The sequence below is a fragment of the Cyprinodon tularosa genome, unplaced genomic scaffold (genome assembly GCF_016077235.1).
Source record: "Cyprinodon tularosa strain WSP-4 unplaced genomic scaffold, ASM1607723v1 ctg98, whole genome shotgun sequence".
Taxonomy (NCBI): domain Eukaryota; kingdom Metazoa; phylum Chordata; class Actinopteri; order Cyprinodontiformes; family Cyprinodontidae; genus Cyprinodon; species Cyprinodon tularosa.
Window position 1 is genome coordinate 513285 of NW_024039762.1, and position 72089 is coordinate 585373.

General features: G+C 39.4%; 2 protein-coding genes across 6 annotated transcripts in view; one reads left to right on the top strand and one right to left on the bottom strand.

Annotated features, from left to right (window-relative positions):
• Positions 1-19305: 19305 nt before the first annotated feature.
• On the top strand, positions 19306-42275 carry LOC119777068 (sex comb on midleg-like protein 2). 5 transcript variants are annotated; one of them, XM_038275830.1, is made up of 15 exons: positions 19306-19447; positions 25176-25275; positions 25735-25791; positions 26460-26530; positions 31827-32064; positions 32135-32223; positions 32295-32538; positions 34592-34857; positions 35870-35963; positions 36077-36280; positions 36373-36534; positions 36872-37000; positions 39526-39744; positions 39827-39990; positions 40067-42275. In XM_038275830.1, the coding sequence occupies exons 1-15, from the start codon at positions 19361-19363 to the stop codon at positions 40190-40192; spliced, it is 2250 nt and encodes a 749-aa protein (XP_038131758.1). In that variant the 5' UTR covers positions 19306-19360; the 3' UTR covers positions 40193-42275. The 5 variants fall into 5 exon arrangements, with proteins under 5 accessions (XP_038131758.1, XP_038131755.1, XP_038131757.1 ...); XM_038275827.1 differs by having other exon boundaries at positions 19307-19447; positions 39523-39744; XM_038275829.1 differs by having other exon boundaries at positions 19307-19447; positions 39523-39744; positions 39830-39990.
• A 16779-nt stretch (positions 42276-59054) lies between these two features.
• The window catches only part of zmp:0000001174 (retinoic acid-induced protein 2), a 22317-nt gene continuing 9282 nt past the window's right edge, over positions 59055-72089 (bottom strand). The window contains exon 2 of the mRNA XM_038275832.1: positions 59055-60704. Coding sequence (XP_038131760.1) covers positions 59077-60696 — 1620 coding nt within the window. The 5' untranslated portion in view covers positions 60697-60704 and the 3' untranslated portion in view covers positions 59055-59076. The remainder of the gene's footprint in view (positions 60705-72089) is intronic.

Consider the following 72089-nt stretch of genomic DNA (forward strand, 5'->3'; position numbering starts at 1 on the left):
AAATGTGCTGTTTAAAGTGGCAGAGGTAAAATCCCTTTAAAGCTCGGTTACCTTGACAACGCTTAACGAGCCTGTCAGTGACAGAGAGACACGCGCTTCACTTTCGTTCCTTTCCTCTCAGGCCTTTTTAAATAGGAAAATCAACTCCGAACAAACGAGTGTTGAAGACAAACCGTAAATGGTATCTAGAAAATTCTTTCAGTCTAAGCGACAGCTATCCTTTGTCTCCGATTGGGATAACGTTCATGGCTGTAGCTCATTCATAACCTTAATGGGAAGGAGAAATAAAAAGGTTTGTCACACCTGCTGGTCTCATTAAATAACATGGAGTTCCATGGTAGAGCTGAGCTGTCAAAAGCAAAATTTTCCCTCCGAACAAAGGAGAGGTGAGCCAAAACCGTAAAAGGTATTCAAAAAATTCTTTCACTGTTTGCGTCAGCCATTTTTCTTCTTTGATTGTGCCAACTTTCATGTTTCTACTAAAAACTATTCCGCCACAGTGACGATGTAAAAATGTGTTTTTTCTGAGTATGAGTTTTTTTGGAGAATCAACGTTTTCCTATGCCCGGACAAGTCAGCTAAACAGCTAAACCATAAATGATATTGAAAATATTTCTTCAATGTGAGTGCTGGAAGGGTATGAAGATGTTCTATACCAAGTTTCATGTTTGTACATCAAACAGTTTAGAAATGGGAGCGATACAAAAATATGTATCGTTTTGGATTTTGTCTTTGATTTTTGGAAAGTCTCTCATTGGATTTCTATTGAGGAAGTGTGGACTTCTTCGTGGTCTGGGCCAAACTGTCGGAAAACTGTAAATGCCACACAAATGAGGGTTACATTTCCTGAATCCTGACAAAAATCCCTACGTTTTGGTGTATAATTTATTTCAACTGAGTGAAAAATGAGTGAGTGAGAACAATTTGTTTGGAAAAACCACAACAGCTCAAAAGCTAGAGCACGCACTCTGACAGTTGAAGAATTCCGTCCATAGACTTCCATTATAAATCTGAAAATCGTTAAAATTTCTTTTCAAGTTTGAAGCTTCATTGAAGTAAAACTGTAAAAGTTAGCAAAAAGCTGAGTTAAACAGTAATAGCAGAAAGATACAGAAACATTTTAAAAGTTGAATGGTGTTTCTAGCTGAAAGTATGCTGAAGTAGTTAAATGTCAAAGATGTTGAAGTTTTAGCTGAATTTTGCTGAAATCTGAGAATTCTACATGCATTTCAATGGGGCCAAAAATCGCAGAAAAAGCTGAATATCTCGAAAACTACAAGAAATATCTTTACCAAAAGATATAGCAGAAGTCTACTGAATGAGCTGAACGTTTTGATACCAAATTTGTTTAAGTCGGCTGAAAACTGTTGAAGTAGTTTAACGACCAAAAACATACGGAAAAATAATAATAAAGAAAAACAGAAAAACAATAAGTGGGAATGCATAAGCATTCCCACTTGATGAGAGGAAATAATGGGTATAAATAGATACTACATCAAGGGAGAAGGGAAATCAGAGACTAAACTTTATTCATAGCCTTTCTTAATAATGTGTTCTAGTGTAATAGTTAAAAAACAAAATACATATTGCAGAAAGCATACTACAACATAAAGAACTACAAACAATTTAAAGAACAACATTGAATATTCCATGTAATGAGATGTACATTTAGTATGTAAAATCTAATGAAAAGTAAGTTGGAAATTCTTGGTAAAACATAGAAGAATAGCATTTGAACCCGCCCACTTAGAATCATATGTGGGTGTGTTCTGGAACACAGATGACATCATCTAGGAGTGGCTATCTATGGATCAAAGAAAGTTCTATTCCATTCACACTTAGCCTTGCCAATAACTAACAGCTGGTTGTAGACAGGAAATACTTTGTGACTTCATTTTACAATAATTTCAAATATCCTGTTTACAGTGGCGGCTGGTGAAAAATATTTTTGGTGGGGCTGATATAGCCTAGTGTATGTCTCCAACTAACCCGGAATAAGAATTCAAATAAACAATTGGACAATACATACAATTTAACAGTAATGATTTAATTTACTATATAATAACAGTAACAGTGATGATTTGGGTCACTGTGACGGGGTTCTTTGGCCTCCAAGAATCCAGTCTCAGTCGGGTTACCGGTGTTGGTGATTTATTGAGCTCAAAAACTCAAAACAGGGTGCAAAAGAAACTAAACATATACAAGATACTCTGGGCGTCAGCCTCCCTCCAGTTACCAGCAATGTAACAAAGAAACAGAAAACAAAAATTGCCGCTTTTCTTCCCACAGCCCTCATTAAATAGTTTAAGCCCCTCACCTCAGGCTCTCTTATTTCTGATTTCTTCTCATTAATCAGTTTTGTCCATATATTACCTCCACAAACAATTGATGTACAAAAACAAATAATTTTTACAACTTAATTCTTTTACACAGATTCATTGACTTATTCAATTACACCAAACTGGGTTTGAACCCAGCAAAGACGCAGCCAGACTGAAGATGACAAGTCCCCGCATAAACACGTACACACCCACACCCCCCACATACCCACACACACACACACACACACACACACACACACACACACACACACACACACACACACACACACACACACACACACACACACACACACACACACACACACACACACACGGCTAACCCCACTGAAATATTAAGTGTGCACCCTCAATACACCAGCAGGTAACCAGGACAGCTTGTGTGTTTTAAGTTAATAGAGCTACTGATCTCAGCGCGAGTGTATTGGTCCTCACAAACACAGTATAACAGGAATGTGTGTGTGGCGCGCAAAGTTAGAGAGGTTGTTTTAAGCGACGAGGTGGATTCGTCACAGTCACAATAACCATGAAATGAAATGTTCATATCATACAACAGGGATGTTCTTCTGGCAAACGGGTAGATAAATAAGGATCTCACCGAATTTGGTGGAAGCTGCATCTCGCTCGTTACATTCGCCATCTTCCCTCTAATTGTCTGCACCTGCGCTTGGGTTCAGAAGAGAAGCCTGTAAAAGCGCAGTATTTTCAGCGCCCCAATACCATAAAGTTCCGAGACGCTGATTGGCCATTAAATTCACCTAGCAATAGTACATGATTGACAGATTCTCTGCAAATGTGGGTCAGTCTGATCACAGCCCCCAGAACAGAGACGGTAGGAGTCTGTCTGTGGAAATCCACAAATTAATGACAGTAGATAGGGAAATGTAGTTTATATAATTTGTTTTGCTTATAGTTACACAGTCTAGAGAGTAAAACAGACATTTATGAGTTAATTTCTAAAAATATATTTTACGTTTCTCTCTTCTTATCAGGGAGGGCGGTGCCCCAGCGCCCCCTATGGGCCGGCCGCCACTGCCTGTTTATAACCCTGAAGAAACAGAAAATTTGCCCACAGTAACGAGACTTGGAGGCGACCTGAACGGTTTAACATATCCAAATCCTGAAAATACACAGTAAATATTGGAGGACTTTTGAAGCTGAACAAATTACGATGGAAAGCACAGTCAATATGAGCAACTCTGAAGTGCTTAATGAGGCAGATTGTTGCTACCAGGAAGAGGTAAGTCAAACAAATCGATCCAACTATGTACATTTGCAAGTTTTCCAACTCCTTTCAAAATGGTTGGATGAATGCCATGATCCAAAGCGTTATGAACCTGACCATCACCAGAAAATTTGTGGCAGAGTATCCTGAGGAGTTTTTTGGAGCTTTTTCAGAAACTCCTTCATTTGCCAGCCTTTTGAACACTGCTATGTACTATCCAGGGACTTATTTTTCCCCAGAAGAAATCTACCAAGTTCTGATGGAAATTTCTGAACGTGTCTTTACCCAGCAGAGCCATATGACAGCATTCTTGGAAGCTATTTTACGCTGGTTAAACCCATGTGGTATTAACACTCTTTGCGAAGCATACACAGCAATGTCGTGTGAAGGATGTCATAAGGAATGGCTTGACACTTGGGAACTTGGTCCCATCATTTGCCTACCGTACGCAGTGGCAAACGACAGTACCGCTTCTCTTCTTAAACGTTGGGCTGGTGAGGCCCCCACAGTGTACTGTGACACCTGCGACTCCATGTTGACAACAAAACAGTTCCTCAACAACACTGATGTGATAGTCCTTTATCTGGAACGGTCAACCAGTCAGGGGGAATTAACACATCCTGTAATTCCTAGTCCAACCCTGGAGATCCCTGGAAAAAGTGGAACCCAGTTATACCGTCTGTCCTCAGTCATTTGCCGCACATTGTTGACTTCTCAGGTGTACCACACTTACACATACCTGATGTGTGGACAAGTAGTATTTAGGGCGGAAGATGAACAAGTTACATTTTCCGATACAGACTGTGTAAAAGATATATGCTGTAACGGTTTTATCTACATCTACGAGAAACACACAGATGGAGAGGATGAATATAGCATTGTGGTCACAGCTACTCCAGATCAAGATAACTGCAACCCTGAAGAAACAGCAACTTTTCCCACAACATCAAGATTTAGGGGGGACATAAAAGCTTTAACCTATCCAGACCCTCAAATACAACAAGACATATCGGAGGACGAACTGACTTCCTCTTTTGAAGCTGAAAATATGGACATGGGCAGCTCACCAAATATGAGCAACTCTGAAGTGCTTAATGAGGCAGATTGTTGCTACCAGGAAGAGGTAAGTCAAATAAATTGCAATGTCGATCCAACTATGTACATTTGCAAGTTTTCCAACTCCTTTCAAAATGGTTGGATGAATGCCATGATCCAAAGCGTTATGAACCTGACCATCACCAGAAAATTTGTGGCAGAGTATCCTGAAGAGTTTTTTGGAGCTTTTTCAGAAACTCCTTCATTTGCCAGCCTTTTGAATACTGCTATGTACCATCCAGGGACTTATTTTTCCCCAGAAGAAATCTACCAAGTTCTGATGGAAATTTCTGAACGTGTCTTTACCCAGCAGAGCCATATGACAGCATTCTTGGAAGCTATTTTACGCTGGTTAAACCAATGTGGTATTAACACTCTTTGCGAAGCATACACAGCAATGTCGTGTGAAGGATGTCATAAGGAATGGCTTGACACTTGGGAACTTGGTCCCATCATTTGCCTACCGTACGCAGTGGCAAACGACAGTACCGCTTCTCTTCTTAAGCGTTGGGCTGGTGAGGCCCCCACAGTGTACTTTGACACCTGCGACTCCATGTTGACAACAAAACAGTTCCTCAACAACACTGATGTGATAGTCCTTTATCTGGAACGGTCAACCAGTCAGGGGGAATTAACACATCCTGTAATTCCTAGTCCAACCCTGGAGATCCCTGGAAAAAGTGGAACCCAGTTATACCGTCTGTCCTCAGTCATTTGCCGCCAATTGTTGACTTCTCAGGTGTACCACACTTACACATACCTGATGTGTGGACAAGTAGTATTTAGGGCGGAAGATGAACAAGTTACATTTTCCGATACAGACTGTGTAAAAGATATATGCTGTAATGGTTTTATCTACATCTACGAGAAACACACAGATGGAGAGGATGAATATAGCATTGCGGTCACAGCTACTCCAGATCAAGATAACTGCAACCCTGAAGAAACAGCAACTTTTCCCACAACATCAAGATTTAGGAGGGACCTAAAAGCTTTAACCTATCCAGACCCTCAAATACAACAAGACATATCGGAGGACGAACTGACTTCCTCTTTTGAAGCTGAAAATATGGACATGGGCAGCTCACCAAATATGAGCAACTCTGAAGTGCTTAATGAGGCAGATTGTTGCTACCAGGAAGAGGTAAGTCAAACAAATTTCAATGTCGATCCAACTATGTACATTTGCAAGTTTTCCAACTCTTTTCAAAATGGTTGGATGAATGCCATGATCCAAAGCGTTATGAACCTGACCATCACCAGAAAATTTGTGGCAGAGTATCCTGAAGAGTTTTTTGGAGCTTTTTCAGAAACTCCTTCATTTGCCAGCCTTTTGAACACTGCTATGTACTATCCAGGGACTTATTTTTCCCCAGAAGAAATCTACCAAGTTCTGATGGAAATTTCTGAACGTGTCTTTACCCAGCAGAGCCATATGACAGCATTCTTGGAAGCTATTTTATGCTGGTTAAACCCATGTGGTATTAACACTCTTTGCGAAGCATACACAGCAATGTCGTGTGAAGGATGTCATAAGGAATGGCTTGACACTTGGGAACTTGGTCCCATCATTTGCCTACCGTACGCAGTGGCAAACGACAGTACCGCTTCTCTGCTTAAACGTTGGGCTGGTGAGGCCCCCACAGTGTACTGTGACACCTGCGACTCCATGTTGACAACAAAACAGTTCCTCAACAACACTGATGTGTTAGTCCTTTATCTTGAACGGTCAACCAGTCAGGGGGAATTAACACATCCTGTAATTCCTAGTCCAACCCTGGAGATCCCTGGAAAAAGTGGAACACAGTTATACCGTCTGTCCTCAGTCATTTGCCGCCAATTGTTGACTTCTCAAGTGTACCACACTTACACATACCTGATGTGTGGACAAGTAGTATTTAGGGCGGAAGATGAACAAGTTACATTTTCCGATACAGACTGTGTAAAAGATATATGCTGTAACGGTTTTATCTACATCTACGAGAAACACACAGATGGAGAGGATGAATATAGTATTGTGGTCACAGCTACTCCAGATCAAGATAACTGCAACCCTGATGAAACAGCAACTTTTCCCACAACATCAAGATTTAGGGGGGACCTAAACGCTTTAACCTATCCAGACCCTCAAATACAACAAGACATATCGGAGGACGAACTGACTTCCTCTTTTGAAGCTGAAAATATGGACATGGGCAGCTCACCAAATATGAGCAACTCTGAAGTGTTAAGTGAGGCAGATTGTTGCTACCAGGAAGAGGTAAGTCAAACAAATTGCAATGTCGATCCAACTATGTACATTTGCAAGTTTTCCAACTCCTTTCAAAATGGTTGGATGAATGCCATGATCCAAAGCGTTATGAACCTGACCATCACCAGAAAATTTGTGGCAGAGTATCCTGAAGAGTTTTTTGGAGCTTTTTCAGAAACTCCTTCATTTGCCAGCCTTTTGAACACTGCTATGTACTATCCAGGGACTTATTTTTCCCCAGAAGAAATCTACCAAGTTCTGATGGAAATTTCTGAACATGTCTTTACCCAGCAGAGCCATATGACAGCATTCTTGGAAGCTATTTTATGCTGGTTAAACCCATGTGGTATTAACACTCTTTGCGAAGCATACACAGCAATGTCGTGTGAAGGATGTCATAAGGAATGGCTTGACACTTGGGAACTTGGTCCCATCATTTGCCTACCGTACGCAGTGGCAAAAGACAGTACCGCTTCTCTGCTTAAACGTTGGGCTGGTGAGGCCCCCACAGTGTACTGTGACACCTGCGACTCCATGTTGACAACAAAACAGTTCCTCAACAACACTGATGTGATAGTCCTTTATCTTGAACGGTCAACCAGTCAGGGGGAATTAACACATCCTGTAATTCCTAGTCCAACCCTGGAGATCCCTGGAAAAAGTGGAAACCAGTTATACCGTCTGTCCTCAGTCATTTGCCGCCAATTGTTGACTTCTCAAGTGTACCACACTTACACATACCTGATGTGTGGACAAGTGGTATTTAGGGCGGAAGATGAACAAGTTACATTTTCAGATACAGATTGTGTGAAAGATATATGCTGTAATGGGTTTATCTACATCTACGAGAAACACACAGATGGAGAGGATGAATATTGCATAGCGGTCAAAGCTTTAACCTATCCAGACCCAGCAAAAAATATTGAAAAACATCAGAATATTGACAACTGGACACCATCCCTTAATGAAAAAATGTAAATAAATAAACTAAAATAAACCAAACAAAGACATGAAAAAGCAGGGGCTGCACAGTGGAACACTCTTCAGCTCAGTTACCTTACAGCAGTAAGGTCCTTGGTCCAGCCTGAGGTCCTTCTCGTTGAAGTTTGTTTTCCCTGTGTATGCGTGGGTTCTCTCCGGGTGCTCCGGCTGCCCCCCACAGTCAACTTAGATTAATTTGCCACATCTGAAGTATACAGAGGGATAAAATTAAGATAAGTTTGATAAGTTTAAAGTTGTCTACGAATAACAAAATTAAAATGCATAAAAACTATTTTTATATATTTAAAAAGGGCTGATAGAAAAAAAAACATTAAAAATAAATTATGCTACAAAAAATACACAAAATATAGAATCAAAACATAGAATCAAAAAAAATTTGAGGAACAATTAAAAAAAAATCCAAAAAGTTAAAGTTAAAAAACAAACCACTGGACTTTGTTTTCCAAGTTTGAAGACGTGTCGCTTCCTATCCAGGAAGCTTTCTCAATTCAAATTGTCAGGAATAGCGTTGAGTTCCAGGCTTTTGTACAGTAACCCAACAAAAGCCTTGTTATGGCTTAGAAAACACACACATTGACAGTGGAAAACCAGCTCCACCCCTTAATAAAGGGAGTCGTTATTGGCCTGCAATACCCGATACTGGCCCATTCCTCTGAAAACCTCTAAAAACAATACAAAAGGTAACTGGGCAGTATTAGCATTTGGAATCCCCACTGCATGAAAAGTGAGATTTTCGTCCCCGTAAACTCCCGCAGATCTCCCTGATTTTCGTCAGTTTCCCGCGCTTGTCCGCGTTTGTCGTGCCACAAATTGTCGGAAACTGACTCTGACGTATGTGGAGAGCGATCAGCTGTACTAATGGGCCTAATTAGCATATGAATGCAGCAAACCCGCGAGCCTGGCCAGGTCTGGCTTGAATAACCTACTCAGTATTGGCTGAAACCACTATTCTCAAACAAGTGAAATCGCTTGTGATTGGCAGCAAAACCACACGTGGCCACGCCAGGCTTTAATTTTCTTACTGAGTATTGGACGGAACCACTTCTTTTTAAACAAGTAAAGTCACTCGTGATTGGTTGGCATATATATATATTTACATATACATTTACATATATATATATATATTTATGAATATATATTTATTCATTCATTCATATATTTATTCATTCATATATTGTGTATTTATGTTATCCTACACTACTACACAATTATTAGGCTACCATCAAGGACATGAATGAATTTATACAGGAAATGAACATTTGCCAGGAAGCTGTTTATGCAAAGAAAGAGCTTTATTAAAACACACACAACTATACACAACGCGTATCCAAACACATGCGTATCTAAAAATTACAAGTCCGTGAAAGGTCCGTTTGCTTCCTCGGGGTTGGAGGTAACTGGCAGCATTCCCTCCGAGGCAGGTCCGATGTGCAGACGCCTACTGTGCGTGGCCCTGTACTTCGGCATCGCTTCTAACCGGGACTGCAGCTTAACACAGAGTCCAGTGAGATCCGGCCTACGAAATGGCGGTGACTGTACAATCCATCCAGAGACACCGCCAACGACGCCATCTTCTTCGTCGGACATGAGGCTGACGGTGGCGGACTTCCAGAGTTCCACTTCCTCATCTGCTAGCACACTCTGCCTCGCTTTCAGCAGCTGAAAAAAAAAAAAAACAATGAATCAGCGCACTGCGTATGGACACAACACATCTATCAATGCACCTTAAAAATAGTCACCAAATAAAGTCTTACCCTCTTTCTTCTGGCCCGACTCCGAGCAGATTGCTTGGCAGCCTCCGCACGCAACATGTTTGCTGGCTGCGTATATCTGAAGCTCCTGCGTACCGTCTCAAAATACGTCTTACAGGCAGCTGGAAAACAATTAAATGAGAGTTATATGAATAAAAAATCAAACGCAAGTCACAGTAACAAGGAAGGAGAAAACATTAAAACAAGTCACTTACACACAATGTCGTCTTTATCAACATCGTGTAAATCTGGACTTGCTGATATGGCTCCGAGCAAATAGGAGGTCTGTAAAAACAAAATGTACAGCTATGATCGGTATCCATTTCGTTTTACCGCAGAATGAAAGCATATTCTTTAAATCTTACCCTTGCTCCGGTTCATAGCGCCTGCAATTAGTCTCCGAGTTGTGAAGACAGCGTACTGCTTCCTGTGAATCACAAAAAATACACTTTAATAAAGCTAGCAAGGCTACTATTAGCCGTAGCTTTAGGCTAGGCCGTTATTAGCCGTAGCTTTAGGCTAGGCTGCTATTAGCCGTAGCTTTAGGCTAGACTGCTATTATCCGTAGCTTAGGCTAGGCTGCTTTTAGCTTAGCAGGCAGTAATCGAACATATATTTACCGCTAGCTTCTCTTCTTTGAGTTCGTCTTGTTCGATGCAGAGTCGCCATCGCGTCCAAGAGGAGTTTTACCCCGAAACCCCACATACTCCGCTCCAGACCGCCTGCACAAAGCAAAGCATCCATCCGCCGCTGTGGCTCCAGAGCTACGCTCTGAGTTTCTTGGAGATCGCAGAGAGCATGCGCGAGATGAACCAGGGTTTCCGCGGATCAATAAAAATAATAAAAAATTAATTCATTTTTTTTTTTTAAATCAAGGCCTTAATTGGCACTAAAATTATTTAAATATGTTTATCGAAGTATTTATAATTCTTTAATAAAAAATGCTTATAAAAACAATTTCGTCATATATATTATATCGCTCCAGGCGGAGAAAAAGCTAGAGGATATATATATATATACGTATATATGTGTGTGTGTGTGTTTACATACATACAGGAGTCATGGATCTGTGCTTACAGCTCCTTCATTTTTCATGTACACTAATAACTTGTGTACATGGTTCTTGTTGATGGCATTAAAATTATTTCTAATAGCATTAAAATAGCAATAAATTAGAGTCACTCATTCCTGTATGAACCCTGTGAGCGCTTAATTTAATATGACATATTAAAAAAATCCCACCATCATCCAGTATATGTTCAGTTTCTGCCCAAATATATATATATATTTTTGTAGATTTTTGTAACGGGGATAAGGATCATTAAAAACTGCTTTTTTTGAATGAACTTGTTCTCTACTCCCAAACTCAGCATCTCTTTTCATTCCTGTGATAAGAAGTTTCTTTTGAATGGATTTGATTAAAGTTTAAGTCCCTCGGTATAAAATAAATATTTTGATGGAGATGAGAAATCTGCTTCCTCGTTGGTGAATAACCAATAGTTTGGATCCAATCATTTAAATAAACAGTGTTAGTTTTTTTTTTATATATATATAAGAATTGTGCTATAATTTCTAGTCACCGATCTGTTGCTGCTATATTTTAATTTGACGAACCGGAATTTGTCGATGTTCTTTTTCCTGTTTGGTGCGATTGCAATTGCGGATCTTGACCTGGCCAGACCTTATGACCACAGTGTACCAATCTTCTGATGGCTACTTCCAACAGGATAATGCGCCATGTTATAAAGTGAATCATCTCAGACTCATTTCTTGAAACTTTTCCACTTAAGTAATTGTGAATTGAGCATATTGACAGACAACATTTTATTTTTTATTTTAAATGCAATTTTTTTTTTTTTTTTTTTTTATAATTACTGCTCTAAATGTATTGCTCTGTCAGCTAAAGATCTGTTTTGGTCTCTATACTTTAATTAAATAAATCCTTTCAAGCTAAAATGTAAGAGGCTATACTGAGCCTGATCTCTTTGTATCAGAGATTTTCTTACCTTTTAGAAAAATGTCACTTGGAGTAAAACCCCCCCCTGCAACCCTGATTTGCATTTGTATAGCTCACAGCATGTTCATTTACATCTTAAAGCCTCCCCTAGAATTCCATGGGGGGGAGGCATGGGGGGAACACTGCCTAAGAAAGTCCACGTCAATTTCTGACAATTTACGGGAGTTTTCGGCGAAGCCTGCAAATTGTCGTAAACTGCCGCTAACCTGAAGTTCCACGACAATCTACAGTGCCGCATATTGACGAAAATCCCACTTTTCATGCAGTGCCCAGGACAGTTTCCAAACCAGGACGGGCTTTGAGGTTTCACATTGCCAGTATTAGTTTTTTAAGACTGGATGTAAATATAAAGCTTTCATGAAGTATTAGGCAAAATATATATATATATATATATATATATATATATATATATATATATATATATATATATATATATATATATATATATATATATATATATATATATATATTTATATATGTATATATTAAAAACTGAAAATGTCATATGTTTATATTTCTTTTTTTATATATATATATTTTAATATTTTCTAAGGCTGCACTTTAAAAAAAATTGAAACTGTTCTAAACGAAATGTCTTTTTGTTTTACACTTGTGTAAACAAATAAATAAATCTGTCTATATCGACAAAATCAATAGTCTACTCATTTCAAAACCTTTTACTTCCAATTTCTGGAATAAATAAACATGTGGGCACAGTAACACATATATTTATTGTTTTTAATCCATTATATACGTTATTTATCCACTGTATTAGTAGAAAGTTATAATCACTTAGGTTTTGTAGAATCCCAATATTTTATTAAATGCTTTCGAAACACTAACTCTATTGAAGTGTGAACACTATGTTGAGCAAGTTTAACAGAAGATTATGAATATATCAAGTAAGTAGAATTGGGAGTCTTAGTTAAATAATAGGTCTTTCAAATCGACAGTAGAAATGAATGATTATTAGTTGATTGATTATAACTGTAATTTGCTTTTTCATCAGGGTTCTTAGCTTTTCACATAAAGGTTGGGCTCCTAGACCGGCTGTTAAAATCCAGTTCCCTTCACCAATTTAGTAATATAGACTATGCCTATCAGCAGAGTTATTAATCACCGACCAACGAAACAGTCTCTGTTTATACGAATGTTACTGAAAAGGAGGATGGATCTGGACTTAGTGATAAATCGTTCATTGCATAAAATAACCGCAGAAGACCACTGGTTAAAATACAGTGCTACCTTTGTTAGCTAATCAGTAACACAGGATTATTGTATCTAATAATCACACAAAGACTAAACACTACTCAATAGCAGGGGTGAAAAAATGTATTAACATTTATTACACAAGTAAAAATATAAATCCTACTGTTTCAAAACACATTTGTAGAAGTTAGAGTATCAACTTAAGCTTTTGACTCACATAAAAGTGTAAAAGTACCACTTTTAAAACTATTTCAAGTATAATAGTAAAAATAATGCAGAAACATTTTTAAGGACCGATGCTTTAAACTGTTCACTGTATTAAAGGAACTAGGGCTGCAACTAAATTAACCAATAAAAAAATCAATTAATCTGTTGGTTATATTTTTCATTACCATAGGGCCAGCAATGGGGTAGCTTGAAGCTAATGATGCTAGGTCCAACTGTAGCAGCCTCAATTAAAAACTGCTTTTTACCGACTGAGCAAAGCAAATATAGCAAAGCCGCTCTCTGCCATGAGGCTGATGACGTTTCACGAGTACACGAGCACATGAGAATGCACAAGTACACATATTGAGAAACGGCCCATGTGAATGTTAAGTCCACAAGTAGCAACTCCCAGAAGTTCTGAGTGACCAGTGTGACTGACAGTCATCCGGGAAATCACAGAACCAGTGTGCCACAGAATCGCAGTCTAACTTCTGCTACAGTAAGATGGTTTTTAAGCATGAATCTAGGGCTAAATCAATTAATAAGATGAATTGTGATCAATCAATTATTGAAATAATCCACTAATTAAATATTTTATAAATCGTTAACTGAAGTACAGAGACTTTAAAACATGCCTTTAGCTGACAGAGTAACAGATTTAGAGCAGTAATTATACCAAAATTTTAAGAAATATATATCTAAACATTTAGCATTTAAGATTTAAAAAATTTGTTTTTCGTCTGTCAATATGTTCTATCCAGAACTCCGCGTGGAAAAGTTTTACTCTAACCTGAAAAAAAGATCTTAAAAATTGTACGGTAAAAGAAAATCTTCTTTAAGGAACCTTTTGCTACTGTATTTATCTATTTTGGTTTGGTCATTTTTCATCCCTTATACTGAAGGCCTTGATGACTGCACACATTTAAACTTTGTTTACAGGAGCAGGGAGGCTACAAAGTTTGGAAGCTGGCTCTTGAGAGCTGAAGTTAACTACCCACATGATTGAATATCCCATGGAAATCATTTTGTAAGTGTTTAGAACACTTATATCTAACAGAAGTGTAATAAAATATGAACAAAAAAATATAATCTGCAATATGAAATGATAAAGTCACAGTCTGAGTTGCTTTTATTTATTCAGGGACACTATGGTGACCTCACGATTTTAGCCAATCAGACATTCAGTAGTTTTTATTGGTTCAGTGATAAACACCATACTTGTTTAGTATAGTATAGAGGTCAATTCAACAATAGTATAGTTGAATTGACCTCATAAGAAATAGAATTTTAACTAGAAAAAGCTGTTTCGGAGAAACAGCAAGTGGGAATGCTTTTGCTGAATGAAAAAAGCTGAAATTACCTGAAGAACATATAAAAAATGTAATAGGAAGTCATCAGAAACTTCAAACTGCAGAAAACAATTGAATCATCTGAAGATTTTGTAGGGTAGAATCATTTGGCAGTAAAATGGCAGAAACAAACTAATCTTAAAAGCTGCACAGCCAAACCATACATGATATCAAAAAAATGTCTTGAATGTGGGCGCTAGAAGGGTCTTAATATAATGTCTCCCAAGTTTCTAGAAAAATGTATAAAGAAATTTTGAAGGGGGCCACCTACTGCCCAGAAACATGTCAGGTGTGTTATGAATTAGCAGCAAACAGAAAAGCTTAATTCCGGTCCAGAAAGACAGCAGAATGAAGCCAAAGTTCACAGCATAGGCTGAAAAGTATTAAATTAGCTGAATCAGAAAAAAAATTACAAAGAAAAACTTGAATCTTATCTGGTTGAAGAAAAAAATAGTAGCTTAAAGATGGGAAGTAAAATGTTGAGGAAGATGGTATTGAATAAGTATCTAAATTTTGAAATCATATGTAGAAATGTCAAGACTTGGCAAAACAATTTGAAATGATTTAAAATGTGTCGGTTGATCAGCATAGAGAAAACAGTGTCATCCTTAGAGGATTGAAAATCTACAAACCTATGTGCAAGACTGACCATGAGAAGCAGAGGAAGGACAGAGAGAGAAACCTATAGAAAGAGAGCTAATACCTAATACTTAAGGAGCTGAATTTATCAAAAAAACTAACCTGCATGTTACGAGCCGCCGTGGTGATGAAAGCACGTTGGCACACTTAGGCTGCATGTTACGAGGTTAGCAGATGCTTTATTACAGTGTAAATCTTAGAACCTGATTAAGAAATATGCACTGAGGTGTGTGGTCAACAGGCCTTGGTAGAGTAATTTAAAGAAATTGGTTGAGTTTGGGTCATAGCTACGAGCCATACGGCACATTGAATGAGTGTGTGTAAGGAAGAGGCTTTTATTTTGTAGGGTCCCTTTAGTCTTATTTTGAAAGTCTATCATGGATGTGTGTCAAGGGAAGGGTCATGCCCAGCAGTGATATAGAATCCATTTCTAAATATAAAATCACTGGTTTTCCATGTTATTGGGTGAATAGATGCTGTATTAGAGCGTAATTCGGAGACTTTTATTGAGAAATTTGCTCTGGGGTATGTTTTGAAGAGGTCCCTAGAGTCTAATAGAAACAAACTGGTAGAGTTTGGGTCATAATGCTGAGCCATTTGCATCAATTAATACACGATTATAATATAGAAGCTTTTATTGTGTAGGGTCACTGGAGTCTTATTTTGAAAGTCTAGCAGGGTTGTGTGTTGACAAAAGGGTCAGACCCAGCAGTGATACTTGATGACTTTGCAATCGTTAAATCACTCTTTTTTTTAAGCATTCCCACTTGATGATAGAAATCTTAAATAACATGCTGCTGTCATTCTGCACATCTCTGATGTTGCTGCTATTTTCAAATATCCATTACTGTAAAAATGTCCATAGCTGCATATTGGTTATTTATTCCCCAGTTTTACATTGTTAAAACACTTTACAGTATTGTATTGTTTATATTTTAACTCTTCCCTATTATGTTATTCTTATACATTTTTCTAAGGTCCTCATTTGTGTGACCATTTTCAATAATCTTTCTGCTGCTGTAAATTTGCCCATTGTGGAACAATAAAGGGATTTTCTATTCTATTCTATAAAAGGGGTAGAAAGATATAAGTAAATCTAAACAATGTATGTATAAAAAAAATATCTGCACAATCTCTAATATTCAACAACAAAAAAATCTTAGTTAAGCCTATTGTGCAAAACAGCAATAAAAAGATAAAAATCCTATCAGATTAATAGTCCCCACTCTGCAGATATATTAGAATCTGTCCTTAAATTCCAGCCAAACCCATTTACACAGTAACAGATTAAAACCTTTAGATAAATCAAACATTACCGCCACATATCTGACTCAATAACCATTAAAACAACTATTTTCATTAATTTCAGACGGATCTATTCACTGACTTGCATTATATTAAACTGAACTTTTAATTTTCACCACTGTTCGGCGCCGAGTAACCTTTCCTCTGATCACGGCTTGCTTGGTCTCGCAATGAATCCTGGGATATCCAAGAATACCGAGGATACATCGGACCCGTCTTTCAAATCAGGCAAAAAGAAGGACGCATTTTAAGGCCGCATAACCAGGACTCTTGGAATCCGACCAGACCTCGGCGCCGCGCTATGACGTAATCGGCCTTCGAATCTGGCCTTCTAAGGACGCGTCCTAGGTTTTCGAACAGAGCATAAGACAGTGAAATAGAGCCAGTTGAATCTCAGGAGGCTGAAAATATTGAGTTTGAATTTTAAAAGGTTGAATTTTTTTATATGCAGATTTTTTTTAACACTGAAAAATTTTACTGAAATATAAGTATTGAAAATGTAATCACTTTGAAATAGTAATGTGAAATTTTAGCTTGAAGAGAAAATAACATGAAATTTCAACTGTGTAATAATGACAATAATTTTTTTTTTTAGGTCAGAAATGTGTTCTGAATATATTTTAACACTGAAACAGTAAGTACAAAAAACAACATTAAAATTTCAGTGGCATTTTTAATTCAAATCCCAGCGACACAAATTTACTTCCATATCAAAGCTGCTAAACATTCTGTGACAAGTTGTGTAACAAATAAAAAAAAACAAGTGACTAGAGAAACAATTATAACCTTCACAGCAGAAGATGAACAGCCATCTAGGGGTAAAAGTGATGTGATACCTTTATTTTCCATTTCACATAAAGTATAGTTATCAGAAACCAAAACTAGTTTGATTGGACACTGTAGCTGTGAAATATCTTATTACTGTAACACATTTTTAGTTTTACTTTTCAGCTGGTTGAAATTAAACTAATCCATGTTTAGTTTAGTGCTGCAACAAATTGTTATTTAACTACTTGATTTACAAGTTGAAAATTTTTAAAGAACCCATTAATAATCAGAAAAGATTAATTCATAAGATTAAGATTAATTATCAGAGAGCAAAGAATTCAATAGATTTTTTATAAACAATGTAAAGTAAGGAAAGTTCAAAATACGCTATCTGAGGAGGATGAAGCAGGTTTACTAGAAAGGAAGGTTATTTTTTTATTTTGATTGTAAAATGTTTATATTTTTTATACAGACGGCTTTATCATTGCTATGCTGTGTTGCTCTTTAAGCACATTTCAGATTCTAATATGCATACTCCGGTAAACATTATTCCATTACTAAATTAGTTGGTGGTTATTTTAATAATTATATAACCAGGATTCATCTGGTTATTTATTTCTGCCTTCATGATTAGTCAACAAATTAACAGGGCAAAAAAATGATATCTGTGGAATATCTCAAATATATAAAACTGAATAAACAAATGCGAAAAAAAAAAAAAAAAGCTTACTCTACAGGAGATATATGTTCAGAAAATGCAACGGAATGGATGAAGATATTCTCTATTTTCCTTCATGTCAAATAAAATCTATCTATCTATCTATCTATCTATCTATCTATCTATCTATCTATCTATCTATCTATCTATCTATCTATCTATCTATCTATCTATATCACGTTTGATCATAGCATTCTGGCTGAAATATAGAAGCAGAGGGGGGTATTATTTGAATAACTTTCTGTTTTTTTTAATAGTCCTTTTAGTAGTTTAACTGCATTTTGCTTTTAAATTTTACTTGCGAAAAAAATATAATCAAGTTGTGCTACTCCTACTTGAGTAAAATGTTAAACTTTACTCCACCGACCTTGACCATTTTCATCCAGTGAAGATCAACTGTTTAAAAAAATGCCAGAGAGACAAATGATTGCCTCCTTGTTTTTATTTCTATCTGTTGATTCTCCTGTTATTATGAGGTCAAGTAAAATGGTCAAGATAGGGTGTCCTATGCTACCAAAAATACAGTTTGAGCTTTATGTGGAAAAACCAAAAAAGGAAACACATTTTGAAAACCCCATGCATAATCTTGCATATTTTTGTGTAATAATTATTTTATATGTTTTTTTTTTTTTTTCATTCATATATATATTTAACTTTATTTCATGGGTAACTTTATGTAATTTTTATACCAGATGTTATAACCAGTTACTCGGTACTTGAACAGCATTTTACCAAGTGTAGACATGTACCATTTTTAGTGCATGATGTCTTTATATTTATAAATAAAGTATAACAATGCAAATTTCTGTTCTGTGGGGGAAAAAATGGTGGGCGGCGGAAATATGGCAGTTCCAAAGGTACTGGACCGAAATTGTGAATAATTTGTTCTGTTCTTCACAAAAAAAGTTTTTCACATTTCTAAATACACTCACAACATGTAGATATTTTTTATAGGTCTGTTATAATGACTCTCTGCTAACAAATTTAAATTTCAAAAAGAAGAAAATGGTTTTACTTTTTTTTTGTTGTTGTTGTTATTAAGCCTAATTGTAGTTTCTATTTATTTTGATTTAGATAACTGCAGCGCGCGGGTTATGTAATGTCCTCATCGTCACGTGACGCGTTCCTTCATCTGCGTTTTGCTATATTTATGGCATTTTTCATCCACCAATAATTTTCACAGTAATCAAATTGTAATTTACGTAATTTTTTCAAGTTTTCTTTTATGTTTTGAACCACAAGAGAATCCTCAACAAAGATCCACTATAAAAAAATCGAAGACAGATGGATAACTCCTACAAGTTTCCTCCTGCGCATTCCAGACGCTGATTGGATAATTTGAGTAAACCTTTCCCTGGTTGGATAATTTCCTGAACATCGCGTGTGATTATTGGCGAACAGAAAAATTTTTAGTGAGTACGTTTTCGCCCAATCCAGTGTCTTGTGACTCCTCCCCACAACAAAACGATCTTCGTCATAAATTACATGCGTGTAAGCGTACACTACATTTGCGAAAAATGGCAGCTGACGAATAGAAAAAAGTGGATCTTCAGTCGAAAAAAGACGACACTTGTAAGTTCCTTCGTTAAAGTAAATGAGATATATATTTGGGAAAATTGAAACTTGGAGCTAGTCGAGTCTATTTAGGTGTAATTGTGCATCATGATGTGATAGAAAGTGCTGTGAGAAGGTTAAGGCTAAGGTTAGCCTGCCCAGTTATTAGCCAGCAGCCGCGGCTAGCCAACCGAGCGCCTCCAGTTGTCAACATTGGGCCCAGACTATTACCTGTGACTGGTTTACGTTAGCGTCGCCTTCATGTTTTTAAAGCTAAAATGCAATTTAGATATTAATATTAACCTAATAGACCGAAAGTAAACCTGTTTTGGCATTTTCTCCATTTAGCTGCTATCAATTAAACATTTAGATGCTGCTGATGGATGTCATAAAGCGAAGCTGGACAAGGAACCAGTAAGTTTGGGAGTTAAAAAGTGCTCAATAAACCAAACCCACAAAAAGTATTTTATATAATTTCAATTATTTTTTATATGTTTTAACTTTAGCTTCTTCCATTAGTAATAACTGCGTCCGTATATATTTTAATAATAGAAATCTGACTCAACACGTCCTGATTATAAAGTCTTATTATCATCAATGTGAAATATTTAGCTGTATTTTAAGTTAAAAGGTTACCACAAGTTGGTTTGTTTGACACATTGTTGTGGTGGATGGATCGTGGTGAATCGTGTGCATTTCACCACAGCATGGAAAAGTAGAGGAAAGAAGTGTGAAATGGGCTGTCCCAGCTCACCCCACAGGCCTGCCTTTGGAGCTCATGAAAAAGCCCCAGTTCGCTTCAGGCTTCCTGTTTTAGTGGGAGTCGATTACTGGAAAATACTAAAGAAAAACTTTACTGTAAAAAAAAAAACAAAAAAAAAAAAAACAGTCCACCTTCTTTTCACCTTTTATGATTAATGTTTTCTATTTTTTCTATGCTTTTTAAATTTCTGCTTTCTGTGATAAAAAAAAAAAAAAAAAAAAAAAAAAAAAGATGAAACCAAAATGATTTGCTTCTGCCTTTTGCAAAATGTATTAAGGATTTCATATTAAGTTCTGTTTCCTGGCTCTTGCATAATAAATGGTATCTTGAACTGTTCTAAAAAAAAAAAAAAAAGAAGAAAATTAAAGGTAATCTACTGGACTTTTTTTTGCAAGTTTAAAGACGTTTCGCCTCCCATCCAGGAAGCTTTCTCAATTCAAAATGTAAGAAATTGTGTTGAGTTCAAGGTTTTCTCATACCAGCGCATTATTCTGAGGGTGTCTGGACTTTGTTTCCAAGTTAGAAGACATTTCACTTCCCATTCATTTTAAGGGGGTCTGACAAATTACTTAGGAAAAAAAAAACTCAACTCTATTCCTGACATTTTGAATTGTGAAAGCTGGGAAGTGAAACGTCTTCAAACTTGGAAACAAAGGCTACGTTCACACTGCAGGCCTTGATGCTCAATTCCGTTTATTATTATTATTTTTTGCTTTCCTGTTCATATTTCCAAATATATGCGACTTCTATGTGATCTCTTGTGTGAACTGCAGTCATAAAACATAAGTGTCCCGCATGCGCAGTAGAGGACGCAATGACATCACAGGCCAGTGTGCTCTGTGTTTATTGAAGTAAACAGACCTTTTCCAACCATAAAAACTCAATCTTTTCAATATGGTTAAACATAATTACTGCTCTCCGCATCATCATCTGCCATGGTTGTTGTTTTTCTTGTCGCTTCTGTGTAGCAAGACCCAGAATAGTGACCTTTGTCGGATATTAATGATGTTCAGGTCGGATGAATCCGACCTGGCTGTTCAGAGACCGGTCGCATTTGAAAAGATCAGATTCGTATCGGATTCAGGACCACATAGCCAAGTGTCCTGGGTCGGATTGGAAAAAATCGGATCTGTGTTGTTCAGACTGCCATGAAGAGATCAGTTCCAGGTCGCATACGGGCAACAAAATCAGATTCGGGTCACTTCAGGCTGCAGTGTGAATGTAGCTAAAGTCCAGTGGATTGTTTTTAATTTTATTTTTTTTTAGAATGACTATGCCATGGATGACTGTAAATCTTTCAGTGTATCTTGAACTGTTAAAACTCAAAACAACATGGTACCACCACCATGCTTCAATGTGGGTGTGATGCACCATATGGTATATTAGACCTTCCATTCTGAGCCTTAGGGCCCCGACCCCAACTGGGGTCGTGAGATGATTTCAAGGGTTGCAAAATCATTTTGGAAAAATATAAATGCACAAAGTTAATCTAGCTTCCAACCACACATGGAACGATGACGAGCAGTTGGTCTCAAACTGGCTTTTTATTACTCAAAAACAGTTGCTGCCTGTTGTAAATGGGCTTCTTCCCTCCGTTTTTCTCTTCCATCTGCTGTCAGCAAGAGCGGCGGCTGCAGAAAGCATTCACAGACAATCTGAAATGATGGAACTTAAATATTTGCTTACTTAAACATTATAAAAGTAAGGGTCACTACATTTATATTGAATGAAATACGATTTTTTTTTTTGTTCAAAATCCATTGTATCAACACTGTGTGGCTTTTTGTATTTGTAGCTGTAGTTCTCCCTTTGCTGATTATTTGACAGACCCAAAGTGGGTGGCTAGCCTCGCATTTTTATCCAGCATTTTAAACAAACTGAACAGCTTAAACTTGTCCCTACAAGGCCCAACCACAAATGTTTTATTCTACCTGATACGGTCACAGCATTTAAGAGAAACCTGGAGCGGTGTGCGAGTGGATAGGCGAAGTGTTGAAATATTCCCAGAGCTTGAGGACTGTATTGAGCTTTAGTGTTCAAACTATGAAACAAATTATGATTGCCTCTCACCTCTGAAGCCTCCTTAAAAGTTTTACTAAGTATTTACCAAATGATGTAACTCCAGAAAAGTACGACTGGTTACGCCGGCCGTTCTCTACCTTCTCCGAGCATCACCTATCACCAGAGCTGCAGAACGCCTTGCTCCTTCTCTCCTCTGATCGCACATTAGACTGTTTTTTCTGCATGCACACCAAAATAGTTCTGGTTGCCAGTAGCAACAGAGTACGCAGCACCATCAAAAGCTGCAACTGATGGTCTGTTTCCATTTCCATCCACATATCTGTCCGAAAATACTATTTCTGCGCTGACGTACATGAAAAACAAATACTGACCATGCTGTTATCGTTTTATTATAAGGAAATAAAAATGTGTGTTATTTGTTTACATTTTTAACATAAACTGATGGGTCTGGTCAGAAAGTCTACCTCTTGATGCTACTTATTATTATTTTTTTTAAATCCCAGTTTGTTTACAAACAAACCGATAAAGAAAATAATAGCGGATTAGCAGGGGGTCGTGGACAGCAGTGCATGTTAAATTGGGCATCGTGACTCAAAAAAGTTGGGAACCACTGTATCTCAACGTGACAAATCACAGCCAAGCGATATAAAGAAGTAAGAAATAAAGCTAGCATATGGAGCAGCTAATATGTGACGTAGAGCTCATTTATCCTCACTATAGATACTCCTATTTTGAAAGGAGTATCTGCTTATGCCACAGTTGCTCCATGTTTTTTCTCCACATAATGATGATTATCGTCACAGTTACAACTGTATCTTAAATGTTGTGACCTATAACCTTTGACAGCCAGATCTATGGTTTTTGATGTAAGATGTGATCAGAGCAACGTTAGAAGAAGCCTTCCAGAGCAGCTGATCCTTATATTGGGTAGTACAGAGGAAATTAGCATGTGGTTGATTCAGGGAGCTCAGTCTGAAAGCATCCCCATTTAGAGATGTCCCGATCCAGGTTTTTGCACTTCCGATCCGATACCGATATTGTTTTTGGACTTCCGATCCGATACCGATACTGGCCGATACCAGCCTATTCAAGCATGCATTTAAGTTTAAGTTAAAGTATTTAGCCTTAGCTGTAAGACTCATGTTGAAAAGGGTTTTAGTACTCTTGATAACATCTAGCCAGCTGAATTAGGTGAGATTGAATAAAACACAATGCTTGGTAACAACAAACGTACCTGTTTATTAAGAGATAAACACAAACTGGACAAAATTATGAATAGCAATCTGAAATTGCACAGTGAACAGTAAAACCGTAAACAGTTAAAGGTGCAAGTATTACTGTAAGTTTTAATAAAAATGCAAAACAGACAAGAGTGGAAAATATTCTATTAACTTAGAATCAGGACTCTACTCTTGAAAAAAGACACTGCTTAAAAAAAAACAGTGCAAATAACAGTGAACTATTACACAAAAATGCCTTATACTCCCCAATCTCCTCCACACCTAGTCTCCATCTACACATCATGCAGGATAAAATAATCCCACACGGCTGACCACGGATCCCCTTCCCCGCTATCTTCCAATTCACCTGTTTTAATGGTTAGGCCGGGAGACAGACCCAAAAAGACCTGTGGGTGTGTTGAAGGTGTTCTGGAAAATGCGGACCGGATTCGGGGAACACTGGCGCAAAATAGTGAAATGGATCGTTTCAATCGGCGAAACTGGAAAATACGGACCGGATTTTTTTTTAAAAACTGGATCGGCAGTCTGGATCGGCATTTTTACATTCTTTGCCGATACGCATTTTTTTGCCAATATCGGCGTCCCGATCCGATCCACGTATCGGATCGGGACAAGCCTATCCCCATTATTTACCAAGTTTACGAACTTCTAATATTATTGCCAAATTATTGTAAACAAACAAAGTATAAACTTTTCTGAGGTAGGTCCAGCTTGGTTAAAAGTTACCAGTGAGTGTAATTGGTCCTCTTTAAAAGTCTCCTTTGAACATTTTTACCTAAACTTTCCAGAGAGGTTTGGATCAACCAATATTTCGCTCATCTTCCCTTTTCTTTTACAATGACCTTATCATTATCTGTGAGCTCTAATACTAAAATTGATAAACTGTGAGGATTAAGGGCAGCAAAACTCCATCAAGCTGATCGGGGATATTTTGGCATGAAAAGCTCAAATGCATGAAGCCCACAGTGTGAAAGCCTGGTTAGACTTCTGCAACCGCACACATCAAATGTTGCTTGGGTCTGGTTACGAGCCAGTTTTTCTTATGTTTCTGCACCGTCGGTCTGGAATTTCTAGGGACGCTTAGCAGTTTCCCACCAAAGCGCAAGGGGCAGCCTATTCGAGAACTGTGGCGGCGCCGACTGGAGTGTTTATTTTCCAAAGCAACAATGGTGCGTCTGCAAGAAATTACGGACACGGAGATGGATTTAGATTTTCTAGACATCGAAGAGGAACAGTTTCTGTTAATGGAGTTGGCAAAAAGACAAAGGAGGACGCGTAGGTGGTCTGTACGCCCCTTGATTCAGACCAGGGATGAGACTTGGGAGTTTGTGACACTAGTCCAACCCCTTCGACAGGGCGAAGAGCATCACTTCGTGTAGGACAACCACAGAGACAGAGACTGTTAAAGGCATACCAATGACCAATCACAGCTTTTTTTTGTCTGCCCACTTCCACTTGAGGTCTGCACGGGTTTGCGACAGTCCGATGCGTAGTCAGGATTTTTTTTAGGTGCGCCATGACGGCTGCAGAACCTCTGCGTGGGGGGCGTGGTCGCGCACATAGAGAGATTTGACGGTTGCAGAGGCTATGCATCAGAAGCATAAATTTGCCTTAAGAATCATCAGAATATTTCCTCGAGAGGACTTTGCTTTTAGCTTAAAGATATAAAATCTGATTTGTTATATTGAGCTTCTCTAATTCTAAGCTGTTGTCTTTTTAGGTTTCTACAGACAAACTGGGTGAACAGCCTCCACCCTGTTTATCATCCCAACTGTTTCATCATTGCCAATCCATCATCATGGGGAAAACACCAATAAAAGGCAAGAAAATGTTAGATTTTTGGCTTTGTTTGACGTTAACATCCTGCATTTATGTGTAAAAATGTTTTCTTTTTTGAAACGATTTGTTTGCTAATCGATGCTGTGAAACAGTCATTTGGCTTCTTAAATTATGCTTTGGGTCTGGGTGGAATAATTTCATCAAAGTGCCTTTAAAAACTCTGCGGTTTAGGGTCAAAATTACTGTTTTTGTCATAATGTCTATGAAATCCCTTAAACTTTAAATGTTAAAAGATAACTTTTCAAATACCAAAATAAAGCTTTATTTTTTTTTCTCGCATTAGAATAAATGAATAACAAACCTTCATGCAGAGGCTTAGATTTTATGGTGTAATTTTTTTTATTCCAATGAATAATATCTCCTTATTTTCATATACTAAATGTTATGCTTTTTTCTCACCATCATTTCATTTCTTAATGCTCTTTTTTCTTAATTATCAGACCAGAAAGACGGCAAAAAAGAGAAACTACCAGGTTCGACCCCTGCAACACCTAAAGGTAGATATTCTAGTTCTGTTATTTGATCATCAGATTTCATTTCTATCTGCTTTATTTTGTTTTGTCATTAGTCAGAACACTCAGGAGTTCTTTTATATCATATTTAATAGACATTTTATGTGTCTTTTAGGGGTGTCCTGATACAGCTTTTTCATTTCATTTTTTATTCATCTGTCATTAACAATGGTTATTAGAACAACAGACCCATTTATGGTTGACAAAAACGTCAAACAGAAGCAGAGTGTTACTATCAGCCGATATAAGATTCTAGATGAAGGCAGATACATTCCATTATTTGTTTTTTGGCTTATTTTATTTTTTTGAACTGATTTCTGATAAGAATTTTGGATCAGGACATCTCTAATATGTTATATGAACTTGTTCATGATACGAAACATGAGGCAAAAAAAAACAACCCTGTCCTTAAACTGAATGAAAAAACATCTCAGCGCTAAAAATAGCAGATTGATATCTTTTTTCAGAATGATGTTGGGAGCAGTGAGGAATGAGGGATCTAATGTAGGAAAGTGTTTAAGCTTATAGTTAAAAATTAACGGTCAAATAACATTCTACTTAAAGTTATTTATGACCCGGGATATTTGTCGGCTGTAAATGTTTATTTGGGTTGTTCAGTCTTTTATCACAGTCATTGACTTTGTTTAATCTAGATGCTTTCAGCTGGGAAGAGTACCTGAAAGAAACATCATCCACACCTGCTCCAGCCAGCTGCTTCCGTCAGGTAGGCTTTGATGAAGTTAGAGAAAACAGTCTGTAACGAATCTGCCTTTTTACATCTACGTTGTGTTCCTGTAAAACATTTCATACTGGTGTTTTATAATTGGTTAATATTTTGGTAATTGCTAAAATATGATCATTATATCAAACCAAAACACCTGCTGATGGAAGACATTATTTAGAGAATCATGTAACTCACTGGAGGCTAATTATGGAAAAATGCTTGAAACAACTGCCACCTCTGGGAGAGCTTCTCCCAGACTCCAGGGAGGCTGAAGACACGGAATCCAAGTGGACCATGTCCTCTGCCTGCATTGTCAATGCAGCCACCCGTAGCTGTGCCTGTAAGGTCTGCAATGCCCTTTGTGGCAGCAATCCCCAAACCCGGTAGTGGACACTGGTAGTAAGGAGGAGTCCTGTCGAGCCTTGTTGGCTTATGGGACTCCTGAGGCAGCAAGAGTTTATCGTGAGGCCAAGCGTGCCGACATCAGGGTGGTTGCAGAGCCAAAAACTTGGGCCTGTGAGGAGTTTGGCGAGACTATGGAGGACGACTATCTGTTAGCCTCAAAGCGATTTTGGCAAACCACCTGGCAGGAAGGGGAAAGCAGTGCTTTACTAACACTGTCTTCAGTGGGAGTGGGGACCTGCCCACCCTGAAAGAGGACGTTGTTGGACTGGGGAAGGAGTACTTGGAGAGGAAAACTCCAGTACCTTATAGCTCTGGATGTTGTGGGGCTGTCTTGGCTGATATAACTCTTCAACATGGCGTGGAGGTCGGGTACAGTGCCCCTGGACTGGCAGAGTGGGCTGGTAGTTCCTCTTCCAACTATAGGGGAACACACTCCTTGGCCTCCCTGCGAAGGTCTATGCCAGGATGCTGGAGAGGAGAGTCCAGCTGATGGACTCTCTTCCTCCTGGCCGTAGAACAGTGGACCAGCTCTACACACTGCAGGGTTCTCAAGGGTTCATGGGTTTGCTTCACTAGTCCACATGTGTTTTGTGGTCCTGGATAAGGTGTTCGACTGAGTCTCTCATGGATCCTTCTTAAGGGGTGCTTTAGGAGTCCAGAGCTGGGGGCTCTTTAGAATCAGCCATCCCTTCTCTGTACATGCGGAGCAGGAGTTTGGTCTGCATTGCTAGTATTCTGACCTGTTCAGGTGCATGTTGGCGTCTGAAAAGGCTGCCCTCACCGCTGGTCCTCTTCATAACCTTTGTGGACAAGATTTCTAGGTGTAGCCAAGGACCGGAGGGGTTCTGGGAGCAGCGGATCTCATCCCTGCCTTTCAAAGAAGATGTGGTTCTGCAGGTCTGGACCTGCCAGGACCTGCAGCATTCACTGTGGTGCTTCGCAGTGAATGTGAAGCGGCTGGAATGAGAATCACCTGGGCCAAGTCCGAGGCCATGGTTCTCGATTGGAAAAAGGTGGCCCGTCTCCTTTAGGTTGGAGGAGAGTCCCTGCCTTAAGTGGAGGAGTTCAAGTATTCTGGGGGTCCTGTTGACGATTCAGGGGAGAATGGAGCAGGAGATTGACAGACAGGTCGGTCAATCTCAAGAGATCCCAGATACCAGCGGCTGAATTAAGCTTTCTGCTTTCAGCCTCTGAAGGCTGTAAGCCTTGGTGAAAACACTGCAGTGGTTCTACAGCGTAAACCCGCGGATCAAACAAACTGCAACACTGGATTTAATTAAGTATACGTAACAGGAAAGGTTGAGGCTAACAGTTTTAGCTAACAGAATAAGTAGCTTAGTATGTAGACATCATGAATGAGCTCATACAATGGAGATTTCTTCTTTCTCTTTGAATAAAAAAACTGGCGCTTGATGAGAAACTTAAGGGGTCGAGCTGGAAAAGACCAGAACTGGCGATGCCACTGTCTTCTTTCTTTCTTTCTTTGCTTCTTTGTTTGTTTGTTTATATCCTTTTTTGTTTGTTTCCTTTCTTGTTTGTTTGCTTATTTGTCTGTTTTTTTATTTCTTTCTTTCTTTGCTTGCTTGCTTCTTTCTTTTTTTTTTGTTTCTTTTTTTACATGTTTTAAAGCTTGCCTAAGCAAATCTATCTTTTTAATTATAAATGTATGATTAATTATTAACTATAACCCAGAATTCATATTGATTTTAACATTGTACCACAATGATAAAAACAAAGACCCCAACATTTAACAGAAATATTTTTATTAATAAATAAAATGTAATAAATAAATAAATACAATAAAAAAAAAAACAACATTATTTCATGTTTTTATGCTGTGCACAATATTAAGTAAGTTTGATAAAAAAAAAAAAAATGTACGCAATTAATTTGTGTTCCTTCCTTGGCTATGCTTTACACACATAACTAGCCAAACCAGTTAACAAACAAAAATAAATGCTTTATTCCGGGAGGGAAGAGCAAACCTTGGGTTAAGCTGCTAAATAGGTTGTTGGAACCCACAATTCTCCACAGTTGAATAGGAACCTGATCTATACATATGCCACAGCTCTGTTTAGTTTCATAGCTTCTGGGGACTTGGCATCATATTTCCATTGTTGATCAAACATGGATGATAGAGTCGGCTGTGTTTGATGGTGTTTGGACGCCGGGCTACTTCTCTCTGCTTCATTCTGTGACTTCAAGAGAGAAAATAACACTTTTCAGTGGCGTCGATACTTTGAAAAATGAGTATCGTATTCGGATACAACGTTTTAGTATCGATACTTTTTTGAGTATCAATACTTCTGACAACTCTATTGCCTCTCCATATTTTCTGTTTATGTGTTTCCTGGGCTGGGCATTTAATTGAATTTGCTACATAACTACAATTTAACAAATGGCAATTTTTCAAGGCACAAAGTTTTGGTCATATTTCATTTTCGATTTGTTAGATGCTGACTTTCTCACTCAGCCCTGTAGGTGGCGGTACTGCGCCACAAAGAAGGGAAGGAAGAGTTGCAACTAGTAGGCAGATAGAAGGGACAACTTTTTCACCTAAATGTCCTGTTATAATGAAGCAACCTTTGAAGGTTATAAAGACAATTAAACTACTTGCTTGTGGTTTGAGGGGCAAAAAATAAAATAAAAACGCAATATTGGAGATTGATCTAACAAACAGTCTTTCTCATTATAACCTAAACTGAACCATGGTCTTTCAACAGGCCTAAAAAGCTAACGATGCAATCAAATTATTTCTGAGATTCGTTTTCTAACCAAAGCTGTGATTTAAAGAATTTGCATTTATTTCAGGAACCTTTTAATCCTTCAAATTTTGTTTCCATTGGTCCTGATGCAGGCTGGTGTCTCCAGCTTTCTGCTCTCTTTAAGGAAGCTACAGAGAAGAGCTCTATCTGTGCTGTTATTCATATCGTACTGGCCATACTCAATACTTGTTAGCTTCAGTGAACACCAAAGTCCATGTTTTATTCTGGAATTACTTGTCTCTAATTCCTTTTGCAGCCAATATTTTTGGCACATTTTCACACTTGATTTTAGACTATTCCTCTTTCTTTTGACTCCTGACTAAAGGGCTGGTTATTGTCCCTTAGCAGTGTTTTGTAGAGACTGACATTTTTTCGGGAATCCCACGGGTCAAGGGATGGGAGTCAGTATTAGTAACGATCACGTGATTGGGACGGTACAGGATTAAACATTAAACATTAACGGGAGCAGACGGGAGCGGGAGCAAACTAATAGTAACTAAAAAAAAATAGGATCGATGCCAAAAAATAAAATAAAATGGAAACAAAAAAAATCCAGTACTGGCGCCGCCATTTTGTAGTTTTTTCCTTGAAGCCTACACTATAATGAGAGTCAAAAAAACTACACAACCCAAAAACCAACAGTGCTTCTGCTCTGAGTTTTTCACCCGCGCTCAAAAACAACAATGGAGGGACCAACAGTTAGTGGCGAACTCGACTTCGAAAAGTTTGAAAAAAGTAAAATCTTATTGAAGACAACAAGAATGGGAGTGGTGCAGGAGCGGGAGTCATTCTGAATGGGAGTGGGAGTAATTTCACCAGGAGTGGGACGGGACAGGAGTGAAAATCCACTCCAGTGTCAGTCTCTAGTGTGTTGCAGTGAGCTTGACACAGACATTTTTCATTTATGCTCAATTTTAAAGCGTGGTCTGCGCTTTATTTCACACCACAACGCAAAAGGGGAGAATCACGAACTAGCAGTTGGTCAAGATACGGCCGAGGCGGTGAGGACATGGGGGTAAGTTTGTGCGACAACGGAGGGACATGAGGGGAAAAAGAGGTGGAAAAAGGGTCCCAGCGTTCTGACGCACCTCACTCTTCTAGCTGGTCCATCCTCAGAAGTAGTTTTCCACAATCGCGGTCATACAAACAAAACAAGCCGTAAAGGTACCAAACAGGAGATACGCATAGTATAGAGCGGATGTAGATTTGACCAATCAGAGGCCTCCTGTCTGCGGCCAATTACAATTTGGGAGATGCGCAGCAGAGTGTCTGCGGAAGGGGCGCGGACATCTCTGCGTTCACCGCGACACCTATGCAGACAACCTAGTTTCAGGTATAATGCAGCCTTTACTGCGTCATCAGGGAATATCCCACTTATTGCACATTTAAAAAGCACCATAAACAGTTTCTTACAAGTTCCCAGTCATGCACTCACTAATTTTATTGTTGTAATGTCATTGTCTGAACGTGTGTCTATGTGTTTTGACTGAAATTGTATTATGTGATCTTGTGTTGTTTTGTCTTCCTGCCTCAGGACGACAGATGTAAATTAGCAACTATGCTATAATCAGCTCATTTACAATCTGTACGGAAGTATAAGGTTGTTCATTCATGTGCTCTGTCCTGATTAAATAAATAAGAAATAAAAAAATAAATAAAAAAATTACTTTCTTGTTTAGTCATGATGGGCATGCACTAAATCACGGGTGTCAAAGTGGTTCCAGAAAGGGCTGTGTGGAAAGAAAACCTGCAGCCACACGGCCCTTTCTGGAACCACTTTGACACCCCTGCTCTAAAATGTACCTCAGCTGACATAACCTCTTTATGGTAAATACAAAACGTGCTTAATTTTTCCAACAAATGAAGCAAAAACAAAGTATAAAACACAGTAACAATAGGATGAGCCAACAGCAATCTATAATTTTAATCAGACAAAGTTAACTAGTGCATAGAAAATCATAGTATAGGACCAGATCCCTTTTGGGTGGATTTAGACTCCTAAGGTGGGTTTAACTTTAGTTTTTGTCAAGTTAAATGCAGTTGTTATGTTTCCTTAGAAGTGGAGACTGATCCACATTCATGACTAAAACTAAAGCAGCGGTGTGTGTTTTTTTTCTGTGTACCAGCAGGCTAGAGTCCCCCCCTCCAATGACTTCAAGGTGGGCATGAAGCTCGAGGCTCACGACCCTCGCAACTCCACCTCAGTTTGCATCGCCACGGTGATGGGGTTAACTGGCGTTCGTCTCCGTCTGCGCCTGGATGGGAGCGACAACAGCAACGACTTCTGGAGGCTGGTGGACTCCTCTGACATCCAGCCTATAGGCACCTGTGAAAAGAACGGAGACATGCTGCAGCCGCCGCTGGGTAAGACCCGGCGATGAAGCAGCTTTCAGCTTTTCATAGTTCAGTTCTAAGCGGTTCTTCTCTGCTTCAGGATTTCGTATGAATGCCTCCTCTTGGCCCATGTTCCTGCTGAGAACGTTGAATGGAGCAGAGATGGCCCCGGTAACAGCCTTCAAAAAGGTTTGTACAAACTTCAAATCGTCTTGGAAATTTCTAAAACCTACATGTTAGTAATATCTTCTGTTCTACAGGAACCCCCTACACCCCCTCAAAATAGCTTCAAGCCAGGCATGAAGCTAGAGGCAGTGGACAAGAAGAATCCCTACCTCATCTGCCCGGCCACCATCGGAGAAGTGAGGGGCGACGAGGTGTTCATCATGTTCGACGGCTGGAGGGGGGCCTTCGATTACTGGTGCAAGTACGACTCCAGGGACATCTTCCCTGTAGGCTGGTGCTCCCTCACCAAGCACAGCCTCCAACCACCAGGCAACAGTGGTGAGTGTTTGCCACTAGGTGGCAGCAGATATTTGCCTCTGACAGAATGGGAGTAGTGAGGCTGTAGGAAGGAAGTTTGGGCCATTCCTTCTCTATTATTATTATTATTATTATTATCAGCACACAACCTACTTAAACTACCTAAGATATATCTAAAATATGCTAAATATAGAGTTTGTAAAAGTATTCTGTTGGATTTATTTTAGGGGTGTGCAAAATAATCGTGATGATGATGCATCGTGATTCTAATTTTCGTGATCTACTGAATCGATTCTTGATGCCAAGAATCGATTATTAATTTAAAAAAATGAATAAATAAAATTGCATGAATGGTTGGCGAACATCAGCCAAAAACAAGTGCAATACCACTTCCAGTCCAGTAGATGTCGCTGCAAATGTGTTGACGCACGCTGCCTTGTGTCACAAGCATTTTCGGCCGTGGGATACTGTGCCGAGTCATTCAAAAACAAAACATGGAGGAGAAAATATGGCAATGCATCGCAATAATTCAAGTATCGTGATGCATCGTGATAGAATCGCATCGTGACTTCTTTGGCAATACCCACCCCTAATTTATTTATACATTTTAGTTTTCTAAATTTAAATTAATGCTTTGAAAATTTGGTAGATTTGACATTCATTCATTTTTAAGTTTAAATCCTTATTTTACTTTTGTGAAATCCAACACATTTTCTATCATTAATTAGAAATATTCTTTGATGTATATTTCCAAAAATAAAAAAAAAGCATTTTTTGTCTCAAATTTAGATTGAAATGGACCCTTTAAACCTTTTTTATTTACTTTTAGCATGACTGTTTTAAAGAAGAACTTAATAGGAATCTCAAAATATCAGTTTTTGTATGACTTTTAATTGCTGTCCTTTGGTTAACATTTTAAATGGGCTTTAGCATCCTTTGTTAGCATTATCGTTCCCAGCATGTCAGAAATGGCAATCTCTGGATGTGTTTATTAGAGAACCTGAGATTTCTCAAAAGTCTGAAAACATTTAACCGTCTTCCAAGGGGATTAAACAGTTAATCTTAAGGACTGTATAAAAAAATAAATAAAAAAAAAAACCCACAAAAGTTCACAGCATGAATTGTAAAGGATCAGCATTAATAATATTTTAATCAGCAAACTACAAAAGTCACAAATTTTATGACTTGTTGACACTTTGTGTTCTGCTAGTGAAGCCAACTGAAAAGATAGTGGTTTAAGCAGTTTATCTATAAAAAGGAATGCTAACTGCTGCTTGCATCTAAGATTAAAATCCAACCACTGGATCAGGATAATCTCAATATTCTGGATTTCTCTCATCTTGTAAGGTAGAAAAATCAAAACATGCAGAGCTCAAATGTTTCAGATTTTTCCACATGTCCAGTCACGAGAGTTTAGACAAACATTTTAGGGTCCGGTTGCCTTTTCATAGAATATATATTTGCTCTGAACAGGTTTCCTTTTTAAAGATGTTGTTTCTTTTACTGGCAACTTCCAGTTTTAAATACGCTGGCTTGGTTTTAAGGTCCAGATTTCTGTTTGGACGTGCAGAGACAGCCTAGAGTCGGTGTGCTGGTGTGTCTGTCTGGGTGGGATGGAGCTGCTGGAGAATTTATGCCGCTCGCATCTCCCCTGTTTACATTAAGCAGGCCTGTGCTCTGTCCGTTACACTGTGTCTCTGTCTGAGTGGGTAAAGGGAACAGGAGACTCTCATCCAGATGTGCGACCCTCGCTTTAGCTTGTACAAAATATATAGAAAATGTAAAATTGAAAGAGCTGCACAAATATTATGATGGTTTATTATTAATTAGTTAATCAAAATTACTTTACCTCAAAAAGTTAAAAGCATTTGTTATTCATACCCCCAGCAGATTTAGAATTTAAAAGGATTTCGCAAATGTTTATTTGCTCACAAGTCTTAACATTAATTCATATCATTTATCAAATCGGACTAAATCTTTTTCTTTTTTGCAAAATTCTGAAAAGAATAAATGGATTGACCTAAAATATCTGTCTAACTTTGCCATGTTTGTCACCTTTGTGCTGCTGTTTCAGTTACCCTTCCAAAGAGTCTGCAGATTCTGCCATATTCCCCCTCAAAGCCCAGCAGGCGTTCCATGCAGTCGCCCTACAGACTCCCTAACCCTCTTCCCGCCCTGCCTGTGAGGAAGGGGGTTAGAGGCCGTCGACCCAAGAGCGAGACGCTGGCTCTGCTCAAGGCTGTGGCAGAGGCTGCAGCGTCCCACAACGGAGCTGTTCCTGATAACACACAGCTAGTGCCGCGGGTTCACAAAAAGAGAGGACCCAAACCTGGAAGTAAGGTGAGGCTCAGCTGAGCAGACCCAGGCTCACATTTCACCTGATTTCACGTTGCTTCTACATGCCAGCCGTTTATCCGTCTCTTAAAGGGGTCAAAGAATACAAAACCCAGTTTACATAGAGGAGTAACGATAGTTCGTAGGGTGAAATGGATGTACAGAGAAGTTCAAACCCCATCAACGCCTCCTTTCTCTGCAAATCTCACAATTTTAAACTTCCACCATAAAACGGGCGAATTCACACGAAGCACCGAATTGACGTCAATTGTGGAATATTTCCTTATTTGGTTCTGGCCTGTAGTTTTGTCTCGCCCCAAAATTGATATACATTCACAGACAGACTTTGAAGACCGACGGTGCAGAAGCAAACCAGCAAAACTGGTTCGCGACCAGATCCAAGCGACATTCGATGTGTGCGGTTGCAGAAATCTAATCTGCCCTTTACCGTGCTTCCCCTCGCCTGCCCGGTGAGGCAGGCGAGGGGAAGCACAGGGGCTGCCAGTGTCGGGCTCCAGTCACAGAGCTGGCCGCTCGGTCCAAATGCCCGGTGTGTTTCGACTACGTGCTGCACTGTAGTCGACCAAAATCCACGACAAATTTGAAATTCCACCTGGACATTTATTTTAGATATGAAAAGTAGGACATGTCCAGGAAAAGGAGGACGTCTGGTCACCCTACCATATCAACAATTTCAACGTTTCAGTGAGTGAGTGCTTGTTGCTATGATACGTCTTTGCTCAGCAGCTTTGCTCGTTGTAAACCAACCAATCAGCGCACAGCACATCTAAATATTCATGATCATACCATAAAAGGAAGAAATCCTGTAGTTTCATTCTAGTGCTTTTAACCAGGCTTGCATTAGGGCTCATAGAACAGCAAATATGCCATTTTCAGCCCAAACAAATTACACACCCTATTCAGAGACCTTACGGACCAGCACCAAATACCCTAAAGAATCATTCTATGACCCCTTTAATTAATTTATACTTTATTTTTTTATTTAACGTTTTTCCAGAGAAAGCCCAAGATTCTTCAAAGCCCGACACATCAACCAAGCTTCCAGGTTCCACAGGAAAATCCTCCCAGCCACAACTCGGTGGTATCAACAGGTGAAGGCTCTTTTGCATGCCAGTGAGCTGCTGGACGCTCAGCCTTGATTCGCAGACTCCTCTCCGGTCGCTTGTGTCTTCAATGCTCCTCTTGTGTTTGTGCTCTGCCTCAGTGTGTGTGTACGTGAATAAGCATGGGAACTGTGGCCCCCACTTGGACAGGAAGCAGATGCAGCACTTTCCGGACCACTTTGGCCCCGGGCCAGTGAACGCTGTGCTCCAACAAGTGGTCCAGTCATGTATAGACTGTGCCTACCAACCTAAAGTCCTTCTCAGTGTTCTGCAGAGTGATTCAGGAGGAGGGGAAGCCGTCAGAGGTAAAAAGTCAGGTCTTGTATCTTGGGAAAGGAGTAAAACGGTCTGCATGTTCCACGGCTTTGATGCAGTAATGTGTTATTTGTCTTCAAAGTGAGAACAGATGGTGGTGTTCGTGTGATCAAACTTCCGTCTGCCTCCAGCGCTTCCTTCGTCTTACGCTTCCTTGAGAGCATGTGCCGCCATCTTCAGTGTGACAACCTGTTCAGCAGCCAGCCGTTCAGCCACTATACACCCTACGACAGGAACAAGTCTGGTAAACGATCCACTCTGTTAGAATTATAATTGAAACTTTATTAATCTCTAATTTACCTAAACATTTAACTCCTCCCCTTGGGGAGTAGTGGGCCTGCTCAGAGACCCAGAGTGGCAGTCTGTGGGAGTGGGGCTCGAACTCCAAGCTCTATGCCCGAACCACTAGGCCGCCACTCCCCAATGTGAGATTAATAAAGTTTTAATAAATAAATAAAATAAATAATAGGAAAACGGGCTGCTTTCGACGGTTAGGAAGAAGCTCATGATCCTTTCAGTTGGATTTGGTGTTCTTTTGTTGGGCTCTTACAGCAGGTTCTTCATCATGTTTTTACTTCCAGTGAAAGAAGAGGCACTTGATGTTCCCTCTCTGAGTCGGGGCAGTAAACGCAGCCTGTCAGGGGTCTCTCCTCCGTACGCCGCCCCTCTCTCTCCTAAACATCTACGGGCCGAGGCCCATCCGTCTGAAGGTACCGCTCATATTTTAAATGTTTTTCATTTGTTATCATGTTGGAGACAGAAATCCTATTAAACCAGAGAACATTTCCCCCCAAAAAAACTCCGCCATATGTCCTCAGTAACCTACGGAGCCCCTAAAGGGACAAGGAAAAAATAAGCTTTTGCGAGATCCCACAATACTTTTGCGAGATCTCGCAAAACGTTGTGCCATTTCAGCTAACCGGAAGTAAAACAGACACACAGTGGAGGTGCAAAGTGTACTGCTATGGGAGGATAAATACGCCCATGTGTCAGGTACAACCATGGAGGATGCTTTGGAGAGGTTCTTAATTTCTAGAGAAGTCCCAAAATACCACATTACATGATTGAAGAGTCAGTATGCAATCCTACGGAGCCCCTAAAGGGACATGAAAGGAAAAAATAAATTTATGCGAGATCCTGCAATACTTTTTCGAGATCTCGCAACAGTTCTTTTTTTTCCCCTCCATGTCCCTTTAGGGGCTCCGTAGTAACCATATACATTTTACCCTGATATCCCACCTCATGAAGGTCCTAGAGAGACTTCTGCCAGTTTACCTCAGCAAGCGACAAGCAGCTAGCCTCGTGAGACCATCCTGATCTCGCGAGCTTTCAAGGTTTCACTCGCAGATCAATCTGGAGACTCTCCGTTAAAGAAAATTTGGAGCCGTTCACCAAACGAACGTCCAATCAGCGTTGGCTTTGAGGTAGGCTGAGGTGTGATTCAACGAGAAGCGAGACAGTTCAGTCTAAAGAACATGGCGGCTTCAGCCGATGAAACTAGCGTTAGCGTGGCTATAGTTAAAGTTTTATCGAAATTAGTATTTCTTCACTGAAAGAAGAGCAAAACACTGCTCTGGAGGCTTTACTCAGAGGAAAAGATGTTTTTGCTCTTCTCCCGACTGGTTTCGGCAAGAGTTTGATCTATCAATTGGCTCCTCTTCGTCGTCGCTCTGTTAGTACGTCATATGCTTCGTTGATCTGATTGGTTTATTTGGCCCGTCTATCACCAACATAGGCCAATCAGCTAACCAGTATTTTCGCTCCTTCCCAAAATTACTTCAACGGAAGGTTTCCAGATGGATATGCGGAGCAAATCCATCTGGTGGAGTCAGGTTAACAAGCAGCTATCAGGATCACCTGCAGTTTGCTTATTGTCTCGGTGCCACCGCTCCCCTGCTTCAACAAACCCACTGTCATTTAGACAGAGAGCACTGTAAGGATCGTGTTCTTGAGAACATTTAACACAATTCAGCCTGACTTACTTTGTGAGACATTTCAGGAGGCTCAGATGGAGGCATCGCCTGGATCAAAGACTACCTGACAAACAGACCTCATTTTATTAGACTGAAGGGTCAGACGTCTAATCAAGTAGTCAGCAGCACAGGAGCGCCACAGGGGACGGTACTCTCACAATTCCTTTTTACTCTGTAAACCTCAAACTTCCAGTACCATACAGACTCCTGTCTTCCTCAAAAATGATCAGATGACTCTGCAGCTTTTGGTTGCAACAAAGATGGACAAGAAGCTGAGTACTGAGAGCTGGTGAGCCGCTTTGTGGCATGATGTGGAAACCATCATCTGATCCTGAATGACAGCAAATCAGATGATTGTGTTTCATAAGAAACAGGAACAAGTTGAAACCTATTAACATCATGGGAGAAGTGGAGGTGTTTGAGGAGTATAAATACCTTGGTGTTCACCTGGACAACAAACTGGACTGGAGAAACATCTGGGACGCCGTTTACAAGAAGGGACAGAGGAGGGAGGGACTTTCTAAGGAAGTTTAGGTCTGCATATCTTCTATAAGTCTGATGCAGAAGAGATCAGACTCCACAACAGAGTAAATGCCTTAAAAATAAGCTAAACAAGCTAATAAAGAAGGCCGGCTTTGTTCCAGGAACTCCTCTAGAACCTCTGGAGCTCAAGATTTAACCAAAAATTTAAATTGCGATTATTTTCGACCAATTTCATGATTCAATTTTTATTGAGTTTTACTTTTGCACTAACCGCGAGCATGTAAACGTTTTACTGCAGACTTTCATTTTTTTCATAACAATTTTAAAGCTTACTTGTTCAGTCAGTTTAAAAAAATATAGTGTCTTCCTTTTTTTAAATGCATTGCGACTAAAATTTAGAGCCTCTACGAGAAATTGCGTTTTGATAAATCGTGGTTATGTTGCAAATGTGATTACTTGCCTTGATGAATTTTTCATCAAGTGAAGGGCATAATAACAGTGAGCATGATCAGACTGTTAAACAAAGCCTTTAGTCAAAGGAACAGAGGATCTTTCCTCGCCACGACAATCTACAGCAACTATGACTCGTTCTCCTCAGTTACAAAATTGTTTAGTATTTTACTTTGGGATCAATAGTGTTTGTTTTCTGCATTTCATGTATTTAAATAAGAAGCAGAAATCTATTAACCGATTCAAACTGTTCCTACCTTTTTTTTTCATGTGATAAACTGGAAGGTGTGACCATTTTAAAATTGCTGCTGTGTTCTTCCATTCAGCAGAGACTCTGCCGCATGAGGAGAACGGCCTGATCAAAGAGCAGCGATACATGAACTCCGCCTCCAACTCCATGACTCCTCGGCCCCAAACGGCACGGAGCGTCTCCGAGTACCATCCCCAGGACCGCAGCCTCTACCATCACAGCAGCAGCTCAGCCATTCGGCGCCAAGCGTCCAACCCCGCAGATCTTCGCGCCACACAGTCTCTAAGACGAGTCGAAGGTACGGGAAAAGGCCGTAGTTAGCATTTTACACTAATATAAAACGGAAAGAAAAGGTTAATTTGGTCTGTGTGCTTTGGCAGCAGCTAGTTCCACCACCGGTCCTGAATCTCTGGGCTCTGATCGAGAGAATCTGCAGCTACCCAATAAAAACCCTTCCTCCTGGTCCATTGAAGAGGTGATGCAGTTCGTCAGGGATGCAGACCCCACAGCGTTAGCGCCTCACGCAGAACTTTTCAGAAAACATGTAAGTTACCAGAAAGACTCCCAGTTCCGTCTGTGTGAGGCTTGTTTTCTTCAGCTCTCCCTCTCTGTTCCCATAGGAGATCGACGGGAAGGCGTTGATGCTTCTACGGAGCGACATGATAATGAAGTACATGGGTCTGAAGCTGGGGCCGGCTCTGAAGCTCTGCCATCACATAGAGCGGCTGAAACAAGGCAAACTGTGAGAGGAGGCAAAGCCCTCTCTGACCTGTGAGCAATAAGCCCAGAAAGACTCCTGGGCCACGCAGGGGTTACATGTTACACTAGACTCCTCCTGGAGGGACAACTTCCACGTTACGACTTCACCCCGACTGCCGGAGCTGGAAAAATGTGCTGCGCATAGCTGACGCGTTACCTCATCCTCTCATCGGTGAACAAACGGCTGTCCAAGTCTTACAAACTACGATGACTTCCAAGAAATCCCAAAGCAGAGTGATCCCTGTAGTGTTTACATCGCATCACACACGTGCACACGATTACACGTTATTATTTTTTTTTTATATACGGAGATGACATGTTTTGATCCCCAAAGATGGAGAATGTTTTTATTACTTTTGAATTTCTACCTGACAAGAAAGGATTCGTATATACTGAGATAAAAAAAGCTTTTCATACTTCAGCAGAGAATCTACTGCTCTCATCTTTGATTTTGTACTTTTTATTTCCCACTTATCTGCCTAAACGTAGAGCTGACTGAAGGATAAGGCTGTCTAGACGGATTCATCCACAGACTGTCGATGTCATTGCCAGGAATCGTGTTATCTATTTTTTTTTTTACAGAACTTGACTGTTTTCATGATTGTCCTCAAGAATCATTAAGTGTGTTTAAAAAAAAAAGTGTCTTAGCAGGTTTGAAGTCTCCTGTGGGTACAGATGCTCCCATCAGAATTTAGTGGCTGGTTTCTGACTGAACAGGCTTTCTGTAAAGTTCACACCACACGCGATTGAAGCAGCAGAAGCAGCGACTTTACTTGCAAAGTCAATGGTTGATGCGCATCAGAAGGTCCTGCAGCGCGTCATGAGCTTTTGAGCATCTGACGAGCTTCACAAACAGCATCTGCTGCAGTTGGAAAAATAGAATTTTTCCTACTCTTTGCGTCACATCAACCAATCAGAGAAGCAGATCTGAGTCTGCAGGGAGACGGACAGCACTGCTGATGCAGAGCGCTATGATTACTCCCCTGAAACAGCTTATTAATGCCTAAATTAACTTAAAATTTTGAAACCTCCCTGCAAAACATTCGCTTTTATTATCCTAGTGCCTGCACTTTGTTCCACATACATGAAAACTGCCAACATCTACTTCAAGCCGCCAAGAACAGGCGACCCAGCCTAAGGCAGCTGCTGCTCGGGATCCCCAGTGACAGCGGTATGTGGAAGCCTGCGCATCTCCGACAGCAAAATAATATTTTAAGGCAGGATCGTAATCTCAAACTGAATGCAGAGACGATGCTTTTAGGTGGACTTTCTCACTTAAAAACATTAAAACTACTTTTTCCCACTTATTACATCAAATATAGCAGTGTCTGTATACATTTGACTGGAGGCTCTTCAGGAGCATCAAAGATGCTCTTTAAATAAGATGGGGACAAGCATCAAAAATGAATCATCATGCGCTTTTTTGCTGCTGAAATCGCATCTGGTGTGAAAGTATCATAAGAGGGATGCGACTCCTGCCTGGACCTTCTGATCTCTCAGGATGGATGGCGGTGTAATAACACCGTTCAGAAATGTTATTTTCAGCAAACCCTGCCATGAGGCGTTCTAAATGATTTATATGGGGAGCAGAGGTGATGTCACACCATGTTTGTTAAGCAATTGGCGTTACATCATACTTTTTCAAAAACGATGCCAAAAATCCGGATGGAGTTGGCATTTTACACTGGCTTTAGCATCTTAGATTAGCGCTTAGTCTCTGTTTATATTCTCAAAAGGAGGAAGATCTTTATCTTAATGCTGATATTTCTAAACTGCCAGCCAGTAGATTACATCACAGAGAGGCTGAAAAGTAAAAGGTTGGTTTAACCTTGGTGCCAAAAGCTAAAGAAAACAAAAAGGGCCCCTATAGTCTGCTACACAGTCTGAATTAGGTGTTTAAAAGGGAACGGTATTGTGTCAGCTAAGTTTTTGCAGTAGAAGAACAAACCTCATTTTTTTAATTCTTAGATTATTATTTTTGTCTATTTTTTTCCAGATAATTTGGGGCAGCTCAGCTCTGTTTGCTGTTAAGCAACTCTTCCACGTTGATGGGTTTTAAAGGGATCCACGGCTAGTGTCGTCATTTTCCTGTTAATTTAAAAAACCTGCTATTGTCCAACTGAATTATTTCAAAATTATATATACTTTATGTACTTCAACCATGGAGGTCACATTGTTTTCCCCTGTGCAATGCATGCTGGGATGATGAAGCAGTAAACACTGCGTCTATTTGTAAATGATTTCATAGCCGTTCCCAATTACGGATGAAGATTAGGGCCAGTGGGGGGAAAAAAAAAAGTTAACTGATTTTTTTTATTTTATTTCAGTTTAACATTTCCTCAGAATTCAGTTAGAATTCTGAGAAAAAAGTCAGAATTCTGACTTTTTTCCCATGTTAAACTGAAATAAAATTTAAAAATCAGTTAACTTTTTTTTTTTTTCAGTGGCCCTAATCCTCTTCCGTACCCCATACATGAGATATATGTTGAAACAAACAAATGGGATCTACCGTTTACTATCTTAGCTAAAGCTAACACCATTAGCAGATGCTAATGTGAAATCAAAATCAAATAGGAAGATAAACATTTAAAGTGATGGTGAAGCATCGCTAAGTTGTAACGTTGTAAAGTTGTTCTAATATCTGAGAAAATGTTTTTATCTGCTAACAGTAAACAGCCTCCGTTAGAAACTGGAGCTCTTTGTAGCATAGCTCGCCGTCGGGGTTAGCATCTGCTAGCAGCAGAAGCACAAACACTCTCTTCCTCCGTTTGGTCTTCCTTTTATTGCCTCTTTATTTCTACATTCTCATTAATTTTAATATAAGTTTAACGTCACCATTTTGGCTAGACGAAGCTAGCGCTAAATTATGTGGTATACCTCATTTGCTCAGAATGTGACCTCTGTGACAATATTTTAATTTATCAAAAATAATCAGTTGATCGTATTTTTATAGTATATTTATCTCAAATATTTTTCAAATAAAGCCTAATTTAACTACGGTAATCGTGGATCCCTTTAAGGTCCTTATACCTTCAAACATCCTTAAATCGTTACCTGAGAAAGTCTTGCTCTCTCTTGCTCAACAGCAGCCAGTTTAGCTTAAAATAGCCACTTATTTTCTCGTGTTTTGCTTTTAAATTGATTTGAAACACTCGACTATCTGATTGTTGTGATATTTTTATTGGACACCTTGTCAACTTTTAATGATTGGGAAGAAAAAATACTAAAAACCACCAAATATTCCTGGTCACGCTGACTTCTCTGAGCATCTCTGCCTTCAGCATCTCACTGTTTTAAGTCTGTTTGATTTTAATGTGCAGAATGTTTTCAGAAAGATTTCTAAGGGCTTCTTACGTTAAGTTTGGCTCTTTATTTTATTTTTATCAGCCATGTATCATGTAAGCTTGTTGGTCTGCCTGAAACCGTGTTTTTTACCGTCGACCATAACAATCACTGTTAGCTATGTATACTGATCTGTACAGTTTTATGGGTTTAACCATGAATATCGGCAACAGAATGTACATTTTGTAGAAACCTAATATTTTAAGGAAATCATATGCATAAGGTAGAAATGTGAAGCTAAACAAAGGGGGGAAGGGGTGAGTATTTAACATTGGTTTCCAGTTTTTTTTTTTTTTTGTTAATACATAAAGCAGTACTTTTAGTTCACTTTCTTCCAGTTCTAGATCCTGCCTTCCTTTATCCTTGACATTTCTCAGGTTTATGTGGTCTTTTAGTAGAAGCTTTTGTAGCATATTTATAATATACGTATAAAAAAAGAAAAAAAAAGTTTCCCCCCCTGTTACTCATACTCCCTTCCCCCACCTTAAGACTTGTGCCATATTATATTAATCACAGGATGGATGCTGCTCCGGTTCTCCCTCCGATCTTCTTTGAAGTACTTGAAAACAACATATTTTGCAAAACTTCACTCGTCTTTTATGTCACACAGATAAAGGATCTGTTTACGATGTGTATTTTCTTTCTCTTTTCCTTAAAGATACAACAAAGTAAGAAAAACCTCTGTTTTCTGTCTGATTTATATATTCAGAAAAGTGAAATTATTAGATAATTGACTTAAAAAGATTTTGATGTTTTGAATCTACTTGAATTTTCTTCTAAAAACATCCAGACCCTTATACTTGGGTAAATACTGCTTAGGAAGCTGCTCATCTGCTGTTAATGAGTGTGAATTGATGGAGTGATGCCTGGGAGTTTCAGATCCAGTATCCTAACTCTAGACAGGATTATTGTCCTGCTGTAATCCTGGATTATGTCTGCATTTTAGCTTTGAAAGTGCTAATTGGATTCATTTCATGAGATGAAGTCGTAAAATATTTAGTATTTTATTTCCATTACATTATTCCAGTCCATCTTTTACTCCAGAGATCTTCCTGCTTTTCACAACCTCTAAATAACACTTCATTAAATAACTATGATACATGACAGATTTTGACAGAAACTGTAATCTTACTCAGATTGTAGAAATGCTTCGGGTTACAGAAGGCAGCGCTTACCAACCGGCTCGCTTCTCGTGGAAGTCTGCCCCGAATCATAGTTAAAGAAGCATTTTATACAAATCCTGCATGCCACACCATCACAGCATAACATCACACACGTTTGTAATTAAGGAGACGTCCACGGCTCCAGCTTTATCAAAGTATTACACTATGTTCTTAGATCAAGGACACTGCATTCATTCCATTCTCTTTACCAAGTACATCATGAAGATGACTTTTTATCCTGACTGTTCTCATTAGATAATCTACTTGGCAAAACATTCATTCTGACTTGCAACAAACAGGTGGGTATTATAAGAGTGAAACAGACTCATACATTGTCAATAAAAATAATCCTAATAAGCTTTAGTGGCAAGTTCATGGCGGTTATAACATTTGTGGTAATGAATAGAATCTAAAATCCTCCTTCTCTCTTATAAAGCCTTAAATTGCCTAAATCTGTCTCATATCAGAGATATGATTCTTCCTAACAGAGCACTTCGCTCTTAAACTGCAGGTTTACTAGTGGTTCCTAGAATTTCTAAAAGTAGAATGGGAGGCAGATCTTTTAGTTATCAGGCTCCTCTCCTGTGGAACCAACTACCAGTTTTAGTCTGTGAGACAGACACCTTTCTAATTTTAAGGCTAGGCTTAAAACTTTCCTTTATGATAAAGCTTAGAGTGGCTCAGGTTATCCTGATCTATTTCTATAGTTATGCTGCTATAGCCCCAGACTGCTGGAGGACATAAAGGCCTGTTTTTCATCAATCTGTTTCATTCTATCTCTATTCTCCCATTCGGCAGTATTTGTTAGTTAAATCTCTAACATTATGCTCTCTCTAGTTTTTCTCGTCATAGTAGATTCATCCGGTCTATTCCTGTTTGGCAGTGAGATGTTTGAGCTTTGCCTTTTTTTCAGTGTACTCCTGTTTTTCTGACTGTGACTGGCTGGATGGTCTCTCTTCATCCTCTGACATTGGAGCTGGTTCAGAGCTCGTCTGCCGGGTGTGTTTCCTGGACGGGGCCGCCTATGGAGATGGTTGACAGTTGCCTTTTATATCCCTGCTTCTTTCTGTATCTCTGCTTCTATCTCCTTGAACCCCAGTCAGTTCAGCAGATGGCCGCTCACACTGAGCCTGGTTCTGCTGGAGGTTTCTTCCTGTTAAAAGGGAGTTTTTCCTCTCCACTGTCGCTACAAGAACGCTTGATGTAAGGGATTCCCTTTAGGTCAATTAGTCGATGCAATCAACTGGTTTTCCTTAGATAGAAAACTTTGAAACAACCTGACTGTATGATCTGTAAAGTGCCTTAACATGACATGTTGTGAATTGGCGCTATATAAACAAACCATATAATAAATAATCTTAAATATACTGCTCCAAAAAAGAAAGGGAGCATGTAAACAATATAATTACAATCAAATCAAACTACTGGGAAATCAAACTGTCCACTAAGGGAGCAGCACTGATTAACGTTCACTTTCACCTGCTGTTTGCAAATGGAATAGACAACAGGTGGAAATTATTGGAATTTAGCGAGATAAACTCAATAAAGCAGTGTCCCTGCACTTCTTAGTTCCTATGCATTCTGGATGACAGCCCAACGCTGCGCAGGATGCTTGGCATTTGCCAGAGAACAGGATTAGCAAATTCTTCACAGGTAAAAGCAGGTTCACACTGAGCACAGTGATGGTGAGATGAAGCCTTGTGAGGCATTGAACTTTTGGGCGAATCGCTTCAACGATCCCCACAGTTCATGAAGCTTCACGTGAACATGTCACCACCTACTGGTAGAGTGCGGAACTACATTAAGCAATATAATCTTTGATGTTTGCAATTGCTTGTGCTTCCCCCCCAATTTAAGTTCTTTTTAAAATTGTTCATGATTGGTGTGTATAAAAAAATATTTTGTAAGGTTGTGTGTGTAAAATATCTTAGAAAAGAATCTTTTAAGGTACATCGTTTTGTCATTTTAGTTACATAAGCTCAAGCAGACAGTGAAAGTACTTGTGCAACTTAGGCAATGATGAGCAGAGATGGCAAAAGTACTCACTTTCCGTACTTGAGTAAAAGTACAGATACTTGTGTTAAAAAATACTCTGGTAAAAGTGGAAGTACTGATTAAACTTCTTTACTCAAGTAAAAGTAACAAAGTACAGGCTTGTAAATTTACTTAAAGTATAAAAGTAAAAGTAGAAACCACTTTTTTCATGCCGTTGCCTACATTTTAAATGGATGTCTGCCAATAGGACTAGATCTCCGTTGTGTTCATTTTCAATCATCTCGTCGTCCATGCTACTATGCTAACGCCACCGCCACCAAGCTGCAATGATTTGCCGTGAATGAATACCACCGAATCTGTCGATTCATCTTGTAGTGGTGCGTCAAATGCAACGTAGATTCCCATCCAATTAGATTGAATTTGGTATTGATGACGTGAAAAATAATAACGGTAACTCCATTGAAATTATTCAAAACTAAAGTAACGAGCCAATTTTTAAAAATGTAAGGAGTAGAAGTAAAAAGTCGCCATAAAAATAAGTAGTAAAGTAAAGTAAAAATATCAGAAAAATCTACTTGAGTACAGTAATGAAGTATTTGTACTTTGTTACTTCCCATCTCTGATGATGAGCAAAATAAAAGGTGTTATTCATTTTAATTAAAAAATATATAAATAATAATAAAAAGATTTCCACTGTTTTAGGTTTTAATCGATTTCTTTCTTTTTTTTTTTTTTTAACACAACTTCACCAGCCTTTGTAAACATGCAGGCTTTGAAGATGCTGGCATGCATAAAAGCACAAGTACAATTGGGGTACTGGAGATTTTCCAATCAGGTTATGTTGGTCTCTGAAAGGTGCCACTGGACTTCAACTGCGGCATCTGCAGTCACATTTCTGGATTTTCTTGCCTCCATCACACTTGCATCTAAAGGATGCCACAGCTTGCTACCTCAGAGAGAAAAGCATTTATTAGCAAGTGTAATATGTAAAAGTGTAAAATGAATAATAGATTACCTCCAGTGGTACCATGAGAAGTGGAAGCCTGGGGTTGTTTCATCAAAGTTCTATCTAGAACTCAACATTGTGGCACATTCAGAGGTCAGTCTCTCAGTTGCCTCGATAGATTTAGTGTGGCTGAAAAAAAAACTATCGCTTTGTATCTGAGATAAAGGAGGGTATAGAAAGCTAGGATGCTCAAAGATTCCAACATTTGAAGCCTGTCTTGTAGTTGCCTGATGTTGGTCTCCAACTTCGAGTAAAGCTGGTGGTGCCGGCTTCGTCATCTCCTCCTGAAAGCTTTGCTGCAGCATTTTCATGAGGGGAAGGACTGTGGAGGCAGAAACAGTCTCCTCGGTAGAGAGCTCAACAGTAGCTTCATAAAATGGATGCAGTAAAGAAAGGCACCCTCCAACGAGGTCGAACTCCTCTGATGTTTAAAAAGTCAGAGTTCAGATCAGCTAATGCTGCTTCAACTGCTTCCCTTAACTCAGACGCTGGAACATAAAATATGTGCTGTTCCATCTGGCTTCCACCTCTTGCATCAGCTTCAGCTCTTGTAGCCCCAGATGACGCTGCACTTGTGAAAGCATCTCCTTTTAAATACACAGATAGACAATAAAAAACTGATTTATTATAAACTGCAATAATGGGAAAGAGCGTACCTTAGCAGTGGTGCTGCTTCTAAAGTAGGCAACCAGCTTCCATGCTTTGGCCCTGATGCCAGAGAGCACAGGGTGCTGCTCAAGTGACTTCTTCACCACCTGATTCATCGTGTGGGCGATGCAAATATGATGCTAAGGCTTCAGCTCCCTCACACAGGCAACCATATTAGGAGAACCGTCAGTCTCCTCTTTAGGGATCCACTGCTCCTCCATCATACATTTTTTCACACAAGCTATATTTTCAGCAGTGTGTGACTGGGGGAATGACTGCACTACCAGCAGCACTGCATTGAGAATCGTTTGTCCATCCAGGAAGTGGCAAGTTACAGATAGGTGGGCATCCATGTTGATGGATGTCCACATGTCAGTAGTAAGGCTAACAGCAGCCACCTCTCCTACTTTAGCCTTAGCCTTCTTCTTAGCAGATGCAAACCTTCCTTCCACCATGGTTTAAAATAAAAAATAAAGGTAGATCTAAATCATGAGGCAAACAAAGTACTCTTTCATTTAATAAATGCATCCATATATACCTGCTAAGTTGAAAGAACATAATTAGGATCCCATTTGGGCACAAATGCCCTGAATCCAACTCCATCCACAAAGCTGAAGGGTTGTGTATCCTTCACAAGGTCGATTAGGAGCACTCAGCTCTTGCTTCCTGGTGGCTGGTTACAGAGAAATAAATACAGTGTCCATTACCTGTTTTGATTGTCATTAATTTGCACATTAAAAAATTAGAATAGAAGAAAAATTGTGGTTGTCTATGTATACTATTCTAAGTACTTAAAATTTCTGGGTGTGGCTCCGGTGGCCTCCTTATTCTATTGCAAGGCATGGTAGTGCCTCAGCATGAAGGAGGTGTTATTGTATCCCAATACCTTGGAACACAATAAACACTTCACCTATAAATACATTAGGAGTCAATGAAAATAGACAGTTGTTGAAAAAAAAAATCTCCAATGATTCTTAAATAGGTTCGATTCAATACATTTACCTTACTTTAGTGGGAGAAATCAGGTTGAAATGCTCCGTCACACATGACATCCTCCTCTTTCTAGCTGGCTCCATACCTATCCTCTACCATTATCTCCAAACTCTATCCTAACTCTATCCTAACCAGGGGCGTTGCTAGGCACAAAGCTTTACTGGGGCACTGGCCCCCTAGTGCATATGCCCCTCCTTCCATACATAAATACAGACAAGCACACTGCCCAACCCTGATACATTCCTACCAAAATTACCAGTTGAGATATTAATGAGTATAAGAGCATATTTATTTTAACAAACATGAACATTTTCAACATTGCAGCTATAAAAAATAAGACATCAACAACTTTAAAAATAAAAAGTTTCCTTATACACATTCTGAAGTAATCATTAATTCCTAGGTTTCCGAGTTTTAGTTCAGGGGAAAGTTTAACTCAACCCGAACTAAGTTTTCCTTTTATTTTTTGAGCATTAAAGTGTACCTCCTATTTTTCATTTTTGCAAAGTGGTCAATCACTTGTGACTCAGCTTAGAAAGTTCTTCCTTTTCAACTGATAAAATAGCAAGATGATGGAGCCTATCTTGTCCCATTGTGCACCTCGGCCAAGTGTGGAGCCTTCTCAACACACTGAATGACCTTTCACAACTCCATCTGTAGACTGGGATTGTGAGGGAGATCTGGATGACCTGCTTTAGTGTTGGGAATATGATGTTATCAAGCAAGTTGAAAACACACTGCATATCCTTGATAACAAGGCTTTCTTTTTTAACCAGGAAAAGCTCAAACCATTTTGAATTAAATGAACGTTTTTTTACTCCAAATTTGCCCCAGGGGATAGTGGGACAACTTCACTTGTTTAGGACCATCATGCTTTCCCCCTAAGTCCCTAATGTCCCCTTCTTGTTTGTGGAAGCTGGTTGTTGCATCCTCATCACCTTCATGGTCCTGTCTCTCCTGTCTTTCACCTGTCTCTTGCCTGTCAGTCTCGCCTCCTCCTCCCTTTCCTACTCCAGCACCTGCATTCTCATTCTCTACAGCAAACATAAAAAAAAATGCAAATTTATAATTATGTAAATATCTATCATATTACTTATAACGTTCCTAATGTAACTGGTTACATTAAATCACTAATTCATTACGGGACCTTACCTCCCTCTCTCTCATCTTGTTTTACTGCTTCCCTGTCTCTGCTTCGTGTGAGGAATTTCCTGCTATCCATCTACAAACCAATGCAGTAATTTTCAGTTAGTAGCCTATAAATCATGTGGTTTCACTGGGAAAATAATAAAATTGACAGGTAAGAAACATTACCAGAACTAAAAATGCGTCGTGGCTGCACAGTGTCCCATCCAACTCAGTTGAGAGCAGCGCGTTAGTTTACCTGCAGTTCATGCAGTGACATGCGGTGACGTGGGGGCGCTAATACATCCTCAATTTGGAGTTACCAACACACTTGCTGCGCATTTGAGTAGAAATATACGTCTCCTTCCGTTGGAAATATCTAAATAGATGCATTAAAAAAATGTAATACTGTTGCAAATATTCATGAGATTTATACTGGGGCACAGCTCATTTATACTGGGGCACGTGCCCCAGTAAATGGGGTCTGGCGACGCCGATGATCCTAACTATATAGAGGATATAGATCTTTTTTCTACATAATGATTCCTGTTTTCTGAGGAAATATTATGAGCTTTAAATCAGTCAGGCAATATTTGGGTTAAATAGGTAGGGGATGCATTTTTCGGCAGGTTCCATATTCTAAGTTACTGAAATCTCTCCTGCTTAGTTTGATAAATAATGTGTCAAGAATGATGCAAATTTGCCCACATAATAATTCCTATACTCTGTGACTGTGGTATGAATTTCATATGAGTAGGACAATATTTGAGAAAATAGGCAGAAGATGCATTTTTTTTTGTCAGGTTCCATATTCTAAGTGTCAGAAATGTTATAGAATGGTGTTGATAGCATAAGCGAAAAAGGCCACCCACTGAGCAGAGAATATATTCATCGGACACTGAATGTAGCACATGGACTAAAACGTGGCTCCATCCAAGTAAAAATCGTATTCCTTCTAATCTTTCTGTCCACCAAAAATCTCAATTTCGGGGCATCCATGCAGAAGAAATACGAAAACATTAAGAATATCTCATACCCAGGTACTTAGAGATTCACTTCCAAACAGAAACCCCACATTCATATCTTCAGGTAACACAGAGTACATGTCAGACTTAATAATATTACTTCAGTGATAGTTTCAAGGTGTTGCTTTATTGTATATCTCGTACCATGTCTTTCGGTTGTCCTGTTCTTTTTTCATCTCGTTGCAGGTGATGAAGCAGACTGAAAATGTTTTGTCATTTCTATCTTCTTCCTTTCATCTTTTCTCTTTTTTTCTTTTTTCCCCTTTCTTCTTCTGTTTTTCTGCTCTACTTACATTGCAGTGTCCATATAAACTGTAAAACTCCCTGCATAATTATAATAAAGCAATTTATATGCATGAAACAAGTGGAGCAGTATGGCAATTGCCATACTGCTCCACTTGTGAAAGTAAAATCTGTTTGGGCTCTTTTTGGCATCAAGACAATTATCCTTATGCCACATTGCCAGACAGGACACTGTTAAAAAAAAAAAAAAGAATATCTCATATCTCAATGTGTTTTCTCATCAATGTACGAGAGTTTAGGGCAATGCACGCTTACACAACAGGGGAGGTAGTTCTTAGCAGGCAGGAATTTCTCAGCATAACAGCGTTTGGCAGTAATGGTGTGGGGTGGCATTTCCTTGAAGGGCAGCATAGCCCTCCATGTGCTCACCAGAGGTAACATGACTACCGTTAGGTACCGAATGAGATCCCAAGAACCCTTTTGAGCCCATATGCTGGTGCCCTGGGTTCCTCCTAATGCAGGACAAGGCTAGACCTCATGTGGCTGAAGTGTGTAAGCAGCTCCTGCAAGATGAAGGCTTTGAAGCTATAGACTGGCCCGCCCGTTCCCCAGACATGAATCTGATGGAGCACATCTGGAACATCATGTCTCAATCCATCCAACAAAGTTGGTGGAGGTTTTTTACCAGGTCAGGGAGGAAATCCATAATAATACCATCCTCCACCTCCTTAGGGACATGCCCAATGTTGAAGGGAGGTCATAGAGACATGTGGAAGCCACACACAATACTGATCCTCATGTCGGCATGTTTTAAGGACATTACATCAAAGCTGGATCAGCCTGTAGTTTCTCCACCTTAATTTTGTGTATGACTCCAAATCCAGGCCTCCATTGGTTAATACGTTTAATTTCCATCTGTGATTTTGTCGTCAGGACATTCAACTTTGTACAGAACAAAGTATTCAATGACAATATTTCATTTGTTAAGATCTAGGATGTGTTTTTTGATTCTTCGCTTTATTTTTTTGAGCAGTGTATTTATCAAAACCAGGAGGAATGTTCTTGGCAGAAAACAAACTAATTTAATTGATCTTTAGCAGTTCTGACAGGAGGAGAGGTCAGATTTTCAGAAAGATGCCAAAAGCAGTTTGATAGCTACAGAAATGTATTTGACATTTACCTTAAAATTTAAACTATGTGGTTTAGAGCAAAGTCTTAAATATTTGGAAACTATTGCTCTAAATTCTTGAACAGAAATCACTTTAGTATTTCTTTTTTTATGTGATTGGAACACGTTGAACTCTGAATACATCATACGCATTAATAAAAGCCCCCTAATGAATACTTTTCTGATGAGAAAGCAAAGCAGAGAAGGAAATGCAAGCATGGGAACCGGAGATGAAGCCAGAAAACCTGCACTCTAAATGACAAATAGACCACATTAATCAGAGTATGTCCGCCATCATTAGAGTAAACGTAAATACTTAAAGCCAAACTAACTGGAAGCGTCAGGAGAAGTAAGATAATTCCATTAGATTCATCGTTTCATCCTGATCTAGTTAAAACATCAATGTAAACACCTGTCGGAAGAGTTTAACAATAAATCAGTAACCTTAAAGGAATAGTACACCCAAAACATGATTAGCCTTCATTTTCTACTCACCCCCATGCTGAACAACACTCTGGAGTACTTTTTTGATATCTCAAATGCATCTGGAGATCTGGGAGGCTTCTTGCTGTCTGCTGACATTCAAATAATGGAGGTCTATGGCGCCCGAGGCAGAAAGGTCCATAAAAGTCCACAAAAAACGTGTCAATATTCCTCCATACTGCTCGTCCAATGTATTCCAAGTGTCCTGAGTGGGTGCGTCCATAATTTACTCGAAACGAAGTCATTTAGAATGTTTTTAGAGCATAAACAGTAGTGTATAGGATTTCCTAAAAGCGCGTTCACGGCGCTACGGAAACCGCGGCAGACCAAACCAGATGAAAGTGCGTATTCAGCGTCTGCTCTGCCAATAATGCAAGCGTAGAAGAAGAAATGTGCTGTTTACCTGTGCAAAGAAAGAAACAATGAAAGAAAAATGTCTGAGGACTTCAGTGTTGAGGAAGAGCATGAGTTCTTTGCCGAGCTGAATGCGCACTTTCATCTGGTTTGGTCTGCCGCGGTTTCCGTAGACTCGTGAACGTGCAGGCGCGTGCTTTCAGGAAATCCTATACACTACTGTTTATGCTCTAAAAACATTCTAAATGACTTCGTTTCGAGTAAATTCTGGATGCTACCCACTCAGGACACTTGGAATACATTGGACGAGCAGTATGGAGGAATATTGACACGTTTTTTGCAGACTTTTATGGACCTTTCTGTCTCGGGCACCATAGACCTCCATTATTTGAATGTCAGCAGACAGCAAGAAGCCTCCCAGATCTCCAGATGCATTTGAGATATCAAAAAAGTACTCCAGAGTGTTGTTCAGCATGGGGGTGAGTAGAAAATGAAGGCTAATCATGTTTTGGGTGTACTATTCCTTTAAGGGAAGATTCAAATCGATAGCATTTAGTTTCAAGCATGGACTTTGTGGAAGTTAAGGTGTCCTTTTTGCCAAAATGGGTGGATGGTTCTACATCATATATACATGTGTCCCCCTGGATTATGGATTAATCTCAGTTCTAACTAAATGCTGGGATCTGGGGTAGATTTTGAAACTGCATCTGGTTGCCTCACTGCTGGCTGCTCCTCTCAGGCTCCATGACCTTCAAACGTCCCTCTAATACTTAGAAGAACTCAGTGAGGAAAATCACTTTGCAGATGGTCGTTTTGGGGCAAAGCTGGCTTCTGCTGCCAACATTATTCAAGCTCTACACTGGTGGCAACGTGCCTCGTTAACACATTCCTCAGGAGCAGGCTGTGTTCTCTGCAACTGAATCTCTCAGATTAAAGATCCTAATAAATTTGAAATATATTTTTCCAGTTGTTTATGATATAGTGATGAAAGTGAAGCAAAGCGGCTGTTCTTTTCTAGCTAGAGTCTGAATTGGAGTCAAATTGGAAGCTAAAAGCGTTTTTTTATAAAAGATTCTTTGCTAACATTTTCCCACCCATCCTGTTTGCCTTTAGCCTGCTCATTTAAAGCCTATTTGCTGTAGAAAAATCAGCCATGAACACAATGTCTATATTCAGATTTATACATAAAAAGGTATAAAAATTAATTCAAGTAGCTCATTTTTATTTATTTTTTTTTAAGTTTGCTATTATAATTTTTAAAAAATGCATAAACATCCCACAGGAAAAAGGAAACCAACACACATATGGGCTTGGAAAAAAATGTAATTCACTCCCATATAAAAAAGTACACATACATGACACTTAATTAAATACACATTTCCACGTGTGATTCTTCACTCTTATTTTAAACTGGTGTCAGCAGCAGAGAGAGACTGTCGTATAAAAAGGCTTCAATATTCCCTCCCTTCTGGTCTCCTGACTGACCTCCTGGAACATAAACACATTTGCATAAATAAAAGGTGCACAAATAATAAATTAGAGGGAGATCCAGTCCATTTAAAGTGATGATTTCAACCAGCTCTCTTCTGAAAGGAACGCAGGCGTCAGATATTCGTGGAACAGCCGAAGAACAAAGATATAAATAATAGAAATGGAAAAACGTGGAGCTTCAAGGTATTTTCCATCTCGGCTCATCCAGACAGTCTGCATGTGGCTGCTGTTAGTTCTTGGCTTGCAGCTGCAGATTTACACAACTGTTGAGATCAGAAATGAAGCAGCGGCGGTTTTAGCAGAGTGGGCTGGACGGACACCCTGGGAGTTTTTTCCTTTTTTTTAAACTAAACTATTACAAAGTGCACTCCAATCAACAACACCTTCCACATTCACAACTCTGGACAAAAATAAACTTTTACACGGTTGATAAAAATACTAATAATGGACTAATTACGTACAAACAGCTCCCCCTGTATCTGGTGTGGAGAAAAAATCTTTACAGTGGGAGTTAAATAAATGTTCATAAGTTAAACATTAGGGAGTTAAAGGCTTTTACATGTTTGCTTTGGCTGCAGTACCTGCAAAGTATCCAAACTCATTTAAATGTTAAATTAAAAATACAATCTTTGATTCATTTTTTTTTTTCATTTGGGTTTAAGATGACAGAGCAACACAAATTAAAACCTAACTGTAAAATGTGAGAAAACTGGTTCATGATTGTCTTTTTTGTTGTTGTTTTTTTGCATTTTTACAAATCTAAAAGACATTTCTTTGCGTTCTGCTTCTTTTTCTTGTGTAAATCCCCCAAAATAAAAAGAGTACAGATTGAAGTTGTGAAGTTTCAAAACATCATCCTATTTTGCTATTGATGTTTTTTTTTCTATTTTCTCTCCTCCCTCTTTTCTGCCTCTCTTCCTCTCACCCCTTAATTCTTACCGCCTCTCCTTCTCTTCCCTCCCTTTCTGTCTTCGTTACATACGATTTGATTTCCTGAATATTTTTAACAGGTTTTTCAAGCATCAAATGTAACCTTATGGCAACACCCGTAAGGGTCTGCTTGTGAAATCATATCTGTTGGGCTATCATTCAACTCTGGGATGTCGATTCCCAGAGTTATATTAGCAAAACAGGAAACAGGGAAGTAAAAAGGACGAGTGATCATAGAAGCAGCACAGTAAAGGGAAGATTAGACTTCTGCTACCGCACACATCAAATGTCGCTTGGGTCTGGTCGCGAACCAGTTCTGCTGGAATGCTTCTGCACCATCAGTCTGGAATTTCTAGGGATGAACAGCAGTTTCTCGCCAAAGCCTATTCGAGAACTCTCGAGAACTCCGGTGGATTGCACCAAATTGAGACACACAGATAGCCAGAAAGGCATACCAAGGACCAATCACAGCTGCTTTTTGTCTGCACACTTCCGCTTGAGGTCTTTGCGGTTTTGTGACTGTCTGATGCGTAGTCAGGATTCTTTTTAGGTGCGCGACGACGGTTTTAGAACCTCTGCGCGGAGGCCGTGGTCGCACACAGAGACAGATTTGTCTGTGGCAGATGCTATGCATCAGAAGCATAAATTGGCCTTAACTCTGGAGGAGCTGCAGCTCAAGGCTAGTTTATACTCAGAAACCCGGTGGTCTGCGTGTGTCACAGTGAATGCAGACACTCTGCTGCACCTCTCTAAAATTGCAGCTGACCAGGAGACAGGAGGCCTCTGATTGGTCAAATCTACATCCGCTCTACACTATACCTATTTCCTGTTTGGTACCTTACCGCCTTCTTTTGTTTGTATGACCGCCATTGTGGAAAAAGACTCGTGAAGTTTGACCAGCTAGACAAGCGAGGCGCACGAGAACGCTGGGACTCTACTTCCACCTCAATCCCCGCTCTTTTTCACCCTCATGTTCCGCCATTGTTGCACAAACTTGCCCCCACTTCCTCACCACCTTGACCGTATCTAGACCCACAGCTAGTTCCTGATTGTCCCTCTTGCGTTGTGGCGTGGAATAACATAGTGCAGACCACACTTCAATATTGGGGATATATCAAAAATTAGGGATGCACGATATTGGGATTTTGATATCCGATATGCCGATATTTTAAAACTCATGTAGCCGATAACCGATATCGATACCGATGTTAAAGCTGGACAAAAATAAGTAGTCATTGAAAATAGCAGTTTTGTTATCCATTTCTGACACTTTGAAAAATAATATACTCAAATATATTTTCATATGCTGATATCAAATTGATTTTTAAAAACCGGTATCGATCTATTTTACTTTCAAAATCTCGTGAAATTTCATTGTTCTGTTACAAACTCTCGTGATATTTTGCAAATTCTTGTGAGATTTTGTTAGTAAAATAGAACGATACCGAGTCAATATATCAACATATAAAAATATGCCAAAATTTCGATGACATATAGCAATATTTCATTAGTAAAAGAGATTGATATGGTGTTTTTAAATGGCAATATATCAGCATTTTCCCTCGTCTTTAGAAGTTTTTAAGTCTGTAAAAAAGAAGTTTTTGAGGAAGAAGAAGAAGTAGTATTTATTTATTTTTTTTAGACTTTAGAAACTCAGAAGCTGATCAAATATCGGGTCAAATATCGGTGGGGTGGCCGATGTCCGATATTCAGTTTTAAGGCCGATACCGATAGGGGGCCGATTATATCGTACATCCCTATCAAAAATATCTATAACAAGCTCACTGCGACACACTGCTGCGGCCCTTCAGGTGGGAGAATCTGTCAACTGGACTCCAAGCATGGAGAGGTTGTCAAAAAGCTGCAGCAGAAAGGAAGCGATAAGGAATTCTGTTTACAGATTTTCACAAACCTTGAAGGACAGACAGTCAAGTAGCAGACGGTGCTCCAATCAAATTAGTCTAAAAATGAGCTTTTAATTTGAAACTTGCTGTTGTTAAACTAACACATATTCCCCTGTAAACCCCCTCCCACGGTCAGGGAAGCTGAGACTTCTGAAGGCCACACCTCTCAGATTCTTAATCATCATAAATCCCAAAACTACTGAACGTATTTTTCTTTCACTTTACAGCTTTGCTCCGTTTTGTGTTGCTCAATCATGGTTTTAAACTGAAAAAGGGGAAAATTTAAGGTGTTTGAAAACATGCAAATCAGTAAAAAGAGAAGCTGTTTGAATGTGAAAACAATTACTAAAGCTTTTGCACTAAAACAGAAAGGTGTTTTTTTTTTTTTAGCTTTTTTTTAAAGTCAGCTGTTGGCAAGATTAGCTTGACGACTTTATGACTCCGGTCTTTGCCAAACCATCATTAGCCTGTCATGCTAAACCCAAACCAATCCCGGCTCCAGTGAGCTTCAATGCCAGTGGGAATTTCCAGTGACATGTTTAAACAGTCTTGGTCACGTCACCAAAGTAGACAGAGATTGAGGTTTTCAGTGCACTTATATGAAAATGTACTTGTTGAAAGAAAGGAGGAGTGGAAACCAAGCATCTTCGCTGTAACTTAAAGTGAAACATGGGGTTGTTTGAGTTTATGTGACATGATATTAAATCGATGTCTCGTGCTTAATGAGATGCCAAAAACAGTGAGTGAAGCTGCCTTAGACAACACGTTTCTGTTTAATATGACGACGAAGGCTCACGGATAGCTAAAAGAAAACTCAGCAGTTCAGAGAAAGATCAACCTTTCCTCTTCACACTCAGAGCCAGCGCTGCTCTCAGAAAAATGTTTGATTCTCAGTGCAGAACGCCCCACATGGGACGGTCATATTATACTATCTGGGGAGATTTCAGAGAGCCATAGAGCCATTAATCCCCCCCCCCCCCCCCCCCCTCTGGTGAGCACTCTCACTTCCTGGGCAGCAATGCTGCGAGTCTCTGCTTCTTAATTGGAAGGAAGTGGATCTCCTGGGAGCTGACCTTCTTTAGCTTGATGGCTCTGTTTTTAGTGACCTTTTTATGAGGGTTGTTGGGGTCTTGCTCCCCGTGAGACGATGACGGCATCCCATAGAGCTGCTGCAGCGAGGCCGCCTGGCTGCCGTCCCGTTTGATGGAGAAGTTCTTGGTTGAGACTCCTGATAGACCTTTGATTTTCCCACAGAGGATGGCGGGAATGGCATCTTTAACTGAGACGATGACCTTGGCTGTCTGCGACGTGCTCACTATCTCCAGGTTTCCGGCTCCGCTGAGAGAGGCCTCTTGGCCCAGAGAGCTGGAACTAGCCACGCCGGTGTCCACCAGCCACTTGTGTTGCCGGCTGAACTCCAGCGAGGTCAGGCTGCCCAGGAGTTTGGAGTCTAAAGCTGGAGAGCATTGGACACCCAGGGACAAAGCAGCGCTGGGCGCACCCTGGCCTGACTCTAAGGATACTTTCCTTTCCGACTGAACACAGGTTTTCCTCACGCCAGGCACAGACAGGTCGAGAACGTTTTCCTGGTGAGGACTGGGATATTCCTGTTTCGGTTCGATCGGACACGCCTTGACAGAGAGGTCCAGAACCTGTCCCTCCTCTAAAGGCAGCGAGGTCAGGGGCGCGTTCGGTGGCTGGGAATGAGAAACGCACTTCCTTGAAGACAAAGAGGGAGAGGTAGTATCTCTGGGTGACGTCTGAGTGCTTTTACTCACAGTGCAAACTGGTTTTGGCTGGCTCCCTTTTGAGTCCTCACTTGGAGCAACCGGGATGGGGATGGGGAGGGGGACGGGCAGAGGCACTGGTAGGGGAATGATCACAGGATAGGGGACTAAGAGCGTGGCAGGAGGAACTAGAGGAGCCAAAGGGGAGGTGTAAGGGGGTGTGAGAGGAGGGAGGGGGAAAAAGGCAGAGCCTGGGGACTGACAGGAGGATGATCCTGACTGGGGAGGGAAGAGATCCTGCAGAATAGCTGCAAAAGCTGGATTCTGCAGAAGAGACAACAGGTTCTCTTCCTGCGTTTGTCCTGCCCCCTTCGGGTCAAGAGCCGGAGGTAAAGCAAACGTCAGAGGGTTCTGACAAAGGTTCTGCAGGGGTAACTGCGTACAGGGGGGGGGCTGAGGGATCACAGAGGGACTCATGTGCTGTAGGACCTGCTGGTCCAGAACCAGAGGGAGAGAAACCGGGCTTTGGCTCGCTATCAAGAACGGTGCTGCGCCTATTTGTCCCAGCGGAGGCGCGGCTGCTCCGGCCATCTGGAGGTGGATGGGCAGCATCAGCGGACTCTCTCCCAGACACACCGGGTGGAGGACAGTGGTGGCCACCTTCAAGGCCACGCCTCCAGGAGGCTCAGCGGCGGGACCCACCGCTGACGGCGAAGGGTCGTCTATGTGGTTAGACATCCCTGCTTTGGTCGGGCTGCTGTCACACGGGTCAGCAATGAGGGGGCTTTCTCCGTCTTCCACTTTACTGACGACCTCCCCTCCTCGCTCCTCAGCGCTGCACGTGTCATTCTGTAGCTCTGCTGCATCAAGACGCACGTCATCGTTGCCTTCCATGATTCAGTCTGAAAAGTTGATAAGAGATCATGAGGTTAGTTTGAGGTTAAGACCTTTATTCCACTGTTAGTCCAGTGTAGAATCTTATCCACAATAGGAGACGCACCAGGCATCAAATACTACAGCTGACCTTTTTGCTTTAACCTAAATATAAAGTGTGGAATTAAAGTTTAGTGACTTTAGGGGAAATATTCACTAAGTGGATAAAAGATCAAATAGAAAAAATAAAATCCAACATGATATCGAGGCAGAGAAGGAAAAATAGCATCTCTGAAGCTGCACTCAGTTTAGATACAATACTCATCTACTGATTCAGGAACAAAAAAATGTTTCCACCAAACAAAGAATTTGGTACAAAGTCCAACTTTCTGCCTTCATCTCTAATCCAAATCTTATATATCTACATTTCCTCTCAGTAACTTTTGGATAAATGTCTCTTAGGCATCACTGCTGCCTCCATCTCCCATCTGTTGTTATTTTGTTTGATTTGTTAATAAGTGTTGTTTTTTTGTTTAAACTGAGACTTTTCTTTTCACTGTGTCATTTTTATCATCTAAAAGGAGGAAGAAAAAGGAAGGCTCTGCTCCAAAAATCAGCAGCTCATATCACTGATCGGTTATACTGATGTTAAAGTATTAGCATCAGCCTTCAAAAACCTGTATTTCTCTCTACCTATGACCAAATAATAAATGTATATATATATTTTTTTACACCCGAACAAGGTTTGGATCCAACGCCAATTGAATGTTTGAGCCTGTTTCTTTTTCAGAAATGGTACGGATCATTTAAACAGTCCGGTTTCCAGCTACAGACAAACTCAGAGCCATTAGGGTGAGCCATTTTAATCCAATGCAACCCAGGGATCATCCTCTACCTAATATAAGGCAGTAACATTGGATTGGAAGCATACCCTCAGTATCATGCGTCCGCCACTATGTTTAATAGTGTTGACTCTTCTTCATGTGTCTCCAGTAACCTTTTTACTTTAACCTTTTAAAGTTGCCTTTTTCTATCTCTGCTTCTGTCTCCTTGAACCCCAGTCGGCCTCAGCAGATGGCCGCTCACACTGAGCCTGGTTCTGCTGGAGGTTTCTTCCTGTTCAAAGGGAGTTTTTCCTCTCCACTGTCGCTACAAGCATGCTTAGTGTGAGGGATTGGATTCGAGTCAATGAGTCGATGCAATCAGCTGGTTTTCCTTAGATAGGAAACTTTAAATCAATTTGACTGGATGATCTGGTGAACTGGAAAGTGCCTTGAGATGACATGTGTTGTGAATTAGTTCTATAGAAATAAACTGAATTTAATCGAAATTAAGGATATTTGCTGTTGCTAATTAAATTAAATGAAAGCAAATTAAATCTTGAGTTTTAATGTGACCAAAACATAAATTTTATTCCTATTTTCCTCGGCACTAACATTTAACATTTAGCTTTAACATGCATGGATCTGTGCACCAGCTGCAACTCGCTCTTATCTACTGTATGGCGGCACGTTACGGATATAACTGCCCCCTAAACTAAAGGAGTGACAAGATTGTTTTCTTACTCTTACCAACTGTAAAAAAAAAAAAAATGAAAAAAAAAGCGTAGCCCTTGAGGGATTTGATAATAACATTTGTTAAAATAATTTAGGGCTGGATGATATGACCAAAACTTATATCCCGATAATTTTGGTTGAATCAAAATAATTTCGACATTGACATGAACAAAATAAAAGTTTCAGAAAGACTTCTTTATAAATAGACATAAACAAGAGCATCAAGCAGTAAAGACAGCTTTAATCATTTTATCAAATTGTTAGATTTATTTATATTATACTGCAATTTATATTGATACAGAATTATTGCCTATTCCTAAAATTACAATATGTTGAGGCAGAACCATCAAAGTCCATTGTCATGATATATTTGCCTCACCGTTAACCGTGACTCTGATGCTTCAGTGGATTTCATTGCTTTGATGGTTAATGATTTCAACCAAGGAGGCCATGAAACAGTTTTGCCTTCCAGTGGGAGAGCGATGCCAAAACATCACAAACCGGTTTCAGAAAGGATAAAGCAGTAACATAACATTATATTCCTGGAATGGCTTTGACATCACTGTATGGAAAACAGCGGCCAGTCTGTGGCAGGAAACCAATTCATTTCAATAAACTTGACCAACACTCCAGAGAATGGTGATCAGATTTCAACAAAGGCCGGGAAATTAATTGCATTCGCAATATAATCTTTGCGGCAGATTCAACAGGACTGCCGCGATGATGGAGAGAGGTCGTTATGATTTAGTTTACTGACTATTTGACCATGTCATTTATTTGCGAAACAAAGGAATGTTTGGTTGAAATATTTGCCAAAATATTAGATTTAAATGGAATTTTGTAAGTCAGTGATATATTTGACCTGAAGGATGGGTTTTAATGCCCTCAGTGTCCAAACCTGATGTTTATCTGTAGAAACCGAGATGCAAAAACTCCCCCTACACTGCAAAAAAAATTTAATCTAAGTAAGTTTATTTTTCTTTAAAAAAGAGCATTTCTTTCTTTAATTAAGCAGTTAAGTCATACACTTGGCCAATGGAATAAGGCAATTTACATCTAAAATAAGAAAAAACAATTGCGTTGTCTTATTCCAAGTGGATATTATCTAATTATCTCATTCCATTGGCAAATCTTATTCTTTACTTCCTTGAATTATGCTAAATACACAAATTTTAAGACATTTTTACTCGTTTCTACATCGTTTTTGCAGTGTAAGTGGCATTTGTAGAAAAATAAGGCTCAGGCTGTACACTTTAACTATCACAATAATCATCAACTGTCTTACATTAAACAGTTTCTTTCTGGATATTCCTTTATTTCTGTAGGAATGAATTTCTATGTTTAACCCCTTTTAGGATTAATTTCTACCTAGTTAGAGAAATACGAGCTAAATTCAAACTTGTACATCAAATTCTTCTAGTTTAAGGTTTGCAGAATTATTGCTTTTTGGGACAATCGAATAACATTTAAGCATAAAATGCACGTGACATTTTGACACGATAAAAGTTCCACACAGCGATACATCGCAGCACACCGGGCAGATCCTGCAGGATTAAAGAATTTGCAGCTACATAGCTGGATGTTTTTCTTCAATGGGAGGTCTAACAACTCAGAAATTTTTTCCTAATTTTGTTGCAAGAAAAGAACACGTTAAGAAAATCCAGAAATGGCACAAAATTTTTATATTAAAAAAAGGTTTTGTCATTTTTTTCATATTTTATTTAAAAAGTTTTTAGATAAAATATTTTTATCTTATTTTTTTTTTGCCATTTTTGTTTTTTTTAATGTGGAGCTGATCAGGTCTAGCTGCAGCAGAGCATCCTAAAACATGACATTTCCGCCCTCATGCAGCAGCCAGGAAACTCAGATCCTGGAACGGCGTATTAAATTTAGTTTTTTTAGAGAGCAAAGGTTCGTTCCTGGTAAAGTTCACACTTAGATTACATTTTAGACTACAAAATGCCTTCGTTTGGCATCTTATCAATTGCTTTCTGGCAAAACCTTTTGGTAAACCGGTCCTTGGCATCATCAGTTATTTTCAAAGTTCTCCCCTTGAAGTGGAACGGCTGATTTCAAATGCAGAACTCTCTAAATCCATGAAATGACTCTTTAGGTTTTCTCACTTCAACAGTCAGGAGAAAACCAAACTGATTATCTTTGGTTTAAACGGGCTGAATCAACATGAGTAAGCAAGCTCAATTTTTTTGCCATTTTAATGTGAACAAATGTGAGAATTGCCTTAATTTATCCTCATAAAAAAACTCTTTATATGTCCAGAAAAGTTCATTTTTTGTGATGAAAATGTACTTCCTGGATGCCTGAATTTTATATGATGTCTAACCCAGAGGATATGGCAGACATTGACAGTGTCCATTAGGAGTAGGTATTCGATTCGATTCGAATCATGATTCACATGCCACGATGCAATTCTATCACGATGCATCACAATACTTGAAATATTGCGATGCATCGTGATGCATTGCGATATTTTCCCTGAACACTGTAAGAAAAAGATACAGCCCTTACCAGTGGCTGACTGGCTGGGTATGATCTGGATCGTGTCTTCAATTGATACATAACTGAAAGCAACTGAATTCATACATAGCTGTATTTATTGAAATTACTTTTGGAGGTGTTGCCATTTAAACAAATACTGGACAGAAATATTACTATTACTGGCGTCGACACACTGACAAAAAGATCTTAGGATTCATAAAACTTAAAATAACAAATAAGGATAATCAGTGCCGTTTACATGGCCTCAGTGGTCCTTTTGCAAATGACGTGCATCATATCAATTTCATTTTCACCTTCTTTGTTTTTAAAGCCCAAATGCATCCAAGCGGGGCGAATTTTCTCAGTCTCCTCCATATTTTGTTTACGAATGACTCGTCTCAGTATCCCGCGGCCGGACATGCTTGTGACACAAAGCAGCAGGCGTCAACACATCCGCAGCGCCATCTGCTGGACTGGAAGTTGTATTCCACTTGGTTTGGCTGATGTGCGCCAACCATTAATGTATTTTATGTGTTCATTTTTTTTGTTTTTTAATAATCGATTCTTGTCTTCAAGAATCGATGCAGTAGATCACAAAAATTAGAATCACGATGCATCGTCACGACGATTATTTTGCACACCCTTAGTGTCCATGGAGGCTTCTGTGCTTATAATATAAATAGTTTTCTATGAATTTTACAATTTTAGGTGGATTTTTGAAAGCTTTTAATTTGCTTAATGTGTTTCACAGTTCATAGATCAATAGAACAATAACAAGGATTAATTCCAACCTATTATATTTGCATTATATTCCATAATTCTAGTTGTCACAACTTCGCCTTGATGGCAGAATCTCAAAGTAAACATAACTCCTCTCCCCTTTAGTTAAACCCAAATTAGTGGAGGAATCCTTTAAAAAAAAAAAAAAAAAGTTACTAATAAAAACTCAGCAGATTATTTGAGGAAAATTTCTAAAACATTTTGTTCTATTTTAAGCAAGTAATTAAAAGCAGAATGCAAAACCAGAATACAAAAAGAAAACCAATTGCAGTTGTAAAACATGATGACAAACCATGCATTGGATGGGGTGGTGCGCATGCAGTACTCCTTATCAGGAAGAAACACGTCCACTGGAGTTAAAATATTTACCAAAGGAAAACCTGATCCAGGTTCAATCAATACTTCTATCCGTCATTCTGAGAACATATATTCTAGTAGCTGCTGCGTTTTAACTCTCTAATCCTCCTTACTAAATGACACCGCTCTGGAACACATGTCCAGCCTGCACCCGCCCTCATCCCCTCTCTGTGATAATAAAACGTCCCCTGGGTGCTCAGAGAGATGATCCCTCCAATAACAGCAGAGTCAATTATTCATACAGACGGGAGCAAACGGGGTAACGTTCTGCTCTGGAGGGGAAAGTTTAATGTTTCTAAAACATACCAACATATGCAGTACCCTGCTGGTGAATGAATCAGGTACATGGCTCCGCGCAGTTTCAATTTTCATATAAAACCGTGACACCTCTCTTCCTCTGAGCTGCTTCCATGTAGTGTCGTGTTGCCTCAATGAGCAGGGAGGATATTTCCCTCAGGCTGCGTTTATATTGTTCTGCAGCGTAGATGAGACACTGTAATAAGGCTCTGATGGATTACTCTGAGAGCAGGCGGTCGCTCGGTCATCTTGTCCTGCATTCATGCATGAAAAGCATGCTCTAACAGAACCCAATAAAAGCATATCAGCACTCTGTTTATGTTCTCCCTCCCATCATAGGGGATTTCTTTTATTTGTTTTATTGGGATTTCTATGTGACAGACCAACATGATCTATAAACCAACTGTGAAGATAACCAAAGAACAAAACATTCATAGGATATCGGCCCTCCTTTACTCTGAACTCCTGAGTTAAAGCAACCAACTCCTCTCAGAAGTCATCAAATGAGTTCACATCATCTTCCTCTCAGATCGGTTTACCAACCAAAGCAAAGATAACAGGATACAAAGTTAGTTTCTCTTTAGCTTTCCTGCCATGACCCATCATTAATTATTTACAGGTGAAAGATCATGTGATGCAAAAGACGGATTTTATCATATCTAACGGCGAAGACAGGGTTTGGCACCTCATAATAATGATTAGCACAGTTAAGGCCAGCAACTAATGATTATTTTGCAAATCGAATGAATTGATTAATAATAACAAAAGGTTCTTAAAAAAAGACTTTTAATTAAACTAAATAAGGTGGAAATAAAACTTTTCCACATGAGGAGTCCTGGATAGAGCATATTGAAATAAAAAAAAAGTTTTTAAGGCTCTTAAAACCCACCTCATTTTGGGTAATTGTCGCCTATTTTGCATACCTAAATGGAAAAGCAAATAACTTAGGAACTGTAAGCCCAAATTGCATGTGCAATACATTATGTGAAAGTTAACACCCTCTAGTTTCTGAATACATATCATAATAAATGTCATGGTTTTAGGGTCAGTAGAACACAGACCAAGCTGCATCAGTTCAAACATGACTCAAAGTTGTTAGTTTTTTTTATTCTCGAAAATGATAGGTCTTTTTTGAACAGCAGTAATAAAGACATGCTTGAAAAAAAGGCAGGTCTCGTTGTATTAAATTTGCTCTACATCATTTTAACCACAAATGCAGAACATTTCAGACCTCTAGCTACAACAGTTCCAGAGCTGTGGGGCTTTGAACTTTTGGTTTCACCAGCGTCTCCAAACCTCTCCAAATGTGCCAAATGCTTTTACTATGCTTTGCTTTACTATTTGACCCATATAATAACACTGAAGCATTTTGATGGCCACAAAAAATTTATGGCAAGTATTATCCACTTTTTTCAGAATCAGTGTATATAACAAAATGTTAAATTTTTACACCTATAATAACATAACAGCCGCAGCTGTCTGTGTCTCTCTAGGGCAAGCCTGTAATGCGGTGCCCCTTTAAATAAACAAGGGCACATTTTGGCTCGTTTGAAATCTTATATCATTAGCTACAAAGCCCAACAACCCACGTGGTTTTAACCAATAACAGCAGAAAATTATGAGGCGTAATATCAGGCGTCACTGGCTGACAGGAAGTGAAACGAAAGTGAACCAGAGGTGAGATTTCGGGGATTATATCTCGCTGAAATCCCATCATAAAAATATGCAGACACTTGTGTCTTGTAGATAAGAAAACAATGTAAAAAATCATACCAAACATCGCAGGCTAACAACCGAGGAAATAAGTATTAGGAAGTAAATATTAGACTTAGACAGATTTTATTTGTCATTTTGTTTACACCAGTGTAAAACAAAAAGAAATTTCGTTTGGAACAGCTCTCTGGACACTTTAATCTTTTTTTAAAAGTGCAGCCTTAAAAAATAGTAAAATAAATAAAATAAAAAATTATATATATATATATATATATATATATATATATATATATATATATATATATATATATATATATATATATATATATATATATATATATATATATATATATATATATATATATATATATATATATATATAATTAATGAAAATATTAGCAAGATGCTAAGAAAAAGCTATGACCAACAAACTTTTCTGATGTCAACAACTGTTATGGGCGATTTATTATGAATATGCTGGATTACTTTTAATCTGTGAACCCTTATGGACGAATGGAGTATAAACAATTGAAGATTGGATTTATAAAACGGATTCTGGATGCCTTCAAAGGTATGTAGTTGTGGCTGCTTGGTCATGTTTACATTTTGACATGCTGCTATATCTGTGTTAATTGTGCTTTGGTGCTCGCTGTGTCCATAAAATGAACTTGGTGGTTGAATTGTGGCGAATCTAAGCTTTCCAATGATGTCTAACATGTCTATAGTGGAAAAATTTATCGGTGGAATTTTCATGCATTCTGGGTTATTCTCAAAACCGAAACTTCTCAAAACCAGGTGGGTGGGCCCAGGATGCTTTTAAGAGAATTTGAGAGATAATTAACTTAAATGCAACATTTTTATATAGTTTTTTACAGTTTTGGGTTAGTTACTGCTCTAAATGGGTTGCTCTATCAGCTAAAGGCATGTTTTAGAGTCTTTACACTCCAGTTAACAATCAATTAAAATAGTCGATTATCCGAAATAATTCAATTATTTTTTTCAGTCCTAGCACAGTTAGCATAACCAAAGCCGAATACTCTGTGAGGATTCTTTAAAAGAAATAGATCAGCTTCACTTTATGAGCGCTTGTCACGTAGTACAGGTGCTGGTCATAAAATTAGAATATCATGAAAAAGTAGATTGATTTCAGTAATTCCATTTAAAAAGTGAAACTTGTATATTATATTCATACATTACATACAAACTCATATATTTCAGATGTTTATTTTGTTTAATTTTGATGATTACAAATGACAACAAATGAAAATCTCAAATTCATCATATCAGAAAATTAGAATATTACTGAAGACCAATAAAAACAAAGGATTTATAGAAATGTTGGCCAACTGAAAAGTATGAACATGAAAAGTATGAGCATGTACAGCACTCAGTATTTAGTTGGGCCTCCTTTGGCCTGTATTACTGCAGCAATGCGGCGTGGCATGGAGTCGATCAGTCTGTGGCACTGCTCAGGTGTTATGATAGCCCAGGTTGCTCTAATAGTGGCTTTTAGCTCTTCTGAATTGTTGGGTCTGGTGTATTGCATCTTCTTCTTCACAATACCCCATAGATTTTCTATGGGGTTAAGGTCAGGAGAGTTTGCTGGCCAATTAAGAACAGGGATACCATGGTCCTTCAACCAGGTACTGGTAGCTTTGGCACTGTGTGCAGGTGCCAAGTCCTGTTGGAAAATGAAATCTGCATCTCCAAAAAGTTGGTCAGCTGCAGGAAGCATGAAGTGCTCTAAAACTTCCTGGTATGTGGCTGCGTTGACCCTGGACCTCAGAAAACACAATGGACCAACACCAGCAGATGACATGGCACCCCAAACCATCACTGACTGTGGAAACTTTACACTGGACTTCAAGCAACGTGGATGAAGTGCCTCTCTTCTTTTCCTCCAGACTCTGGGACCTTGATTTCCAAAGGAAATGCAAAATTTACTTTCATCAGAGAACATGACTTTGGAACACTCACCAGCAGTCTAGTACTGTTTCTCTTTAGCCCAGGCAAGACGCTTCTGACGCTTTCTGTGGTTCAAGAGTGGCTTGACACAAGGAATGCGACAGCAGAAACCCATGTCTTTCATACGTCTGTGTGTGGTGGTTCTTGAAGCACTCACTCCAGCTGCAGTCCACTCTTTGTGAATCTCCCCCACATTTTTGAATGGGTTTTGTTTCACAATCCTCTCCAGGGTGCGGTTATCTCTCTTGCTTGTACACTTTTTTCGACCACATCTTTTCCTTCCCTTCGCCTCTCTATTAATGTGCTTGGACACTGAGCTCTGTGAACAGCCAGCCTCTTTAGCGATGACCTTTTGTGTCTTGCCCTCCTTGTGCAAGGTGTCGATGGTCGTCTTTTGGACAACTGTCAAGTCAGCAGTCTTCCCCATGATTGTGTAGCCTATAGAACTAGACTGAAAGACCATTTAAAGGCTTTTGCAGGTGGTTTGAGTTAATTAGCTGATTAGAGTGTGGCACCAGGGGCCATCAATTTTGAACCTTTTCACAATATTCTAATTTTCTGATATGATGAATTTGAGATTTTCATTTGTTGTCATTTGTAATCATCAAAATTAAACAAAATAAACATCTGAAATATATGAGTTTGTATGTAATGTATGAATATAATATACAAGTTTCACTTTTTAAATGGAATTACTGAAATCAATCTACTTTTTCATGATATTCTAATTTTATGACCAGCACCTGTATAACTTTACCAATTTCTACACCAATAGCTCATTCTGTTGCATTTAAAGGCTTTGTGATAAAATGACAGCTCCCTGGTTGCTTTTTATTTATTATTTATCTGTATTAAACTCTGTTTTTTTTTCCATTTGTTAGTAAAAGGAAACATTTTCATTCTTAGCCACAAGACACGAGACCAGAGCAATAATATTGTCCATGTAGGCGATGAGCAAACAAGGAGGGTGTGTTAGTAAAAGCTGCCAGCAGATGGTGATAGTGTTCAACAATGTTGATTTCTGCTGACTGCAATCAGTGCAAAAATTATTCTCAAAAATGACTAAGTAGACACTACAAGAACTGATAATTGGTGCTATATTTTAACATGCACATTTAGTTTTTTTGGTGTTTTTTTAGTAGCCGTAATATAGATAGATAGATAAACTTTTTTTTTATATGAACAGGGGGCTTTAAGATGATCAGCATTTCAGAATCCGTCATTTTGCAGAACAGACAGAAAGTTTAAAGGTCAAAAAATAAAAAATAACCAACATCTTTGCTGTTTCAGCCTTCCTATTGTGCGCCCTCTCTTGCTTTCTTACAGCCTTCTTAACTGCAGACCTGTCTAAAGACTGTGAGTCTTCTACAAACCATGAATGCTGTTATTTCCTCAGTTATGATGGCTTAAGGCCTGGTTGTCCTCCCACAGCAGTGTGTCGCAGTGAGCTTCTCGCAGATATTTTTGATTTATGCCCAATATTGAAGCGTGGTCAGCGCGATGTTATTCCACGCCACAATGCAAGTGAGACAATCACCAACTAGCTGTGGGTCTAGATACGGCCGAGGCGGTGAGGAAGTGGGGGCAACTTTGTGCGACAACGGAGGGACATGAGGACGAAAAAGAGCGTGGATCCAGCTGGAAAAGGGGTCTAAGCGTTTTTGCATACCTCGCTCTTCTAGCCCGTCCAACTTCACGAGGCGCTTTCCACAATGGCGGTCATACAAACAAAGCAAGCCAGTAAGATACCAAATAGGAAATATGCATAGAGTAGAGCAGATGTAGAATTGACCAATCAGAAGCCTCCTGTCTGCAGCACTGTCTGGAGGAGAGCTGCACCAGAGCAGGGGCTTGGGAATATCTGCATTCGCTGCGACAGACACGCAGACGACCTGGTTTCTGAGTATAAACCAGCCTTTAGTGATCAGAAAGAGATCCTAGCAGGTTAATCTGAAAATACAGTTCCAGTCACCAGCTCAGCGCATCTCTAGAACCAAAGGGCTGGTTATACTCCCGTGTTGCAGTTAGCTTGTCCCGGGAATGTTGCAGATGTTTTTGATTTATGCCCAATTTTGAAGCGGCACAACGCAAGAGGGACAATCACAAACTTGCTAGGATTGTGGGTGTCCGTTTGTCGGTTTGACGAGCTTGTTCGCCGTCTACAACCCCTCATCCAACGCCGGATGACACACAGTTCACCCGTGAGTGTTCCCATGGCGCTTTATGTTTTGGCTTCGGGTGCAAACCAAC

Excerpts from the sequence above, each read along its gene's own strand:
- LOC119777068 (XM_038275827.1), top strand. The coding sequence starts at position 19,361 with ATGCGTGTAAGCGTACACTACATTTGCGAAAAATGGCAGCTGACGAAT. Across the intron at positions 25,792-26,459 it reads GACCCCTGCAACACCTAAAG|ATGCTTTCAGCTGGGAAGAG; the intron begins GTAGATATTCTA and ends TGTTTAATCTAG. Across the intron at positions 32,224-32,294 it reads CGGTAACAGCCTTCAAAAAG|GAACCCCCTACACCCCCTCA; the intron begins GTTTGTACAAAC and ends TCTGTTCTACAG.